Source organism: Podarcis bocagei (genome assembly GCF_964188305.1).
Source record: "Podarcis bocagei genome assembly, chromosome: W".
NCBI classification, from domain to species: Eukaryota; Metazoa; Chordata; class Lepidosauria; order Squamata; family Lacertidae; genus Podarcis; species Podarcis bocagei.
Window position 1 is genome coordinate 47,905,297 of NC_138131.1, and position 70,378 is coordinate 47,975,674.

A 70,378-nucleotide genomic window follows, 5' to 3' on the forward strand; every position below is an offset into this window, starting at 1 on the left:
GGGTTAAGAAGGAGGGAAAAGGCGCCCGGAAATGCTATCTCTGCCAACAGCCAGGCCACTTTGCCAGAGTCTGCCCCCAGAGGAAGGAATGGCAAGGGATGGTGGGAGCTGTTGAGGGAGGAGAGCAGGGAGAAACGGAGCAGGTAAAAGCCAACGCCTGGTTGCCACAGTCGGGGCACTGCAGCCAGGCCAAAGAGCAGTGAAAGTGCCCGTGCCAGAAGCTCCTCAACCTGCTCTAGTTATTGATGTGTCGCTAGAGCTGCAAAATGGACACCCCCTAAAAATAAAGGCGCTGTTGGACTCAGGCAGCTCCTGCAATTTTATGAGCAAGGAGTTTGCTGCTGAACACCAGATACAGACGATCCCTTTAAGCAACCCCCTGCAGGTGACCACGATCGATGGCAGGGAGTTGTTGGGAGGAGGAGTCAGCTTGCAGACCGTCCCAATGATAATGAGGGTGGCAAGGCACACAGAACTGATAGCGTTTAATGTGGCCACCTTGGGAGGCGCTCCCATTATTTTGGGAATGAGCTGGCTAGCGCTACATGATCCGCTGGTGGGCTGGCATCAAAGAGTGGTTTCCTTTGGTTCAGCACATTGCTTAGAACACTGCAAAGGGGAAAAGGGTTCAGCAGGGGCCCAAGCCACCCTAGCAGGGACAGAAGTAATGGAGAAGGTGAAGGTACCACCACAGTATGCAGATCTCAGCGACGTGTTCAGCGAGAAGGAAGCTGACCAACTACCCCCTCATAGGCCCTTTGATTGCCAGATCAATCTACTCCCTGGAGCACAGCTTCCTGTGGGCAAGTTGTATGCCATGTCAGACAGAGAAATGCAGGAGTTGCGAGAATTTATTGACAAGAACCTGAAGAGGGGCTTCATCAGAGAGTCCAAAGCAGCGGGGGGTAGCCCAGTGTTTTTTGTGGATAAAAAGCACACGGACAAGCCGAGACTTGTATGTGATTTTAGGAGGTTAAATGCAGTGACTGAACCAGTGACTTTCCCTATGCCCAGGATTGATGATATTTTGACCAGGGTGAGGAAGGGAAAGATTTTTACAAAGCTGGATCTAAGGGGGGCGTACAACCTGATACGTATAAGGAAAGGGGATGAATGGAAAACCACCATGTTTACCCCTTTGGGGGCATTTGAATATCTCGTTATGCCTTTTGGATTACAAGCAGGCTCAGCGTGCTTTCAATCTTTTATGAACCACGTACTGGGTCCTTTGCTCTACAAGAATTGCGTTGCCTTCCTAGATGATGTGTTGGTGTATTCGGAGAATGAGGAGCAACATGTGAGAGACGTCAGAGAAGTGTTGAGCAGGCTGCAAGCCAACAGGCTGTGGGTGAAACTGGAGAAGTGTCAGTTTCATACCAAGGAGGTGGAATTCCTGGGGTACCGCCTGTCAGACAAGGGATTGGCCATGGATCCCGGTAAGGTGCAGGCAGTGCTGGACTGGAAAACACCCAAAACCAAGAAGGATGTGCAGAGGTTCCTAGGGTTTGGAAACTTTTATCGTAAGTTCATCCGAAACTTCGCCCACCTGACGGCGCCCATTACGGACTGTCTCAGCAGTAAAAAGAAGTTTGTATGGACGGCGGAGGCGGAGCGAGCGTTTGAGGAACTGAAGAGGGCCTTCGCCTCGGAAGAACAACTTCTGCATGTGGACTTACAAAAGAAGCTGAGGGTCGAAACAGACGCATCTGACAGAGCCATAGGGGCGGTGCTTCTTCTGCAGTCGGGGAAGGAGGAGTCAGAGTGGCGACCGTGTGCCTTCTTTTCGCGAAAGCTGAACAAATCCGAGAGGAACTACACGGTGTACGACCGGGAACTTCTTGCTATTCATGAGGCTTTCCGGAAATGGAGGCACCTGCTAATTGGTGCACAACATAAGGTGCAAGTGTGCACGGACCATAAGAATCTAGAGTATTGGAGAACTGCGCGAGTGCTCAACCAACGGCAGTTGAGATGGGCCCAGGAGTTCTCCAAATTTAACTTTGAGATTTGTTACGTGCCAGGCCCAGAGAACGTTAGGGCGGACGCTCTCTCACGCAAACCTGAATATTTGGAGGGGGAGGGAGCACCCGAAGAGACCCATGTCATTCCAGAGGACCGCTGGGTGTGTGGGGCGGCATTGGTGGGGCAAAGGGAGTTGGTAGAGGGTACGGTGCATGATGAATACGCCCAGGACAAACTCAGGGGTCTCAGGAGGGAGGGAGACAAACCCGGGGGTTTTGAGGAGAGAAACGGGGCATTGTACTACAAGGGAGCGTTATATATACCCGAAGGGGAATTGAGGGAGAAGGTACTCAAGCAACTGCACGATAGCCCCACAGCAGGGCATTTTGGGCAACACAAAACCATGTGGCTGGTTACCAGGGAATTTTGGTGGCCCAAGGTCAGGGAAGATGTGCGGGAGTATGTGAGAGGGTGTGAACAATGCCAACGAGCCAAGGGGGGGAGGCGGGCACCGGCAGGTTTATTAGAACCACTACCCACACCTGAAAGACCGTGGGAAGCAGTGGCCATAGATTTTATGACTGATCTGCCAAGGTCTAGAGGGAAAACAGCCATCATGGTTGTGGTAGACCTGTTAACTAAAATGGCCCACTTTATAGCCTGCTCACATGCGGTCACAGCAGAAGAAACAGCCAAATTGTTTGTAGAAAATGTGTTTAGGTTGCATGGCGCCCCCTTGAGGGTGGTTTCAGACCGAGGGAAACAATTTACTTCCAGGTTCTGGAGGAAGCTCATGAGCTTACTGCATGTTGAGGTTAATTTCTCAACGGCCCGTCATCCAGAAACCAACGGGCAGGCGGAAAGAGCTAATGGTGTTCTCCAGCAATATTTGAGGTGTTATGTGAATGACAGAGAGAATGATTGGGTGGAGAAGCTGGCGTTGGCAGAATTTGCCTACAACAATGCAGAGAACGTGTCCACGGGGATGAGCCCCTTTTTGGCTAATCACGGGTGCCATCCCAGAGCCTTCCCAGGGGGGGAAGGGGAGAACTGGAGCGTTCCAGCTGCAGAACAGTTCGTTGAAGAAATGGAAGCGATCCATCGCCAGCTCCAACTCAACTTAAACAGGGCTAAGGAGGAATATAAGAGGCAGGCAGACAAAAACAGAAGGGAAGGTGAAAGCATCAGGGTGGGGGACCAGGTGTGGCTGTCAACCCAAGGGTTGCCATTCAAAGGGGGTTGTAAGAAGTTAAGACCCAAAAGGCTGGGACCATTTGAAATCATGCAGCAGGTCAACCCAGTGGCTTTCAGACTCCGGTTACCGAACCACATGAAGCTGCACCCAGTTTTCCACAGGTCATTGCTGTCACCGTATAAAGGGGACAGTGAAGGGAGGGTCACTAGGGGACCAGCAATGGAGGAGAAGGAACACAGCTACCATGTAGCGGAGATCCTCGATTCCAGGTGGAAGGGAGATCAAGTTGAGTATTTGGTAATGTGGGAAGGGGAACCGGAGTCGGAAAACACCTGGGTTAGGGCAGAGGATGTCAATGACGAATTTTTAATAGAAACTTTTCATCAGAGGTTCCCACGCAAGCCTCAGCCTGTAGCGAGGTTCCGAAGGAAATACTTCATGGAACTTTGAAGTGTCAGGCATAGCCCTATTGGCTTTAGCCCAAACGTAGCAGAGTTTTCCTGCACAGCGAAGAAGCTAGTTGCGGCAGTAATGACTACTCAGCTAGACTCAGAATAACTATTTACAGGATTTATTAAAAGGAAAAATAAAACCAGCAGAGTTTCTGCATACAAATAAAAGCAAAATAAATCCTATCTTTCTTTCTCAAAACCATACACAGCACTTCTAACTCCTAACACACCTCACATCAAACTGTGCTAGCAATCCCTAGATAACAGAGTTGAGTGCTGCTCGTTAACCAATCAGAGTGAGTAGTTTCTAGGTCAAGCAGACCTGGGCTTTCTGCCAAGAGTAAATTGACACCAGCTGGAGTTAATTGGTGAAGCTAGAATCTGCAAGTTTCTCACGAGAACCAATTAACAGAAACTGAAACCGAAACTGAACACCCCCTCACAGATTCTGCTGAACAATTAACACCAAATACACCTATGTAGGAGATTATTTTTCCAGCAAACCTAAACCCTTGCACATTCGCTTGTTCTTTATCTTTGCCAATGGTTTAGTTAACACATCTGCTACATTTTCTTCACTTGACACATAAGTACAGGTGATTACATTGTCTTGTACACAGCAACGTACATTTTGGTATTTTACAGAGATATGTTTGGAACGCGATTTGAAACCCTCTGTTTTACTTAAGGTTATACAAGCTTGATTATCAATGTAAACTTGTACTGGTTCTCCACAATTTACATTTAAATCTGCCATCAAATGCTTGAAATAAATCACCTCGTTGCACAATTCACTCAATGCGGCATACTCTGATTCCGTTGATGACACACTTACAACGTCTTGCTTGCGTGACCGCCAGCTGATTAAAGCTCCACCGACCATTATGACTAGTCCTGTGACAGATTTTCTATCTGGCAAATTTCCCCAGTCACTATCACAGTAGCAACTCAACATTTCATCCTCGGAAGAATTTAATTGTAACATATAGCCAATTGTCTGTTTGAGATACCTCAGAACTTGTTTTACCCCTTTCCAGGCATTTAGTGTGGGTTTTGAGACCAATCTACTTAATATGCCTACTGCATAGCTAATATCAGGTCTGGACCACTGTGCTAAATACAATAAACTTCCAATTACAGAGTGATATACATCAGGGTGTTCAAATTCAGGACTCTCATCTGTATGAAGTGTTTTTATGAAACCTGGATCCATAGGCACCGCTGCCCCTTTGCAATCCTGCATCCTGTATGTAGTCAGTAGTTGTTTAACTTTGTTCTGCTGACTAATTAGGCAGCTGCCATCTTGGGCCCAGCACACTTCCAACCCTAGATATGTCCTAACCGGGCCTGAGTCTTTTGTACACCCACCTGCAGCCTACAATCTTTGCCCCCTCAGGCGCTGCTACTGGTGTAAAAACCTTGTGCTCATTCAGAGAGGACATCTCTTCCTCCATTGCCTGTTTCCAGAGCTCTGCCTCCTCTTTTGGTAACTTTAACACCTCCTGAAAACTCTTGGGTTCTGCACTTACACTAAACACATTTGCAGTATCAGGAGAAAAACGCACTGGAGGCACTCCTTTGTTTTGTCTTTTAGATCTTCTGGGAGAAAATTTTTCTTCTGACCCACTTTCCTCCTCAGAACTACGACCTCTCTTTTGTTGCTTAGCAACTGGTCTTCCACTTTCTTGAGAGCTCTTATCTGAACTTTCCTCCCCCTCAGACTCTGATTCTCTGTGTCTACCTTCAGAGTCATGAAGCTCCTGGGAAGGTTCAAACCAAACCTCAGTATTGGCATGTAGTCTCTCCCAGCCACTATGTTCACAGAAACTGGCATTCCTGGAGATCACAATGCCATTTGTCCCTTCAGCAAAGCGGAAACCTTTTCCCAGCTCCTGGTAACCCACAAACACTAACTGTTTGGTCTTAGGATCTCCCTTCTTCCTCATTTGTTTCGGAATTAATACCCAGGCTTTTGATCCAAACACATGCAAATGGTCAATTTTGGGTTTTTTCTGAAACAATTTAAAGTATGGGGTTGTACCTATTGTTTGATGAAAGAGCCTATTTTGGAGATAACACGCGGTGAGCATGCTCTCCCCCCAATAAGACATGGGCAAATCAGCATCAGCAAGCATGGCAAACATCATATCTTGTAAAGATCTGTTTTTTCGCTCTGCAACGCCATTCTCCTCTGGGGAAAAAACGTTCGTTTTTCTATGCCCAATGCCACGCTTTTGTAACCAATCTTTAAAGGCATTTGACATAAATTCGCCACCTCTGTCAGTCTGAATCCTTTTGAGTTTAATGGACAGAAATCTTTCCACAGATGCCACCCAGCCTTTAAACTTAGTGAACACGTCACCCTTATTCTTCATGGGAAAAACCCAAGAATAACGCGTGGCGTCATCCACAATTGTTAGTGAAAAACGCGATCCACCCCTGCTTACAGCAAATGGACCAATTACGTCCATGTGAACCAGCTGTAGCGGTGACTCACTAACTCTGTCACTTCTGGGGTAAGAGACTCTGTGGGTTTTAACCTTTTTACAAACATTACAATCAAGGTACTTGTTACAACTCTTTAAATTACCCCCATCAGCCAATTCAGACATTTTTAGTACACTTTTCCAGCAAGCATGCCCCATTTTCCTATGCAATAAGTGCACACAGTTGTCATGTATAGCTTTGTTATTCACTGCAGGCTGAGATTTACTGACTACTGCTGCAACTTGAGATCCTGCTTTAAGCCAAAACAAGCCTCCCTCTGACTTAGCAGTGCCTAAAATCTCACCAGCCTTCTTAATAATGCAACTGTCTCCTTCAAAATGCACTTTAAACCCAGCCTTTAGCAAACAATCTACAGACATCAGATTGCTCCTTAATGACGGCACACAAAGTACATTTTGCAGGCATTCACGAAGACAAGGAACAAAAACTGCACCCCCCGAAATCACTTCGGAAGTACTTCCGTCTGCTAGAGCCACCTGGCTGCGCTGTGCTGAGTTCTTGGAAACAAACAATTCATCTGAATTTACGATGTGGCGAGACGCTCCCGAATCGACCACCCAGACCGCTTGTTTCTCATCAGCAATCTTGACCTCGCCGGTCACCAGCTGAGCCGACTGTTTTCGTTTGAAGAATTTCCTTTTACGCTGCTGCTGCTGCTGATCTCGTCTCTGCTCCTGCACCGGCAACTGAGACTTGACCAACTCCGGACATTGTCGTTTTAGATGCGCTGAAGACCCACACCGGAAACAACGCCTAACAGCAAACGCTGACTCCTCACCAGTACGCTGCTTTTGCTTCACCTCTGGCACGGCATGAGAACTCCCTCCAAACCGTCCACCTGTAGAAGCCTCTGCAGCCAACAACCTTTCTTGCCTCTTCTGCCATTCTTCAATCAAACGCCCAGTAACGTAACTGACTGATAAATCATGCTCCTGCATGCCTTCTAGAGACAAAACTAAATTATCCCAGCCTTCCGGGAGAGAACTCAAAATAATAGCCACCTTCTCCTGCTGGTCTAACGCACAGTCTCTTTCCTGTAGCGCAGCAAACTTTAACTGTAAACTGTGTAGGTGTTCCTGCATTGTAACCCCAGGCTGTAACATTGCCTTGTACAATGCCTTGCGAATGAACAGCTTGGAAACCGCTGTCTCACGCACATGGAGTTCTTTAAGTGCTTGCCACACACCTCTAGCTGTCTTGATTCCCCTCACATACGGCAACTGGGAATCTTCCAGCCCCAAGACAATTGTGGCCCTTGCTCTTTGGTCTTTATCGAGGTCTTCATCATCAGGCTTCGTAGGAAACTTACTCACCACTTGCCAGAGACGATCCCTCTGCAGCACTGCCTGCATGCGTTCCGACCACAGCAAGTAATTGGAGTCATTCAGACGCTCAAAAGCCATCTGACCTGGTTGTGAGGCCATCTTGAGAGCGATGTCCCTGGAACCCGGAACCAGCTACTCACGACCACCGAGAGAGAAAACAGGAACCACAGCACCCAGCACTCACACGCTGCAGCTGTTGTCCTTGCGTCCGCTGCGTCACCAGCTCACCACGGTCAGGAACCAGCCAGAGAACAACAACTTCTGGAACTACTGGAACCAACGCCGTTGATGCTGACACCACCGCAACTCAGGCTGGCAGCACAATGCCCATAACCTCATGGAACTTTGAAGTGTCAGGCATAGCCCTATTGGCTTTAGCCCAAACGTAGCAGAGTTTTCCTGCACAGCGAAGAAGCTAGTTGCGGCAGTAATGACTACTCAGCTAGACTCAGAATAACTATTTACAGGATTTATTAAAAGGAAAAATAAAACCAGCAGAGTTTCTGCATACAAATAAAAGCAAAATAAATCCTATCTTTCTTTCTCAAAACCATACACAGCACTTCTAACTCCTAACACACCTCACATCAAACTGTGCTAGCAATCCCTAGATAACAGAGTTGAGTGCTGCTCGTTAACCAATCAGAGTGAGTAGTTTCTAGGTCAAGCAGACCTGGGCTTTCTGCCAAGAGTAAATTGACACCAGCTGGAGTTAATTGGTGAAGCTAGAATCTGCAAGTTTCTCACGAGAACCAATTAACAGAAACTGAAACCGAAACTGAACAATACTTTGCCACCACCGACGAGGAAGAGGAGTTGGAGGGGTTCACAGATTCCGAAGAGGAGGAGGATTCAGCGAGCCAGGACGGCGATCGATGGAGGGAGTTGTTCGAGACGTCTGAAGATGAAGAAGATTCTTTTCGGGGTTTTAACCCTTCACCTCCCAGGGAAGAGGAAATGGGAGGGGGTGAGGGGGGCCCTGGAGGGGAGGTGGATGTCAGGGAACTGCCATCGGAGCATCAGGCAGTGGAGGGTCTCAGGGAGGAAGAAAGAGACTCAACAGCTGAGGCAGGAACCAGCAGGGGGAGGAGTGGATCTCTGAGGGAATGCGAGCAGGAGGGAGGGCTCAGAGACGCTTCCAGCGAGAACAGTGGGGAGGTATCTGAGTCTCCCATAGGGAGACCCACACCTCGCCGGAAACTGTCACGCCGTGAGTCCAGGAGACGCGTTTCCGTTAAGGAGCTTCTTTGCTGGAAACGCTTCCGCAGACAGCCACTGTCAGACTCTACGAGTGACTAAGAGCAGACATGTTTGTGGAGCTCTGTCACACACAGAGGTTTGTGGAGTCGCACAAACTCTGAGGGAGCACGATTTTACGCACAAGCAGCTAATCATCCCATTACAGAGAGGTTTGATCTTCTTGCAGTCCATGGGACTCTCAAGAGTCTCCTCCAGCACCATAATTCAAAAGCATAAATTCTTCGGCGATCAGCCTTCTTTATGGTCCAGCTCTCACTTCCATACATCACTACTGGGAAAACCATGGCTTTTACTATACGGACCTTTGTTGGCAAGGTGATGTCTCTGCTTTTTAAGATGTTGTCTAGGTTTGCCATCGCCTTTCTCCCAAGGAGCAGGCGTCTTTTAATTTCGTGGCTGCTGTCACCATCTGCAGTGATCATGGAGCCCAAGAAAGTAAAATCTCTCACTGCCTCCATTTCTTCCCCTTCTATTTGCCAGGAGGTGATGGGCCCAGTGGCCATGATCTTCGTTTTTTTTGATGTTGAGCTTCAGACCATATTTTGCGCTCTCCTCTTTCACCCTCATTAAAAGGTTCTTTAATTCCTCTTCACTTTCTGCCATCAAGGTTGTGTCATCTGCATATCTGAGGTTGTTGATATTTCTTCCGGCAATCTTAATTCCGGCTTGGGATTCATCCAGCCCAGCCTTTCGCATGATGAGTTCTGCATATAAGTTAAATAAGCAGGGAGACAATATACAGCCTTGCCGTACTCCTTTCCCAATTTGGAACCAATCAGTTGTTCCATATCCAGTTCTAACTGTAGCTTCTTGTCCCACATAGAGATTTCTCAGGAGACAGATGAGGTGATCAGGGACTCCCATTTCTTTAAGAACTTGCCATAGTTTGCTGTGGTCAACACAGTCAAAGGCTTTTGCATAGTCAATGAAGCAGAAGTAGATGTCTTTCTGGAACTCTCTAGCTTTCTCCATAATCCAGCGCATGTTTGCAATTTGGTCTCTGGTTCCTCTGCCTCTTCTAAATCCAGCTTGCACTTCTGGGAGTTCTCGGTCCACATACTGCTTGAGCCTTCCTTGTAGAATTTTAAGCATAACCTTGCTAGCGTGTGAAATGAGTGCAATTGTGCGGTAGTTGGAGCATTCTTTGGCACTGCCTTTCTTTGGGATTGGGATGTAGACTGATCTTCTCCAATCCTCTGGCCACTGCTGAGTTTTCCAAACTTGCTGGCATATTGAGTGTAGCACCTTAACAGCATCATCTTTTAAAATTTTAAACAGTTCAGCTGGAATACCATCACTTCCACTGGCCTTGTTATTTGCAGTGCTTTCTAAGGCCCATTTGACTTCACTCTCCAGGATGTCTGGCTCAAGGTCAGCAACCACACTACCTGGGGTGTACGAGACATCCATATCTTTCTGGTATAATTCCTCTGTGTATTCTTGCCACCTCTTCTTGATGTCTTCTGCTTCAGTTAGGTCTTTACCACTTTTGTCCTTTATTATGGTAATCTTTGTACGAAATGTTCCTTTCATATTTCCGATTTTCTTGAACAGATCTCTGGTTCTTCCCATTCTGTTGGACCACTAGAGTGTTACTATTTATGGACCGTGGGGCATACCGGGAGAGGCGGTCCCATAGGTACGAGGGTCCTAGGCCGTGAAGGGCTTTAAAGGTCAAAAGCAGCACCTTAAATCTGACCCTGTATTCCACCGGGAGCCAGTGCAGCTTGAAAAGCACTGGGTGAATATGTCCCCATGGTACATATCAGTACCAATACTGATGGTTGAGAGTGAGGACGGCTGACCCTATACGTTGGAGATTTTGGTCTCGTATAAAGAGTTCCCAGTACTGGTTATTGGTAAGTCTGGGTACTAATGAATGGTGCAACAGAGTCAGTGACACAGAGAGACAGAAGTCCAAGTCCCCCATTCAGTCAGGGTTGGATTTCCCCTGGTCAGGGAGGAGAGGATAAAAAGGGTGGGCAATATTCCATGTTCAGCAGCGGGGTGGTAAACAGGATGAACGGAGGGCTGGGTTGGCGCTCGGAAAAGAGGAGTTGGGCTATGAAGTGGTGAGCTGTCAGTGGAGCTGTCGGTTGAGCTGTCAAACGGAGCGCTGAAGGAAAGCGACGAAGCAATGAGCTGTCAGTGGAGCTGTCAGTTGAGCTGTCAAACATGTTTGAGGTGTAGTTTGATGGCGGTTGTGTCCAGGACAACTTTGGAGGTCCAGATGGGCTCAGAGGTGGTATCTGGTCCAGTCTGTTGGGCCCAATCCTGACTCTGATCTGGTCCGGTCTGTTGGGCCCGATCCTGACCCCGATCTGGTCCGGTCTGTTGGGCCTCGTCCTCGTTGATGTAGGAGGTTGCGGCAGGAGGCGGGGCATCAAAGGTGTAGTCCTCTCCCTGGCTCTCCTGCGCCTCCTGGGGCAGTGGTGCTGCCTTGCACCTAGTGTGATGTAGTCAGGCGTTCTTTTCTCCCACCTTCACAGCAGTAGGCGAGGTTAGAAGTACTTGGTACGGGCCCTCCCAGGCAGGTTGAAGGGGCAGCTTCTGGTACACTTTAACCAGGATCCAGTCCCCCAGGTGGAAGGAGTGTGCTGGGACGTTGATTGGTAGATTCTGTCCCTCTATGGCAGCATACTTGTGGAGATGTTGTAGCTGTTTTTGGAGCTGAATGACATAATTAGTAAGTTCTGCTTCCCCCACCTCAAGTTCCAAGAGGGGAAATAAAGTGTTATAAACAGAGGGAGGGGGTCTCCCAAACAGAAGTTCAAAGGGGGACAGTTTTAACGGTCCAGTGGGGGCACTCCGAATATTATGGAGAACTAGTGGGAGTGCATTTACCCATTTTAGTCCGGTGGTACTACAAAGTTTCCCTAGCTGTACCTTTACCTCTTGATTCATGCTCTCTACTTGTCCTGATGAGGCTGGGTGGTAGGGTGTATGGAATTCCCACTTTATTCGAAGAGCTTGGGCCTCCTGTTGGACTGCCTCTGCAGTCACTGTCCAGTCGACGGGGTACTCCATACCGGGGAATGATATCTTGTAAAAGGGCCCTGGCGAGTACTGAAGCGGTTGCCTTCTTGCAAGGGAATTCCTCCACACAGGAGGAGAATTTGTCCACTATGATTAGGGCATGTTTGAACCCCTGACACTGGGGTAAGTCGATGAAATCCAGCTGTAAACTCTCATGTTATGCATGTTATGCAATTCTTTGAGGCTGCTGTGGCTGCAGCCGCTATCCCTGGAGCATACCAGCACCTTTGGACATGGTCTATTAGTCTTCCCTTTCCCCAATGTGTCTGTTGGTGGAGGACCCTCACAAATTTTGGAGTCCAGGCTTTTGGCATGACGGTTCTGCCGTCTGGGAGGAGCCAGACGCCACCCGTTTTGTTGGCGCCCATGGATTCCCACATTGTTTTTTCCTCTTCAGTGGCCGATTGGTACATTTGTTTGAAGTCAATGTTGGCAGGGAGTTGTATACCTTGGAACTCAGTCTCGTCCTCTGGGGGATGTAGTGAGGCCATTTGGGCTGCCCTGTCGGCTTGCCTGTTACCTTTGGAGACTGAGTCCCTCCCCTTTGTATGTGCTTTGCAATGGACGATGGCTATTGCATTGGGCATGTGGATGGCTGTTAGTAACCTTTCCACTAGGGCGGCGTGGGAGAGCTGAGAACCAGCTGCGGTCAGGAAGCCTCTTTGGAGCCATATCTGGCCAGTTGTGTGTACTAGTCCGAAGCAATATTTGCTGTCAGTGTTGTCCTTCTTCCTTCGCTAATCTCACAAGCCCTTATGAGGGCAATTAACTCTGCCGCCTGGGCACTATATTGAGGGTTTATAGGGTTGGCTTCTAAGACTTTGAAGTCAGAGACTACGGCATATCCAGTCTTCCTTTCCCCGTTTATGACTTTGGAACTGCCGTCTGTGTAGAGTATTAGATCAGGGTTTTCTAGAGGGAGGTGGTCTAAATCTTCTCGGGGTTTCTCAGCTTGTTGGACTATCTTTGTACAATCATGGTGCAGGGTGCCATCATCTGGGAGGGTGTAGGAGTGCAAATATCCAGAGATGTAGTGATCAGGTGGGATTGCTATGAGGAATTATAACAGATATAGGGTAAGCCATCTGTGTCAGCAATGAAAGCATTGCGTTGACTGGGTTTATGTTGGATTCTTAAGCCTTATCAGAGGGAAAACTGGCCACTCTCCAGGCACTCGGCTTAAGATCCTTGTTGACCTCCCCGTCTGCGTCTCCCGGCAGGATACAGGCTAGGTCACTATCGGCGATCCCACTCAGCGTGAGAGGGACACACCACTCCTCCCTCCTCCCTGCCTCCCTCAGGGAGGGGGAAAGAGACAGACAGAATTCTATTTACATCGCTTTATTTCTGTCTTTGCAGCAGTACAGAGAAACGCGTCTGCACTCATCAGACTCCAACAGTAGAGAGAAAAAACTCCACCCCTGTACTTCCAGTACAGGTCAGATGACACTCTGAGCTAACCCTGGGGTAGTCTGGTCCAGGTTAGTTAACTAGGTCCCCAGGTGAAGGCGAAGAGGAATTGACTCTCAGGGGCTAGAGGGAGACTGAAGAATGCAGAGCATAGATCTGCAGCGCTGTACCATGTAGTTCCTGCCAGGAAGGGAATTTAGAAGGGAATTTGGGTTGCCCACCACTGTCTCAGGTCCTGAACAAATTGTTCATTCACCCACAAATAGCAAAGCGAAGTGTAATAAGGCTAAACAAAGCAAAACAGGTTGTTTTGGGTTCCATCTACATAGAAAGAAGAATCCTCTGTGGGCCTGAGGTGTTTGAGATGGCCTGAGCATTGCTTGCACCTGAAGCAGCTTGCACCTGAAGCAGTCCAGGCAGCTCCGTGGGACACGATTCAAGAGAAGCTCCGCAACCACTACGCGCCAAAGCCATCCAAGATTGCTGCCCGCCATGCGTTTTACCACCGGTAAAGACTCCTGAGAGGCAACGCGATCCCTTACAGGTGGGAGTTTCCCCAAGGCCTATCCTTTAACTATAAAGGAAAGAAAGTTAAAATTAAAACAATAGAAGACAACAAGAAGTTCCTGCACGACTACGGAGAGGACTTGCAGAAGGGAGCAGCAATTCCTTGGCCACCGTCACAGCCTGGTATAGTACCAACTCCCACACCCCCGGGTTCGGACGAAAAGAAGGACACCCCATAAAGAGAAACAACAGATTGATTCAGGATGTCTCTGCAGCTGTATAGTTGGAATATTCATGGAGCAAATTCCCCGGAAAAAAGAAGAAGGATCTTTCATATCTTGAAAAAAGAACACTTGGATATTATTTGTCTGCAGGAAACACATGTGACTAGACTCCACAGGAAAGTGTTAATCAACAAAAGACTAGGCCAAGAATTTATTTCATCAGATAGAGTTAAAAAGAGAGGCGTGGTGATCTATGCTAAGGAGAACTTGTCACCGAAATTTTTGTTTAAAGATGAACAAGGAAGAATTTTGGCAATTGAGATACAAACTCAAGGAGAAAAAGTTTTGATATTAGGAATTTATGCACCAAATGAGGGGAAATCGGAATTTTACAAGAAGCTACATGAGACATTGCTGGACTATCTGGATTATTCCAACATCATTATGATGGGAGATATGAACGGGGTGGTTTCTACCTATATGGATAAGTCACAAAACCAAAACTTAACCAAGGAAGGCAGACTACCAAAAACTTTTTTTGAACTAACCGACAATATGGATTTGATTGATATCTGGAGGACAAGAAACCCCTTAGGTAAAGAAGGAACCTTCTTTTCTGAGGCCCACCTGTCATGGACAAGAATTGACCAAATTTGGACAACTAGAGGGCTGGCTCCTAAGACTAGAAGAGTGGAAATCTGCCCAAAGACTTGCTCCGACCATAACGCTTTGAAAATGGAATTGAGACTTACTCCAGCCGGTTCCTTCAGATGGAAAATGAATGACAACCTACTAAGAGATCAAGAGATTGTAAAGAAGGCCCAAAAAACTTTAAAGGACTATTTTGAAATCAATTTGAACACCTCGGTGGAAAAGAGAACAATCGGGGACGCAAGTAAAGCTGTAATGAGAGGGTTTCTGATACAACAGAATACGATCAAGAAAAAACTCTGGAATGGAAAAAAGGATAAGATATTAGAGAAGATAAGAGACGGAGAGAAAAAATTGAGATTAAAACCAAAATCAAAAGAGATTCTAAGAGAAATTAAATTCCACCACCACCAGAAATTGACAAATCAAGAATTGGAATGGAAAATTAAACAAATGAAACAAAGATCTTTTGAATCGGCAAATAAATGTGGGAAACTGCTAGCATGGCAGTTGAAAAAGAGACAAAAATCGAACTATGTTACCAATCTAGAGGTTGAAGGGAAAAACATTCAGAAACCAGATGAAATTAGAAAGTGTTTCCAGAAATATTTTAAAAAACTGTACACGCAAGGACCCGAGGAAGTGTTTGAGATGGATCAATTTTTAAAAGCAAATGGCCTACCAAAACTATCTCAGGAGAAGAGATCAATCTTGAACTATAGAATAACACAACAGGAAATTGAGGATGCCATTCAGAATATGCAGCTGGGCAAATCTCCAGGCCCAGATGGACTTACCTCCAAGTATTATAAGATATTAAAAAATTATTTGACACAACCACTAATGGAGGTTTGTAATCAGATCATGGAGGGAGGGAGGGCACCGGAAACGTGGAAAGAAGCTTTCATTACATTGATACCTAAAGTGGAAACTGAAAAGAATCAGCTTAAGAACTACCGTCCCATCTCACTCCTAAATGTGGATTACAAAATATTTGCAGACATTTTGGCGAGTAGATTTAAAAAGGTATTAAATGAAGTAATTCACAAGGACCAGGCAGGCTTTCTCCCCGGCAGACATTTGTTTGACAACACTAGGAATATTATTGACATTTTGGAACTTTTACAAACTAACATCAACACTAAAGCAGTGTTAATTTTTATTGATGCGGAGAAGGCCTTTGACAACATTTCCTGGAAGTTTATGAAGAAAAACTTGGAAGGGATGGGAGTGGGACGGGGGTTTGAAAATGGTTTAGAAGCAATTTATTCAGAACAAAAAGCTAAGTTAATAGTGAACAATGTGGTGACAGAAGAGTTCCAAATTGAAAAAGGAACACGGCAGGGGTGCCCTCTCTCCCCCCTATTATTTATCTCAGTCCTGGAGGTGCTCTTGAATATGATTAGGGAGGACCGGCTGGTACAAGGAGTACGGGTCGGAGCGAAACAATATAAACTGAAAGCTTTTGCAGATGATTTGGTTTTAACATTACAGGAGCCAGAATCTAGTACAAAAAGAGTTTTAGAACTGATTCAGGAGTTTGGTCGGGTGGCGGGATTTAAGTTGAATAAACAAAAAACCAAAGTTTTGGGGAAAAACTTGACATCTTCAGAAACAGATGGGTTTCAGAGGGAAACAGAGTTAAATGTGGTTAAAAAAGTGAAATACCTGGGGGTTAACTTGACTTCCAAAAATTTGAATTTATTTAAAGATAACTATGAAAAATGTTGGTCAGAAGTTAAAAAAGACCTAGAAACTTGGTCAAGACTGAAACTTTCCTTGTTGGGCCGAATCGCAGCTATAAAGATGAACGTATTGCCAAAGATGTTGTTTTTGTTTCAAACCCTACAGATCTTGGACAGAGTGGAATGTTTTGGAAAGTGGCAGAAGGATATCTCAAAGTTTGTTTGGCAGGGCAAAAAGCCCCGAATAAAATTTAAAATACTAACTGATGCAAAAGAAAGAGGGGGGTTTGCCCTGCCAGACTTAAGGTTATATTATGAAGCTGCAGCCTTCTGCTGGATGAAAGATTGGTTGCTTTTAGAGAACACTGATGTCCTAGATCTGGAAGGTTTTAATAACTCGTTAGGATGGCATGCGTATTTGTGGTATGACAAGGTAAAAACCCATAAAATGTTCAAAAACCATATTGTCAGAAAAGCAATATTTATGGTCTGGACAAAATATAAAGACTTACTAGAAAGTAAGACCCCGAGGTGGCTATCACCAGTGGAGGCTAAGGCCCGAAAAAAACCCAATATGGAGGCCGGTTGGCTGAAATATTGGGAAATAGTAGAAAAAATTGGAGATAATTGGAGGTTGCAGAGCTATGAAAAACTAAAGAATAAGGTGCAAGATTGGTTCCATTATGCTCAAATTCAAGAGGTTTTTAAGTTGGATAAAAAAATAGGATTCCAGGTGGAAAAATCGAAACTAGAGACAGAACTGTTAGAACCAAGGACCAAGGTATTATCGAGAATGTATAACTTGCTGCTTAAATGGAACACTCAGGATGAGACAGTTAAATCAGCCATGATAAAATGGGCTCAAGACATTGGGTACAACATTATGTTTGAAGACTGGGAAAGGTTATGGACCACTGGTATGAAGTTTACGGCATGTAATGCCTTGAAAGAAAACATTATGAAAATGATATACAGGTGGTACATGACCCCAGTCAAGCTTGCTAAGATATACCATTTGTCTGATAATAAATGCTGGAAATGCAAGGAGGCTGAAGGGACATTTTTTCACCTTTGGTGGACTTGTCCAAAAGTGAAGGCCTTCTGGGAAATGATCTACAATGAGTTAAAAAAGGTGTTTAAGTACACCTTTCCTAAGAAACCAGAGGCCTTCCTCCTGGGCATTGTCGGCCAAAAGGTGTTAAAGAAGGATAGAACGTTTTTTATGTATGCAACCACAGCAGCAAGAATTCTTATCGCCAAATATTGGAAGACTCAAGATTTGCCCACACTGGAAGAGTGGCAAACGCAATTGATGGACTATATGGAGCTGGCTGAGATGACTGCCAGGATCCGAGATTTGGGAGAAGAAGCAATGGAGGAGGATTGGCAAAAATTTAAGGACTATCTGCAAAAACTTTATAAGTTATATGAATTATAAGATTTCGCATGATTTTGAAAGGCTAGCTCCAGCAACGAGATTGGACGGTTTATGAAACTAAATTATATTAATGAAAGGACTAATGTTTAAAATAACATTTGTTTTTAGAGTAAATTGATAATAAGGAATTTAAACACAAAAAGCAACTATCTGAAAGTACAAAAGGAACGCATGAAACAAGGTTATAATTTGCTGATATTTTTATTGTTAAGAATGCATGGTGAGGGAGATGTGGGGAAGTCCGGTAGAAGATTGAAAAAAGTTCTGAAATGACGAATTTTTCTTTTTTCTTTTCTCTTTGTTCTTGTTTCTTTGTATATCTGACTGTGTCTTTATCTGGAAAAAAATGCAATAAAAAATATTATAAAAAAATATAATAATTTACACGCCTCCTCGCTGGTAGAACATATTAAAATGTTGTCTACATAGAGCAGATAGGTAGACCAGACAGATGTACATCCTGTAAATCCTGGTGTAATATTGCAGAAAATATAGCGGGTGATTCCGCATAACCCTGGGGTAGTCTGGTCCAGGTTAGTTAACTAGGTCCCCAGGTGAAGGCGAAGAGGAATTGACTCTCAGGGGCTAGAGGGAGACTGAAGAATGCAGAGCATAGATCTGCAGCGCTGTACCATGTAGTTCCTGCCAGGAAGGGAATTTAGAAGGGAATTTGGGTTGCCCACCACTGTCTCAGGTCCTGAACAAATTGTTCATTCACCCACAAATAGCAAAGCGAAGTGTAATAAGGCTAAACAAAGCAAAACAGGTTGTTTTGAGTTCCATCTACATAGAAAGAAGAATCCTCTGTGGGCCTGAGGTGTTTGAGATGGCCTGAGCATTGCTTGCACCTGAAGCAGCTTGCACCTGAAGCAGTCCAGGCAGCTCCGTGGGACACGATTCAAGAGAAGCTCCGCAACCACTATGCGCCAAAGCCATCCAAGATTGCTGCCCGCCATGCGTTTTACCACCGGAACCAGGCAGCGGGGGAGTCAATCAACAACTACACCACCACCCTGCGACAGGCTGCAATGCACTGCAAGTTCTGAGACTTAGACGATGCCCTGATGGATCGATTCGCCTGCGGGGTCCGGGACATCTGTCTGCAACGGTGTCTCCTCGCCAAACCAGACCTCACGCTGCAGAAAGCCATTGAGGAGGCCGTGGCCTCGGAAGCTGCTGATCCTCAAGCCAGCAGCCCACGTCTTGCTAGGAAGCCAGTTCCAGTGCATCATGAAGAGGCCAGCAGTGATGAGGCATCCTCCAGTGAAGACGATGACGTGCACCAGATAAAGCGGGAGCGCAGGAAGTTCCAACAGAAGTCCAAAGGTCAATCGGAATATGCCGGCTGCGGAGGCAACCATTCCCGTGCCAAGTGTCGATTCAGAGATGCCATCTGTCGGAAGTGTTCCAGAAGGGGCCACATTGCTAAGGTCTGCCGATTGGCTCCGTCCGGCACCCCCCCTTCACTGCCTCACAAGTCCAAGTCTTCACTCCAGTCCGCCAAGGAAAGCTGTTTCGCTCTCACCAACTGCCACTGCCCGTCTGGAACCACTATTGGCCAAACCGACTCGCCTACGCGACGCAAGCTAAACGTCACGGTGCTCATTGAAGGAGCTCCATGTGACATGGAGATTGACACTGGGTCTGCCCTGTCCATCGTGTCTTGGAGCACCATCAAAAGACTGGTACCCAGAGTGTCTAAAAGGCAACTCGACTCTCACCGTGTACACCTGAAAGACTACCAGGGAAACAACATTCCCGTGGTAGGCGTTGGCCGGTTCCAGATCACCTTCAAGGATTTTTCAGGCCTGCTCTGACTGGTGGTGGTCGAAGGTCAGCGGCCAAGCCTCCTAGGGCTAGGCTGGTTTGATGGAAGTCACCAGCATCAACCGCATCTCTAACGCAGAGACTGAGGATCTGGTCAAAGACTTTGCTGAGGTTTTTGACGGCACTTGGGGCAATATACAGGTACGCCCATCTCCTTTAGCCTTGATCCACAAGTCGCCCCCATCAAGCTAAAGCCACGCCGGGTTCCCTTTGCTCTCAAGGCTAAGGTGGATGAATAATTGGACAAGCTGATCGCCCAAGGAGTTTTGGAGCCAGTTGACCACGCCAAGTGGGAAACCCCCATCATCACGCCTGTCAAGCCGGATGGGTTGGTGAGAATCTGCGCCGACTACAAGTGCACAATCAACAAGGCACTTCAGCAGCACGCTTACCCGGTTCCTATTGTTCAACACCTGCTGCGTTCCTTGGATGAGGGTAAGGTCTTTGCTAAGCTGAACCTTGCCCAAGCCCATCAACAACTGCCCGCCGAAGATGCCACCGCTGAAGCCCCGACAATCGTCACCCACCGAGGGGCATTCTGTTGCCGCTGTTTGTAGTTCGGAGTAAATGTGGCTCCTGGGATCTTCCAAAGCCTTATGGAGCGTCTCCTGCAAGGGCTTCCGGGCATGGTACCATATTTTGATGATGTCTTGGTGTCCGCAGACTCACACCAGCAGCTGTTCGAGCGCCTCCACACCGTACTGACCAGGTTCCAGGAGGCCGCGCTCAAGGTAAAGAGGGAGAAGTGCCAGATCGCCGTTCGCAGGGCAGCAGTTGAAGAAAGAGCAAAAAGGGTTTTCTTGTGTGTGTGTGTTTCTTTGTGGCTGATTAGCTGTTCTCCCTGTGCAAAGGTCAGAGGGGGCAGGGTTTCTGTTGAGGCAGGTGATTAGCTGTGGGAAGAGCTTATCAGAGCTTGCAGGGCAGCAGCGCGCGCAGTTTGATCCATCGTGTAGATTTAGGGGAGCTAGTCTCAAACGTTCGTTGGGGGAGACCTAGGGTTTTTTTTGTGGGAGGAGTTATTTGTCCTGTCTTCACGCTTTTTATGATGGAGGACCGCTGTAGCCACCCCCAATGACACATTCTCAAGATGGAGGGGGAGGGAACAGCTGCAGTCGCCTGCGGTTCCTGCGCAATGTTTGCCATCTTGCCAAAGGTTGCAGGCAGCTTTACCTGTAGCAATTGCATGTTGATTGCCCTCTTAAAAGACAAAGTCCAGCAACTGGAAGAACGTGTAGCTACGCTCCAAAGAATTAGAGAGCTGGAGCTCTTCTTGGAAGCAACAGAGCACACCGTCTCCACCAAGGAGGAGACAGGGGACTCCCCTGAGAAGGAGGCTAGTTCACCAACACAGGAGCCAGATATATGGAGAAACGTGACTCAAAGAAGTAGGAGGCCCAGGGTTCGCTCTGATTGTTTAGAAATACACAATCGCTTTGAGGTCCTCTCCCCTAGCATGGAAGACGAAGAGCAGACTCCATTTGAGGATCTCTCCCTCATTACAGTCGATCAGGTATATGAAGACGAGCAGCAAAGTCAGTCCTCAGGGAATGTGCAGGCGACCTTGGAACGGACAGCTCACGGAAGAACCCCGACCAAACCTAAGAGGAGGCGTGTAGTGGTGATAGGGGATTCCCTACTGAGGGGAACAGAAGCAGTGATCTGTGGGCCTGACAAGATGTCTCGGGAAGTGTGCTGACTCCCCGGGGCTAAGATCCAAGATGTAACTGAACGACTGCAAGGAATCATAAAACCCACTGACAAATACCCCTTCCTCTTGGTTCATGTGGGAACCAATGACACTGCAAGCAATAGCCTCCAGAAGATCAAAAGAGACTACGAGGCCCTCGGCAGGAAATTGAAGCAACTAAATGCACAAATTGTCATCTCATCTGTCCTCCCAGTTGAACGACGTGGCCCAGGGAGAGAGGGAAAAATAGTGGAAGTGAACAGCTGGCTTCGCAAATGGTGTAAACAGGAACGGTTTGGATTCTTAGATCACGGACTGCAGTTTCTTGAAGATGGACTTCTGGCAAGTGATGGGCTGCACCTCACAACGGTTGGGAGAAATGTTTTTGCCAAGAATCTCAGAAACCTCATCAGGAGGGCTTTAAACTGACTAATGTGGGGGAGGGAGACAGTGCTCCTGAAGGTAGGAGTCTATCAATTGATGAAGATGATCATCCAAATGTCATAGACCAAATGGAGCAAACAGCACGCAGACCTAGTGGTGGGAGGAAAAAATCCTTAAATAAGAGACACGGGGGAATGATTAATGGACTTCAATGTCTGTACACTAATGCGCAAAGCATGGGAAATAAACAAGATGAGCTTGAGCTCTTGGTACAGCAAACTAAATATGACATAATAGGCATCACTGAAACCTGGTGGGATAAGTCCCACGATTGGAATGTAATAATGGGGGGATACAATCTATTTCAGAGAAACAGACCAGACAAGAAAGGAGGAGGAGTGGCGTTATATGTCAGGGATGTGTATACCTGTGAAGAGATCCAAGATTTAGAACCTCAAAGCCAAAGTGAGAGCATTTGGGTCAAAATTAAGGGAGAGAAGAATAACAGGGACCTCATTGTGGGAGTTTACTATAGATCCCCAAGCCAAACGGAGGACATAGATGATGCCTTCCTGGAACAGATGGCCAAGCATGCAAAAGGAAGGGAGATAGTAGTAATGGGGGACTTCAATTACCCACATATTTGTTGGATGTCAAACTCAGCCAAGAGCATACGGTCAAACAGATTCCTCACTGGCCTTGCAGACAACTTCATTGTCCAGAAAGTGGGAGAAGCAACAAGAGGAACAGCCATTTTAGATCTGGTCCTAACCAATATTGATGACCTGGTTAGTGGGGTAGAAGTGGAAGGATCATTAGGCGCGAGTGATCATGCTCTTCTGAAGTTTACTATACAGCGGAAAGGAGCAGCCAAGCATACTAGGACTCAATTTCTTGACTTTAAGAAAGCCGACTTCATAAAACTTAGGGAAGTGCTGGGTGAGATCCCATGGACAGTAATACTAAAAGGAAAGGGAGTTCATGATGGCTGGGAGTTTGTTAAGAGGGAGATACTAAAAGCACAACGTCAGGCAATACCAATGAGACGGAAACATGGAAGGTGCCTAAAGAAGCCAGGGTGGCTATCTAAAGAACTTTTAACTGAATTAAGATTAAAAAAGCATGTGTACAAAAAATGGAAAAGGGGGGAAACCACCAAAGAGGAATTCAAACAAATAGCCAGCATGTGTAGACACAAAGTCAGAAAAGCTAAAGCACAGAATGAACTCAGGCTTGCTAGAGAGGTTAAAAGCAACAAAAAAGGCTTTTATGGGTATGTTCGTAGCAAAAGGAAGAACAAAGAAACAGTGGGGTCACTCAGAGGAGAAGATGGTGAAATGCAAACAGGGGACACAGAAAGGGCTGAACTCCTCAATGCCTTCTTTGCCTCAGTCTTCTCTGATAAAGAAAACAATGCCCGACCTGAAGAATTTGGAGCAAATGATTCAGCAAAGGAAACACAGCCCAGAATAACTAAGGAGATAGTACAAGAATACTTGGCTAGTTTAGATGTATTCAAGTCTCCAGGGCCAGATGAACTGCATTCAAGTGTATTAAAAGAACTGGCAGATGTGATCTCAGAACCACTGGCAGTCATCTTTGAGAATTCCTGGAGAACAGGCGAAGTCCCGGCAGACTGGAGGAGGGCAAATGTTGTCCCTATTTTCAAAAAGGGGAAAAGAGAGGACCCAAATAATTACCGCCCAGTCAGTCTGACATCAATACCAGGGAAGATTCTGGAGCAGATCAGCATGGATTTCTGAAAAACAAGTCATGTCAGACTAACCTGATCTCGTTTTTTGACAGAATTACAAGCCTGGTAGATGAAGGGAACTTATTTTTCAGACTTTGGTAATGAGTTGCAATTCTTGATCAGAATCACAAAACAGAGAAACCAGTAGGAGAACACTTCAATCTCCCAGGACATTCTATACAAGATCTCAAAGTAGCTGTTTTACTACAAAGGAATTTCAGAAATAGACTGGAAAGAGAAGCTGCTGAATTGCAACTCATTACCAAACTTAAAACAATGGAGACACCTGGTCTGAACAGAGACATTGGATTCTTATCTCATTATACATGACTAAGCCACTTCTCACCTTCTCACCCCTTGCCTTTTCCTGTAAGACCTACTACAGTCGTTAAGAGTCGTCAACAGGCTCATCAGGCTCATCTCAGCTATCTGCCAATCTCCGATTCCCACCACCCTTCTGAGTAATACCCCTCCCCACCTTCTCTATATATAGAAGGATCTGGCAACTTCTGTTTCAGTGTATCTGAAGAAGTGTGCATGCACACGAAAGCTTATACCAAGAACTAACTTAGTTGGTCTTTAAGGTGCTACAGGAAGGAATTTTTTTATTTTGACTATGGCAGACCAACACGGCTACCCATCTGTAACTCCCACAATGAGGTCACTGTTATTCTTCTGTCCCTTAATTTTGACCCAAATGCTCTCACTTTGGCATTGAGGTTCTAAATCTTGGATCTCTTCACAGGTATACACATCCCTGACATATAACGCCACTCCTCCTCCTTTCTTGTCTGGTCTGTTTCTCTGAAATAGATTGTATCCCCCCATTATTACATTCCAATCATGGGACTTATCCCACCAGGTTTCAGTGATGCCTATTATGTCATATTTAGTTTGTTGTACCAAGAGCTCAAGCTCATCTTGTTTATTTCCCATGCTTTGCACATTAGTGTACAGACATTGAAGTCCATTAATCATTTCCCCGTGTCTCTTATTTAAGGATTTTTTCCTCCCACCACTAGGTCTGCGTGCTGTTTGCTCCATTTGGTCTATGACATTTGGATGATCGTCTTCATCAATTGATGGACTCCTACCTTCAGGAGCACTGTCTCCCTCCCCCACATTAGTCAGTTTAAAGCCCTCCTGATGAGGTTTCTGAGATTCTTGGCAAAAACATTTCTCCCAGCCGTTGTGAGGTGCAGCCCATCACTTGCCAGAAGTCCATCTTCAAGAAACTGCAGTCCGTGATCTAAGAATCCAAACCGTTCCTGTTTACACCATTTGCGAAGCCAGCTGTTCACTTCCACTATTTTTCCCTCTCTCCCTGGGCCACGTCGTTCAACTGGGAGGACAGATGAGATGACAATTTGTGCATTTAGTTGCTTCAATTTCCTGCCGAGGGCCTCGTAGTCTCTTTTGATCTTCTGGAGGCTATTGCTTGCAGTGTCATTGGTTCCCACATGAACCAAGAGGAAGGGGTATTTGTCAGTGGGTTTTATGATTTCTTGCAGTCGTTCAGTTACATCTTGAATCTTAGCCCCGGGGAGACAGCACACTTCCCGAGACATCTTGTCAGGCCCACAGATCACTGCTTCTGTTCCCCTCAGTAGGGAATCCCCTATCACCACTACACGCCTCCTCTTAGGTTTGGTCGGGGTGCTTCCGTGAGCTGTCCGTTCCAAGGTCGCCTGCACATTCCCTGAGGACTGACTTTGCTGCTCGTCTTCATATACCTGATCGACTGTAATGAGGGAGAGATCCTCAAATGGAGTCTGCTCTTCGTCTTCCATGCTAGGGGAGAGGACCTCAAAGCGATTGTGTATTTCTAAACAATCAGAGCGAACCCTGGGCCTCCTACTTCTTTGAGTCACGTTTCTCCATATATCTGGCTCCTGTGTTGGTGAACTAGCCTCCTTCTCAGGGGAGTCCCCTGTCTCCTCCTTGGTGGAGACGGTGTGCTCTGTTGCTTCCAAGAAGAGCTCCAGCTCTCTAATTCTTTGGAGCGTAGCTACACGTTCTTCCAGTTGCTGGACTTTGTCTTTTAAGAGGGCAATCAACATGCAATTGCTACAGGTAAAGCTGCCTGCAACCTTTGGCAAGATGGCAAACATTGCGCAGGAACCGCAGGCGACTGCAGCTGTTCCCTCCCACTCCATCTTGAGAATGTGTCATTGGGGGTGGCTACAGCGGTCCTCCATCATAAAAAGCGTGAAGACAGGACAAATAACTCCTCCCACAAAAAAACCCTAGGTCTCCCCCAACGAACGTTTGAGACTAGCTCCCCTAAATCTACACGATGGATCAAACTGCGCGCGCTGCTGCCCTGCAAGCTCTGATAAGCTCTTCCCACAGCTAATCACCTGCCTCAACAGAAACCCTGCCCCCTCTGACCTTTGCACAGGGAGAACAGCTAATCAGCCACAAAGAAACACACACACACAAGAAAACCTTTTTTGCTCCTTCTTCAACTGCTGCCCTGCTAGGTCTGATAAGCTCCTCCCACAGCTAATCCCCTGCCTCAACAGAAACCCTGCCCCCTCTGACCTTTGCAAAGGGAGAACAGCTAATCAGCCACAAAGAAACACACACACACACAAAAGAAAACCCTTTTTGCTCCTTCTTCAACTGCTGCCCTGCTCATTGATGTTTTGTAATGTGTTCCTAATGTTGTACACCACCCTGAAATCTTTTGCTAAAAGATTATAAAAAAATTGAATTATTAATATTAATAATAATATTTCACTCATGCACTTGCAAAGAGGTTGGATAAAGTTGGCTGGAAGTGCTATAAAAATGATACATGGAGCAAGAGCAGCAAACAAATGAGAGAAAGGGGGTCAGCTTAGTTCCCATCTGGTTTATAGAAGAATAGAATAGTGGGAAAACATTCCTGTTACAGGATAAATAATACATTGAAAAAAGGCAGTTTAGAGCCTGGTTCTTACGCATTCTTATTGTGAAGTGAGTGAGTTCAGTGAGTCTTCTTCCCAAGAAAGTGGTTTTTGGCTTGTGGTGCTCATCTAGATTAGGAGGAGAGAGCTAAGAACCAGCATTTCTCTTAGAGGAAATTCTGTGTATGTGTTGTGGGCAAGAGGCACCCTCAACCTTGAGACTGATGTGAAGTGCCATAATTTCACCACCAGCAGACAAGACAAATAACATATTTGCTGGCAGGAGACAAACTGTAGCAGAACAGAAATGGTGCTGCATGCAACAAATAAGAGGTTAGGATAGAAAACGATACCTAAGCAGCCCAGTCTCACTCTCCCTTTCATACATTGAATCACCTGGGTATGGAGGGGGAAGGGATGCACAGAGCTCATAAACATAATCAATGTAGCCTACATTTATCAATTGAGAGCATAATGAATGTGGTTTGATGATAGGCATGTTAGAAGGTACATTAGTCATCCCAAGCTGACAAAATCCAAAACTGCGATCTAAATTGGATTTATTTATTTACTTACTTACGCAAAGCAAGTAACATGTAAACAAGTTACATAGACTGCCCTATAAATTCACTCTTTGGAAGGCTCTTCAATATACACTGGTAAAACACAATATTAAAAACAGCTCTCTCATTTTGCATTTCATTCTCAGTGTAAATAGAATAGTAGCAAGGAAAATAAATATTTATGGAGCTTTGTAAAAAAAAAGGTAATACTTATAAAATTATAAAACTATTTCTTATATGAGCAAAAAGAGCATCTTAGCCTTCTTCCCAATAATCTTCTGTAACAGAAAGCGAATTAAGTGGTGGGGTGAGAAACACTTCACTAGTAATGCACACTGGAAGGAGGAAGGATAGAGAAAGGATTTTGCCAAGAACCAAGGCAGACCCCCTGTCTCACCAAGGAGGGCTATCTAGTCCCCCTCCCCAATTACCTGACCCTGGCATAGCCCAAACGTGTTCAAAGTTCATCAGAATCTCTCCCTCTGAAACAAGCTATTTACACCTGCTTCCTGACACTGTGTCACAATGGAATTATTTGGAGGTGGGTCTACCCAAAGGGGCAAGTCACCTCTGTGGCCTGTGAGTCCACCCTCACTCTTTGAGTAAACAAACTGGAGGTGTGCCATGAGAATACTCAGAGTGACGAATCCCAAGACTGAACTGTGGGGCTCTGGGTTTGTCGGTGGTGACCAGCTCCGCATTGTAGTCAGGGGGTCCTGGTGTATAGTTCTTGCTGGAGGAAGCAAATCTTTGGGAGATGCTGTAGGATGGCTGGTGGCACAGGTAAACATCTGGTTCAGGTATGGTATTCATTGCCGGGCCAGGCCCTCTCACCAGGTCTTTAGCATAGCCCCACACAGAGGCACTGGATGCCATTGAGAGGCAGGGAGCTGCAGGTTTGACAGGCAGCTTTGGACCCAGTGTCTGTGGAAGGGTGTATTGGTTGGGTGCTGGGTTTGGGCTGCTCACCCAGTAGTGCGTTCGAAGGCCCATAGTGTACGCTGGTGCATTCGACTCTTCAAGTGGGTGTATCTTCTCCACGTAGTACTCATTTGGGGCAGGCGTACAAGATATAACTGCAAGCCAAGAGCAGATAGGAGGTGACACCCCCCACTTGGTGCTCCCCACTGTCGAGCATGTGGATAAACCTGTGGATACTGTTGGGAATCAAGCCTTTATCAGGAGAAACTGGCAACTCTCCAGGCACCTGGCTTGATCTCCTGATGACCTCCCTGTCTGCATTGCTAGGTCGCGATAGGCGATCCTTCTCAGCGTGAGAAGAACACACCCCTCTTTCCTGCCCCCCCCCCGGCAGGGGAAAGAGATAGACAGAAACGTATTTACATGCCTTTATTTCTGTCTTTGCAGCGTTACAGAAAAACACGACTGCTCTCTTCAAACTCCAACAGCCGAGAGACAAACTCCACCTGTACTTCCTGTACAGCTCATATTACACTCTCAGCTAATTCCGGCGCCCTCTGCACTGTGAATTGACTGTCCCTCTGTTTCCCATGGAACAGTCCCAACATTCCCATTATGTTTTGCTTTCAAGCTACCAGCTCGCGGCCGCATTGCTTCTATATCGTAACATACTCCCCCATATGAATCAATGTGCGCTGCGAGCAAAGCGTGATCCAGAGAAGAAAACAAACAGTTGTTATACATATAACACTCCCCTGTTGTTTCAGTTCCACCCTTGGAACTACCCGCCACTGGTTTCCCCAGTGTACCTCTCTGGTAGTCTGACTTCCAAGGAATGAGTGCATCTGCATGACCTTGGCTAGGGAATGTAGTGTTACACTTAGCAACTCCCTGTTGTGTCTTTGTCTCTGACTTAGACACAGCTTCAACCTGTCTTGACTTGTCAACAATAGTAACACACGCAACAGCTAAGTTAGCAAACTCTTTTGAATACCTCTTGGGTGGTACACCCTTTGTAACTCTCTCAGACCTACGTATGAGGTGCTGATCCTCTTTGCTCACTGGTTCAGTCTCAGGACTCTTTGGAGAACCAGTTCCAATAGTAAACAGTGGTTCATCCTTCATTTGTGAAGGTCTAGCCATTGTGTGAGATTTCCTCTCAATGACTGTGTCAACTGAGCTCTTTGAGCTATCACTGTCACTCTGAGTACCACTGTAATCAGTAAAATCATCATCAACATCTGAATTGTCCTCAGTGGGAAATGTGTGAACAATTACTCTCTCCTGTTCAGGAGCACTCTCTAGAAATTTTTTGAGAATCACCTGACCAGATTCAGACAAAATTACTCTGTAGAGACCCTTTTCATAACCCACAAAAATGCCTCTAGCATTCTTTACTCCACCTGGAGCTTCTGTCTTCACATGAGACCCAAAAACCTTAAAATGGGCAACACAAGGTTTTCTACGGAACAGCTTCTCAAAAGGAGAACTTCCCAAATCTTTTGAAACCTTTCTCAATCAAGACTAACAATAACACAATATCGACTCCGCCCAATACTCATGTGGCAAATGTGAACTCAGCAATTGTGCCTTCATGCCATTTTACAATTCTTTGTTCACTTGCACACAGACACTTCTGTTCCATGCTTCTGCAGAAACAGCAGTCTTGTGTCTTGTGCCTTATCCCTTTCTTATCCAGGAAATCCTGAAAATCCTGTAAAAGAAAAACTGGCTTTTCATCTGTGAAAAGACAATCAATGTTAGCATTATGAACATTCTTAACCTTGTCACAAAATTCTTTAAACCTTTCTAAGGCTTCTTGTGGTTTCTGCAATATATATACCCACACATAATGAGAGAAATAATCCACACACACAAGATAATATCTTGCATTGCCTCTAGATGGTGCTAGAGGACCAATCACATCAGCATACACTCGCTGAAAAGCTTTGATTACTTGCGTCGTCTTCTGGACGTTTTTTTTTGGGGGGGAGTTATTTGTCCTGTCTTCAAGCTTTTTATGATGGAGGACCTCTGTAGCCACCCCCAACGACACGATCTCAAGATGGAAGGGGAGGGAACAGCTGCAGTCGCCTGCAATTCCTGCGCAATGTTTGCCATCTTGCCAAAGGTTGCAGGCAGCTTTACCTGCAGTAATTGCATGTTGATTGCCCTTTTAAAAGACAAAGTCCAGCAACTGGAGGAACATGTAGCTACGCTCCAAAGAATTAGAGAGCTGGAGCTCTTCTTGGAAGCAACAGAGCACACCGTCTCCACCAAGGAGGAGACAGGGGACTCCCCCTGAGAAGGAGGCTAGTTCACCAACACAGGAGCCAGATATATGGAGAAACGTGACTCAAAGAAGTAGGAGGCCCAGGGTTCACTCTGATTGTTTAGAAATACACAATCACTTTGAGGTCCTCTCCCCTAGCATGGAAGACGAAGAGCAGACTCCATTTGAGGATCTCTCCCTCATTACAGTCGATCAGGTATATGAAGACGAGGAGCAAAGTCAGTCCTCAGAGAATGTGCAGGATGTTAGGATATTTCCGTTCCACCTTAAAGGGAGCAGGCTTTGGGGAGTCACAGAGTCTGCGCATGTCCTGATCACAGGATGTTTTTGTTCAGATATTCCTTTCGTTTTTGTCAGATGGTCAGAGACGCTGACTGAGAATGGACGTGTTTTCTTTTGTTCTGTTCATGTTCTAAATAAAGTCTGTAAAAATGCTCTTCTGCTCTTCTGCGGTGCAAGCTTTTGACTGTGCTTTCTGCTGAAAGAGGGTGCACCAAGCCCTGGAATGTGGCTAGGAATTCCAAAGGCTTTGTGCCCCTAACTGTTGGATCCATTAGTGTCCATCATGAGCCCCCAAGCCGGAGTTCTGGATGTCCATCGGCCTCCCGTAGTCACGCAGATCCAACAGTTAGGGGCACAAAAGCCTTTGGAAATTCAGGCTGCATTCCTAGGCTGGTGCACCCTCTTTCAGCAGAAAGCACAGTCAAAAGCTTGCACCGCAGAAGAGCAGAAAAGCATAAAGTCTGTAAAAATGCTCTTCTGCTCTTCTGCGGTGCAAGCTTTTGACTGTGCTTTCTGCTGAAAGAGGGTGCACCAAGCCCTGGAATGTGGCTAGGAACTTCCAAAGGCTTTGTGCCCCTAACTGTTGGATCTGCGTGACTACGGGAGGCCGATGGAATCTCCGAACTCCGGCTTGGGGGCCGTGATGGACGTTATCTCCCTGGCAGTTTCCCAACAACAAGGTTTCGGGCCCAGATTCATAGCACCTACAGGAGAGTAAAGCTGCAACAGACTGCGTTTGAGGTATGTTGGGGGAAAAGCGAAAGGAAAGGGACGCTTTTCTGTTTTACCTCGCAAGGAGCCTTTGATCTCCGGCAAGGCCTAATTGGCCTGCGAGCTGAGCCAAAAAGGCTTCGTGATTAATGGCTGCCAAGATAAGGAGTCTCTCGAGTTAAAATAGACTCACGGCTAATTGTAAAAGCTGGAATGGAGTTTTTCCACGCTTTTGAAGCTTCAGAGGCCACTCAGTGCCCAAAGGCAAATGCTGAATGCCCTAAGTTGGATGGGCAGAATTATGAAACCTGGGCAAAATGGTGTGAGAGTTTGCTGCGTCAGTTTGGGGTGTGGCATGTCGTTTCTGAGCCCCCTCCGGTTCCTCTGACAGAGAGATGGAAATCGCATGATTCGAAAGCGATAGACGTAATAGTCCTATCCGTATCTCTTGAGGAAATTAAGACGCTGGCTGGCAACACCACTGCACGTGGGATGTGGACTGCTTTGATGAAAGCTCACAAGCCAATAATCCCAGCCCAGAGTTTGACTGCATCGGAGGTCCTAGCTGTTTCCCAGAATGCGAATGAATGTAGGGATGCTGAGGGCACCGGTTGCAAGCTGCAGGGGGAGCTGACCGTCACGTCATCCCAGGCAGCATTCCAGCCTCCAGGGGGAGCCAAGGAGTCGGCAGCTGAGAGCTCTGGTTCTCGTGAGAACCAAGGCCATCGCCTTTGCAGAGGCCGGAAAGGCAAAGGTAAACACAGGCAGCCGCCTGCAGATGGCCAGGAGCAGAGGGAGGGTGAAGAGCCCGCGCAAGGGAAAAACAAAGCGTTGTTTGCTGGCTCAGCTTCACCAAAGGCTAAAGGCACGTCTGCTGACCAGAAGCAGGGGGGCAAGCTGCAAAAGCCCACACCAGTGGAAAACAAGGGTTTGCTTGCTGTAAGGACTGCTCCAACAGCCAAAGGCAGCTTTGTTGTTGATTCAGGCTGTACGCGCCACATTTCGAAGGATCGCCATCTCTTTATCTCCTTCAAGCCTCAGGAAGGTGAGATCCACCTGGCTGATGGAAGGACGTTGCAAATTGCAGGAGAAGGGACTGTGAAACTTGCAAGTCTGCACACTACCATCAGTAATGTACTTTTTGTTCCAGGAGCTGCAAGCAACTTGCTGAGCGTCCCACAGCTTACTGGGCGTGGTTTTCAGATTTCCTTCAAGAGGAGCATCTGTGTCATCAGTAAAGGAAAAGAGGACTATTTGCATGCAAAGTTTATGGATGGTTTGTTCCATATATCTTATGATGACACTGCTGTTGTATCTAAGGCTGATTCTTGTTGTGTTGCACAAACTAACAAAGTTCTTCATGCAGGTTGCATTCACGATGCGCATCGAAGATTTGGTCACCTCTCTTGGAAGGCACTGGCCAAGATGCCAGAGGTGGTTGAGGGTTTGAACATCAAACCCTGTAAATTTCACATGAAGTGTGTATCTTGTGCAGAGAACAAAGTGAAGGTTGCTCCAAAAGGCAAGGAGTCTAGCAGGCAGGCTTCCAAACCCTACCAGCTAGTACATGCGGACCTGGTTGGTCCACTTGCGCCCTCTTTAGGAGGAGCAAGGTACTTCATGATTCTGATTGATTCTTTTTCCAGGTACATTCATGTGTATTTGCTCGAACAGAAATCGCAAGCGTTTCCGAAGTTTAAGGCATTCTGTGCTTGGTTGGAGAATGTGCACGGTAAACGTATTTCTTCTTTGTTTACTGATCGGGGCGGGGAGTTCACTTCTCAGCAGTTTGAAGCTTTCCTGACTGAGAAGGGAATCCAGCATGACATGTCAACGCCCAGATCGCCATGGATGAATGGTCTTGCGGAGAGAGCAAATCAAACATTGCTGCAAGGAATAAAAACCTTGTTGCATGATGCCAATCTCCCTGATAAGTTTTGGGGGGAGGCTCTGGGGAATTTTGTTTACGCGTTTAATCGCAGATTGTCATCACCCATTGGTTGTACCCCCTATGAGAAGATGTTTGGCAAGAAACCCAACACCAAACACATGAAAATCTTTGGTTCGGACATGTGGGTACGCACACAACAAACCAACAAGCTTGGGAAGCGTGGGGCACATGGTTTGTTCATGGGGTACGAAAAAGGTGCATACAGGGTATGGATGACTGACTCTAAGTCCATTAAGTTCACAAGGAGTGTTGAGTACAATCCTAAGTGGGGGGAAAATGTGGGAATTTTCCAGAGTTACCCAGAGGAGGATGAAGGTGATGTCAAGCAAGCAGCTAAAGATGAGAAAGCTGCTGCTGATGATGATGAGGATGAAGATGATGATGATGATGATGATCAGAGTTCGGATTCCAGTTCAGTGGGCGGCGCTGCTGCTGATGTCAGTGAAAGTGATGACACAGCAGACTACCAGAGCGCAAAGGCCTCAGTCAGACCATCTGATGCGTCTGACAATGAACTGGAAGAACCACTGTTCACCATTGGTCACTTTTCTCCTAAGAAAGAGGAGATGAGTCCAGAAGACTTGCGTCTAGTACGTAGATCTGAAAGGGCGACCAAGGGCAGACCTCCAAAGAGGTATGCTGATGAGTTTGCTAAGACAGCAACTGCTGTTCTTGGTAGCTCAGAGAAGGTATGGGAACCTTCAAGCTTCAAAGAGGTTCAGGAGTTAACCTCTAAAGATGCTGAGCCTTGGCTTAATGCCATGAAGGCTGAAGTTGATTCCTTGAACAGGAACCAAACTTGGGAACTGGTACCGGTAGTCCCAGGAATGAGACTGGTTGGCAGCAAATGGGTCTTCAAGGCCAAGACAGACCAGAATGGCAAGGTAGTCAGACACAAAGCCAGATTGGTTGCCAGAGGTTTTTCACAGGTACCAGGACAGGATTACCACGAGACCTACTCTCCCACAGTCAAATATGAGAGCATACGGCTAATGCTCAAGATCGCTGCGGAGGAGAAACTGCATGTTACCCATCATGACATTAATACAGCTTTTTTGTACGGGGTTTTGGGGGAGGAGCTGTACATGCTTCCACCTGATGGGATGGAGATACAGAAGGGAATGGTCTGTAAACTGCGGAAATCCTTATATGGTCTCATGCTTCCACCTGATGGGATGGAGATACAGAAGGGAATGGTCTGTAAACTGCGGAAATCCTTATATGGTCTCAAGCAGAGTGCCAGGTGTTGCAACACAAAACTCACTGAGACATTGCTTTCTCTAGGTTTTCACCAGGGCAAAGCTGATCCATGTGTGTTTGTCAAGGAGGAGGGGCAAAACAAACTGTATTGTTTATGTTTTGTTGATGATCTTCTGATGTTTTGGAAGAATCAGGCATTTTACCAAAGCACCCTAGCTCAACTGAAGGAGCACTTTGACATGAAGGATCTTGGTGAGGTACCCAACTATCTTTCTCTGCAGGTGGAGAAGGACCAAGCAGGTAATTTTCTGGTACACCAAACACAGAAAATTGCTGATGTATTAACCAGGTTGAATTTGGTTGATGCAAACCCAGCAGACACACCGATGGTGACAGGTTACCAGGTAGACAGTACTGCTGAAGCGTTTTCTGACACAACGCTATACAGATGCATTCTAGGCAAGCTAAATTTCATTGCCAGATGTTCAAGACCTGACATAGCTGTAAGCTGTAATCTGCTTAGCAGACATGCCAACAATCCTACGGTTCAGGATTGGAAAGCTCTGAAGCGCATAGCCCGCTATTTGAAAGGGACTATGCACTACAGGCTGAGGTTCACCAGTCAGAAGACTGGAGGTCTTGAAATCTTTGCAGATGCAAGTTTTGGAAGTGACACCACGGATGGTACAAGCACTTCTGGAGTATGCTACATGTACAACCACTGCCTGTTTGACTGGTTGTGCAGGAAGCAGACAACAGTGAGCCTAAGTTCCTGTGAAGCAGAACTCAATGCTCTGTCATTTTCACTCATGGATTGTGAATGGTTGATGCAACTGTTTAAGGACATCAGAGTGTCTGTGAAATGTCCTGTACAAGTGTATCAAGACAATAGATCTTGTTTGGCTTTGCTGAACTCGGAGAGTTGCAAGCAGAGAACCAAGTACTTGCAGATTAAGCTACATCGTGCAAGAGAGTGTATTCAGAAAGGACTGATTCGGGTGTCCTACATGGCAGGAAATGAAATTCCTGCTGATCTGTTGTCTAAGGTTGTTAACAAAGAACAACTTAAGGTTTATGTACAAAGGTTGCAATTGGGTGAACCACAGGTACAACAGGTTACACGGAAAGGGGGAGGATGTTAGGATATTTCCGTTCCACCTTAAAGGGAGCAGGCTTTGGGGAGTCACAGAGTCTGCGCATGTCCTGATCACAGGATGTTTTTGTTCAGATATTCCTTTCGTTTTTGTCAGATGGTCAGAGACGCTGACTGAGAATGGACGTGTTTTCTTTTGTTCTGTTCATGTTCTAAATAAAGTCTGTAAAAATGCTCTTCTGCTCTTCTGCGGTGCAAGCTTTTGACTGTGCTTTCTGCTGAAAGAGGGTGCACCAAGCCCTGGAATGTGGCTAGGAATTCCAAAGGCTTTGTGCCCCTAACTGTTGGATCTGCGTGACTACGGGAGGCCGATGGAATCTCCGAACTCCGGCTTGGGGGCCGTGATGGACGTTATCTCCCTGGCAGTTTCCCAACACAGGCGACCTTGGAACGGACAGCTCACGGAAGAACCCCGACCAAACCCAAGAGGAGGCGTGTAGTGGTGATAGGGGATTCCCTACTGAGGGGAACAGAAGCAGTGATCTGTGGGCCTGACAAGATGTCTCGGGAAGTGTGCTGTCTCCCCGGGGCTAAGATCCAAGATGTAACTGAACGACTGCAAGGAATCATAAAACCCACTGACAAATACCCCTTCCTCTTGGTTCATGTGGGAACCAATGACACTGCAAGCAATAGCCTCCAGAAGATCAAAAGAGACTACGAGGCTCTCGGCAGGAAATTGAAGCAACTAAATGCACAAATTGTCATCTCATCTCTCCTCCCAGTTGAACGACGTGGCCCAGGGAGAGAGGGGAAAATAGTGGAAGTGAACAGCTGGCTTCGCAAATGGTGTAAACAGGAACGGTTTGGATTCTTAGATCACGGACTGCAGTTTCTTGAAGATGGACTTCTGGCAAGTGATGGGCTGCACCTCACAACGGTTGGGAGAAATGTTTTTGCCAAAAATCTCAGAAACCTCATCAGGAGGGCTTTAAACTGACTAATGTGGGGGAGGGAGACAGTGCTCCTGAAGGTAGGAGACTATCAATGAATGAAGATGATCATCCAAATGTCATAGACCAAATGGAGCAAACAGCACGTGGACCTAGTGGTGGGAGGAAAAAATCCTTAAATAAGAGACACGGGGGAATGATTAATGGACTTCAATGTCTGTACACTAATGCGCAAAGCATGGGAAATAAACAAGATGAGCTTGAGCTCTTGGTACAGCAAACTAAGTATGACATAATAGGCATCACTGAAACCTGGTGGGATAAGTCCCACGATTGGAATGTAATAATGGGGGGATACAATCTATTTCAGAGAAACAGACCAGACAAGAAAGGAGGAGGAGTGGCGTTATATGTCAGGGATGTGTATACCTGTGAAGAGATCCAAGATTTAGATCCTCAAAGCCAAAGTGAGAGCATTTGGGTCAAAATTAAGGGAGAGAAGAATAACAGAGACCTCATTGTGGGAGTTTACTATAGATCCCCAAGCCAAACGGAGGACATAGATGATGCCTTCCTGGAACAGATGGCCAAGCATGCAAAAGGAAGGGAGATAGTAGTAATGGGGGACTTCAATTACCCGGATATTTGTTGGACGTCAAACTCAGCCAAGAGCATAAGGTCAAACAGATTCCTCACTGGCCTTGCAGACAACTTCATTGTCCAGAAAGTGGGAGAAGCAACAAGAGGAACAGCCATTTTAGATCTGGTCCTAACCAATGTTGATGACCTGGTTAGTGGGGTAGATGTGGATGGATCATTAGGCGCGAGTGATCATGCTCTTCTGAAGTTTACTATACAGCGGAAAGGAGCAGCCAAGCATACTAGGACTCAATTTCTTGACTTTAAGAAAGCCGACTTCATAAAACTTAGGGAAGTGCTGGGTGAGATCTCATGGACAGCAATACTAAAACATTCCTTAATTTTGCAATATTTTTGTAAATAGTCCTTAAATTTTTCCCAATCTTCCTCTGCCGACTCTTCTCCCTGGTCACGGATTCTGCCAGCCATTTCTGCCAGTTCCATACAGTCAATCAGCTTCATCTGCCATTCTCCCAAAGTGGGCAAATCTTGCGTCTTCTAATACTTTGCAATAAGTATTCTTGCTGCTGTCGTTGCATACATAAAAAAAGTTCTGTCCTTCTTTGGCACCAATTGGCCAGGAGAAAGGCCTCTGTTTTTTTCAGGAAGGTATACTTAAATACCTTTTTCAGTTCATTATATATCATCTCCCAGAAAGCCTTAATCTTTGGGCACGTCCACCAAAGGTGAAAGAATGTACCTTCCATTTCTTTACATTTCCAACATTTGTTATCGGGCAAATGATAGATAGATTTTTGCGAGCTTGACTGGGGTCATGTACCACCTGTAAATCATTTTCATAATATTTTCTCTTAAGACATTACATGCCGTAAATTTCATTCCGGTGGTCCACAACTGTTCCCAGTCAGCAAAATTAATATTATGTCCAACATCTTGTGCCCATTTAATCATGACAGATTTAACCGTTTCATCCTGAGTATTCCATTTCAACAGCAAGTTATACATTTTTGACAAAAATCTTGGTTTTGGGTTCTAACAGTTCTGTTTCCAGTTTAGTATTTCCCACCTGGAAGCCAACTTTTTTATCCAAATTGTAGGCCTCCATTATCTGATAATAATGGAGCCAATCTCTCACTTTACTTTTTAATTTCTCGAAACTCTGTAATTTCAGTTTATCTCCTTCTTGTTCCGAAATTTCCCAATATTTCGGCCATTTGGCCTCCATATTGAGCTTTTTCTGGGCCTTTGCTTCCATCGGTGACAACCACCTTGGGGTTTTATTTTCAAGTAAATCTTTATATCTTATCCAGACATTAAACAATGCTCTTCTGACAATATGATTTTTAAATGCTTTATGTGCTTTAACCTTGTCATACCACAAGTATGCATGCCACCCAAAAACGTTATTAAAACCTTCTAAATCCAAAATGTCTGTGTTCTCAAGAAGCAGCCATTCTTTCAGCCAGCAAAATGCCGCTGATTCATAGTAGAGTTTAAAGTCTGGCAGGGCAAATCCACCTCTATCCTTTGCATCAGTTAATATTTTAAATTTTATTCTGGGCTTCTTGCCCTGCCAGACAAATCTAGAAATGTCTCTCTGCCACTTCTTGAAACAGTCCATTTTGTCCAAAATTTGCAATGATTGAAACAAAAATAACATTCTTGGCAATACATTCATCTTTATAACAGCAATTCGACCTAACAAGGAAAGCTTCAAGTTTGACCAAATTTCTAAATCTTTTTTAACTTCCGTCCAGCATTTTTCATAGTTATCTTTAAACAAATTTCCATTTTTAGCTGTCATATTAATCCCCAAGTATTTCACTTTCTTAACCACAGTCAAACCTGTTTCATTCTGGAACTTCTCTCTTTCCAATGATGTTAAGTTTTTCTCCAAAACCTTAGTTTTTAATTTGTTCAATTTAAATCCTGCCACCTGACCAAACTCTTGAATTAATTCTAATACTCTTTTGGTACTAGACTCTGGCTCCTGTAACGTCAAAACTAGGTTACCTGCAAATGCTCTCAATTTATATTGTTTAGCTCCAACCTGTATACCTTTAACCTGCCGGTCTCTTCTGATCATATTGAGCAGAACCTCCAGGACCGATATAAAAAGCAATGGGGAAATTGGGCACCCCTGTCGTGTTCCTTTTTCTATCTTAAATTGTTCCGTAACCACATTATTTACAATTAATTTAGCCTTTTGTTCAGAATATATTGCACCTATACCATTTTCAAAACCTTGGCCTACCCCCATACCCTGCAAGTTCTTTTTCATAAAACTCCAAGATATATTATCAAAGGCTTTCTCTGCACCCACGAATATCAAAACTGCTTTAGTGTTTATATTCACTTCTAACTTTTCCAAAATGTCAATTACGTTCCTCAGATTATCAGATAAATGTCTTCCCGGCAGAAAACCCGCTTGGTCCTTATGAATCTCTTCAATCAGTACTTTTTTCAGCCTCTTAGCCAAAATATCAGCAAAAATTTTGTAATCCACATTTAATAAGGATATGGGACGGTAGTTCTTAAGTTGAGTCTTTTCAGTCTCTGTTTTCGGTATAAGTGGTTCCTCTTCATCCTGGAGAAGAGTGACTAGTGGGGTGCCACAGGGTTCTGTCTTGGGCCCGGTCTTATTCAACATCTTTATCAACGACTTGGATGATGGACTCAAGGGCATCCTGATCAAATTTGCAGATGACACCAAACTGGGAGGGGTGGCTAACACCCCAGAGGACAGGATCACACTTCAAAACGACCTTGACAGATTAGAGAACTGGGCCAAAACAAACAAGATGAACTTTAACAGGGAGAAATGTAAAGTATTGCACTTGGGCAAAAAAAAATGAGAGGCACAAATACAAGATGGGGGACACCTGGCTTGAGAGCAGTACATGTGAAAAGGATCTAGGAGTCTTGGTTGACCACAAACTTGACATGAGCCAACAGTGTGACGCGGCAGCTAAAAAAGCCAATGCAATTCTGGGCTGCATCAATAGGAGTATAGCATCTAGATCAAGGGAAGTAATAGTGCCACTGTATTCTGCTCTGGTCAGACCTCACCTGGAGTACTGTGTCCAGTTCTGGGCACCACAGTTCAAGAAGGACACTGACAAACTGGAACGTGTCCAGAGGAGGGCAACCAAAATGGTCAAAGGCCTGGAAATGATGCCTTATGAGGAACGGCTAAGGGAGCTGGGCATGTTTAGCCTGGAGAAGAGGAGGTTAAGGGGTGATATGATAGCCATGTTCAAATATATAAAAGGATGTCACATAGAGGAGGGAGAAAGGTTGTTTTCTGCTGCTCCAGAGAAGCGGACACGTAGCAATGGATCCAAACTACAAGAAAGAAGATTCCACCTAAACATTAGGAAGAACTTCCTGACAGTAAGAGCTGTTCGACAGTGGAATTTGCTGCCAAGGAGTGTGGTGGAGTCTCCTACTTTGGAGGTCTTTAAGCAGAGGCTTGACAACCATATGTCAGGAGTGCTCTGATGGTGTTTCCTGCTTGGCAGGGGGTTGGACTCAATGGCCCTTGTGGTCTCTTCCAACTCTATGATTCTATGAAATTTTGGTAGCAATTTCTCCTTTGCATATATCACCAAGCCTCTCTTTTTAACTTTGTCATACGAAATAAATTCTTGTCCCAATCTCTTATTAATAAGCATTTTCCTGTGTAGCCTCATTACATGTGTTTCTTTTAAACAAATCAAGTCCAATTGTTCTTTCCTTAATACATGAAAAACAGATTTCCTCTTCCGAGGGGAATTCAGTCCATTACAATTCCAGGTTAAAAGTTGCAGAGCCATGGTAAGTTACTTAGCTTTCCCTCCAACTGCACCGAGTTGTTGTTGTTCTTCTGTCGGTGGTGTGTCTTTCCCTGGGCCCGGGAATCCAAATGACAAGTTTGCTATGTCTAGAATTCCTTTTCCTGATGCAGTCAGCTCCTCTCCTGATTCCACTTCCTTCTGTAAGTCCTCCTCGTGATCTTTCAGAAACTTGTCTGTATCATTCACTGTCCTTATTCTTATTTTCCTTCCTTTGTATTTAAAAGATAAACCTTGGGGAAATTCCCACCTGAAGAGTATTTTATTTCTTCTAAGTAGGCCGACAAGATCTTTATAATAAGCCCTTATATCCAAAATGTGTTTAGGTATATCCTTGAAGGACTCAACAAATGAGTCTTCAATTTCCAAGGTTCTTTGGTAGTGCAGATTCAAGATTTTATCTCTTTCTTCTTTTGTTCTTAAGGTGATCAAACAATCTCTTGCTCTGTTCTTTCCTTGTCTTTTGCTGAGTCTAAATGCACTCACCATTTGAATTCATCTTTCCCCAGGTCTTGTTGCCAAAAGTCTGTGAATTCCTTTGTAAGGAAGTCTATCAAGTTGTCTTTCTCACTTTCAGGTACTGCTCTAATTCTTAGGTTTCTCTCCTTTCTTTGTAATTCAATCATAGAGAGTGTCAGGTCGTGATCCTCTAATTTCTTATATACCGGTGGTATCTTCTCTTGAACAGCAGTTGCAATATCCTTAGCTTCCTCTGCAATCTGTCGAGTCGAGGCTGATTCCTCTAATAGTTTTTCAATGGACTGTGTATTGGAGTTCACCTTGTTCCCCAGTTCATTAATACTTGGAGTGTTCAAATCTATTTTTGCTGAGGCCCCAGCTACTTGTTTATTTGTCTCTGCAACCTGTTTGGCTAATTTTTCCAAAGATGCATCAATTTTGCCAAGTGCCTGAGCCAATAGCTCTTCAGATGACATAGCTTTTGATTTTACTTGCGAAGCAGCAGCTCCTACTGTGCCTGCCGCTCCGGATGTTGAGGCCCTTCTCTGAAAAGTAATATCAGTCTTGTATTGTCTGCCGGATCTGGTAGTTTTATCCTGTATGCCACTCACCAGCTCTATCTTCCCTTTCCCATCTGCCATAACAAGCCCAAGGTCAGTCACACGCTTGGTGAGTTTGTTTTGCAAAGTAATTTTCCAGAGCTTGGTAACTTGATGACAAAATAGTTGTTACAACGTAGTCTCCTCTAGGGGGACACCCTTCCAACTTCACTATGCAACTGTTAAAAACAAGTATAGTTCTTAAAAGTTCCAATATCCCTCAAAAGCCAGAGTTTCAATGCTTTTAGAAAAGTTTCAGTGTCTCTAAAAAGTTACTTTATAGTCAAAGGCAGATCTATAAACACTGTATCTTTCTCAAAGTGTCAATATTCTTTACCCTTAACATGCAGACAATTCTTCCCACTGGTCGACCTTCCCTGTCATAGGCAGTCCGTTCCCAGATTTCCGAGACAGCAGAAATATATTTACACCCTCTTTTCTTGCAGGTAAAATAATGCTCGGTTCTCCCCCCTCCACTCCTGCAAACCGGAGGGGAGTCGTCTTTTTTGGTGCTGGATTTGACCTTTAAAAGTCGTCTTTCAGGGTTACAGCTTTACAGTCTCTTTACTTTAATCTATTTACAAGTTGGAAGAGGCAGACTTCCTGTTTGTGCCTTTCCCGTTTCGGTGCCAAATTAACTAAATTTTTCTTCCAATTACTTGCTTACTCCTACTCACGGGTAGTTGCTTTAGCTTCCAATTGTCCAGAAAGAAATCAGCGCTCTCCGCGCCACACACCCCCTTTCCGTTCCGGAGCCTTTAAAAAGGGGGGCGCAAACGGAGCCCGCCGAGTCTCCAAGTTCTCAGGCTTCCCCGCCTGAGATTTCTTCGGGTCCCGCTTCGCCGCAGCGGTCAGACCCTGTCCCCGTGGAGCCGATTCCCTCCGGAGCTCAGAGGGAATCCGCCATTTGTCGCTGGTGCTGACCGGAAGTCTTTTGCAGGTTTCACCTGGGACTTGGTACGACTTTTGCCTGACGCTTCAGGGGAGAGAATTGCACCCTGAGGCACTCCACACACCAAGGAGTGGCGCGATGACAATTCCCCCCCAAGCGCCACCCTCTGTCCCCGACCAGAGAGAAACGAGCGCAGCCATTGAAGGACTGTGCCCTGGATCCCCACGTCGGCAAGGCGGTGGTCCAGGAGTTCGTGATCGACCATGTCAAAGGCTGCTGACAGATCTAGAAGAATCAGCAGCCCCGACCCGCCTCAATCCAGCTGCCTGCAGAGATCATCTGTTAGGGCGACCAGAGCCGTCTTGGTCCCATGACCAGCGCGGAAGCCGGACTGGAATGGATCCAAAGCAGATGTTTCATCCAGAAACCTACCAAGCTGTTCAGCAACCGCTCTCTCAATCACCTTACCCAGGAATGGAAGATTCGAGACCGGGCGGTAATTGGATAGATTTGAGGGATCTAATGATGTTTTCTTTAAGAGCGGACGCACCACCGCCTCCTTCAGTTCCCCTGGGAATATCCCGGTGCCAAGGGACAAATTGATGATATCCCCCAGGGGGGCCCGCACCTCGTCTGGACACGCTCTAATCAGCCATGACGGGCACGGGTCAAGAGGACAGGTGGTGGGCTTTCCAGCTTGGAGGAATCTGTCCACATCGGCTGGAGATATCCGGTCAAAGTGGTCCAATACTGGACCCGAGGACAGTCGAGGGGCCTCCAGTTCCTTTATTGTATCCAAATTGGCAGGGAGGTCATGGCGGAGCAACAGGACCTTCTCCGCAAAAAAGCTCGCAAATGCCTCACAGCTGTGTGTCAGATTGTTATTTAAATTTGGCTGTCCTTCAAGGGATGTTAAAGACCGAATTATACTAAATAATTGCGCCGGGCGAGAGCTAGCGGATGCAATGCAAGCCGAGAAGTAAGACGTCTTAGCGGCCTTCACTGCCATCTCATAGGTTTTCATAAAAACCCTATAAGATGTTCTTGAGGCTCCGTCACGGGCACCCCGCCATACTCGCTCTAGCCGTCTGAGGTCCCGCTTCATTTTCCGAAGCTCCTCGGTAAACCAGGGAGCCCGGTTTCTGCGGGGTCGTAGAGGGCGCTTAGGTGCAATCTCATCGATGGCTGCCAGGAGCTGGGTATTCCAGCCCTCAACAAGCTCAGTCAATGAGTCGCCAGGGGGAGAAAGGTCCCGCAAGGCTTGACGGAATCTATCAGGGTCCATCAGCCTCTGCGGGCGAGCCCAAATCGGCTCGCCACCTAAGCAGGGTGGGGGTGGAACATCAATCCTGGCTTTCAGAGCATAGTGATCAGACCATGGCACCTTCATCGAAGGAGACATGATCACATCTATACCGGCGCCAAAGATCAAATCCAGCGTGTGGCCTGCTTGATGTGTGGGGCCCGAAACAAACTGGGAGAGCCCTAGTGTCGCCATGGAAGACACCAGGTCCAGAGCCTGTGAGGAGGGAGTGGCATCAGCGTGGAAGTTGAAGTCTCCCAATACCAATAGGTTAGGGAACTCCAAGGCCCAGCCGGCCACCGCCTCCAACAGGCCTGACAGGGTGGCTGCTGGTACGCTAGGTGGCCGGTACACCAGCCAGACAGCCAAGCTCTCCTCGGAGCCCCACACTAGGCCAACACATTCAATGCCAGGGATCAATGGCGATGGTAGAGCCCTGAAAGAACAATCTTCCCGGATTAATACTGCCACCCCTCCCCCCCGGCCCACAGTCCGTGACTGGTGGAGGACGGAGAAACCCGGGGGCGCCATCTCTCGTAAGGTAACAGTTACCCCTTCGCGCACCCAGGTCTCCATCACACAAGCCAGGTCAACCCCCTGCGAGGTAAAGAAATCTCGCAGGGTAGCGGTTTTGTTGCCTATAGACCTGGCATTGCACAACACCAGTGAAGGAAGTGAGTAATCCTTGCTCACCCTACCCTCGTCCCTCGGGATGGGGCGCAGATTGGAAGGGGTACGAGCATATCCGTATCTCAATCCCCTTCGCCTATAACATCTGCCCCCACCTCCATACCTCCCTCGCCCCTCCACGGTAGCAATCCCAAGCCTCATACTAACCTCCATTTACAAATTAGAAAACAAAACAACCAAAACAATTATGCCCAAACAAAACCAATCCCCACCCCACTCGATGTCCAACCCCAAAAACAAAACAAGACGGAACAAACAAAAATACATAGATAAAAACCACCATTCACGGTGGTACAACAAAGTAAACAATAAAAACACCTTTAAAACACCTTAAAATATATATAAACATCTTCAACATTTGCTGCAGCAGCACCAGTGTCCTTAAAGCTATTACGGGGGTGAGCCTGGGCCCCGCCCCCTAGGCCGGATGGAGTGAGCCTGAGGAGGGAGAGGCCTTCTCCGACACTCCGATGCAGCAGCAGCGATGTCCCAGGCCTCAATGAGGCCTCTTAAGGCTGTGGCGAAGGTGAGCCTGGGCCCCGCCCCCTAGGCCGGATGGAGTGAGCCTGAGGAGGGAGAGGCCTTCTCCGACACTCACGATGCAGCAGCATAAGTCCGATTAAGGCTGTTAATAATCATGAAGCAGAATATGTCTTCCTGTAGAGGGAAATTGCATTCCGCCATCTGCTGGCGTAAGAATTTCATCTCTGTCAGATGCGCTTGTACATCTCCATCTGGCACTAGCCTTAGATTGGTCAGCTTTTCAAAATGCAGCAACGCTGAAGAACCAGCATCTCTTTGATGTATTCTACGCAGCTGTCAGAGCCGCTTCCAGGTCCCAGCTCACAGAGGACCACGCTAGCCGGCAGTATTGTACAAACTTCTTTATTGAGCTACAGTTTCCATTTTCAAGCCGCAGCGCGCAGCTCTACGTCTTAGAAGCTAGACCGGCGAAGCTCCGTCTGAGTCTCCGCCTCCTGTACACCAACTTAATACTCTAGCCTTACTCCACCTCTTCCGTCTTTCCTTTCTCCTCTGGGTCCCTCTACCCCCCGTGGTCTCTTCCTTCCTGGACTCTTCTGACGCTGACCCCCCCGACTCTTCTCCCTCCTTGCGGCGGGCTTCCTGTGCATTTGAACTTGGCGCGCGCGCGCAGCCTTCAACCTTCCTCTTGACCGTTTCCTCGCTCCCCGATGGAGGTGTGGCCAATCCTAACTCCTGCCCTCCCGCTTGCGGCGAGCCGCCAGATCCCGATACCTGGGACCCCTCCCCCCTACTGCGCTCTGGTGGGGAAGCTGGTCCCGATTTCCAACTGCTGCTCTCTGAGTCCCCTCTGGTCCCTTCTACCTGGGGTGTCCCCCTAGGCGCCCCCCTTGCTCTGACCACTGGCGCCCCTTTCTGTGAATCTTCCGATTCACTGGAAAGACTCAGAGATCTCGGGCCGCTGTCATCGCTCATATTACCTCCGGATTCCTCCCCCTCGCTCTCTGTTTCCTCCCTTTCCTGTGCCTCTGCTCCTGAACCCCTGACAGCAGCGTTTGCCAAATCTCACGCGCGCATTGCAAATTCTGAATATGCACGAGTTGATCATCTGAGATACAGAGAATTATGGCCATCCTGGCTCTCACATTCTGTGAATTCCAACCTGGCGTTGGTGCAGCAGGGATGGGGTTTTCAATCACCCCAAAAATCCTCTGATTCTGAAGCAGGGCTTTCATCTTTACAGACCATGAGGAATAATTGTCATTAGTCAGTGGAGGTGGGTAAGGTAAGCCTCCTCCCTTCTTGGCATCCATTTTGAATCCAAGCCTCAGCTCTCACTCTCGAGCCTGTAAAATTTCAAGAGTCTATTGGCTGTTTACTGCCTCACTTGGCAGTTAAACACAGGCTGTTTTGAAAGTCCTTTCAAGAGCAGTGAGATATTAGACAAAACAAACGCTGTTTACCAGCCTCTCACAGTCCCAGCCCCTCTTCCGTTGTTGGCCGGTAACTTTCCACTTTACTGACGTTTCGTTGCTTAGCAACTGGACATTCCAGGCTTATCAAGACTCAGGTATGCGAAATATGTGGCTCTCTTTCAGTGCTGGTTTCATCCAAAAGCAGACACTCAGTGAACCGAAGAATGTCTCAATTCGCGTTCACTCTCACAGCCATAAAATTAGCATACCTTAGGGGTTCCGTTGCTCAGCAAAAACACCTCCTCCGGTGCTTCCATCCGCACGCTACCATATCTTCCTTATCTCCTTGCAGAGGATGAAGTACGCTCCATCAACCTCTCTTGTTGCTTTCATGGATCAAAACCATCCTCTGCTACCAGATGTTGGGAATCAAGCCTTTATTAGGAGAAACTGGCAACTCTCTAGGCACCCGGCTTGATCTCCTGATGACCTCCCTGTCTGCATTCCCCAGCAGGATACAGGCTAGGTCGTGATAGGCGATCCTTCTCAGCGTGAGAAGAACACCCCCCCTCTTTCCTGCCCCCCCCCCGGCAGGGGAAAGAGATAGACAGAAACGTATTTACATGCCTTTATTTCTGTCTTTGCAGCGTTACAGAAAAACACGACTGCTCTCTTCAAACTCCAACAGCCGAGAGACAAACTCCACCTGTACTTCCTGTACAGCTCATATTACGCTCTCAGCTAATTCCGGTGCTCTCTGCACTGTTAATTGACTGTCCCTCTGTTTCCCACGGAACAGTCCCAACATTCCCATTATGTTTTGCTTTCAAGCTACCAGCTCGTGGCCGCATTGCTTCTATATTGTAACAGATACATCATATCCTACAGGAGCACAGGAGGAGGCAGGAATGATGGATGTAAAATCTGACAGGTGAGAAACATTGAGGCTTAAAGAGAAGGAGCAATCTGCCATGCAGGGTTTGTTTGTTTTTTAAGTTGCTGTTTTACTTGCTAATGTTAGGAGTAAAAAAACCCCACTTATTGATCTATTAGTAGATCCCAAGCTTCCATTGATGTTTCTCAAACGAAAGGGAAAAGCATTCCCCATGTATTTGCTACAATACTCTGCTCCTCCTTGTAGATGACAAGCCTTGCATATTCTCTCTCTCTTTCTCTCTCTAAATTTGAGAATTCTATTTGTTCTTAAGCTGAATCATTTGTAAACTGTTGTGATTTTGAGGATGTTGGAGGAAGAGGCACTATCCTCCTTGCCTTGACTGAAAATCCCCCCCACTTTTAAAAATCATGGCATTGTCCTCCAATCTCCTCTTCTAGCAGCCTTTCCAACTAAGTTCATCACCTGTGGAGTTAAGAGTGCACTGCTATTAATCTCTTCCATGACATCTTCCCTTGCAATTCACTGTCATTTACTGTTAATTCCATAGGTACCCTCCAGACTACTTCCTAGATTATGACTCTAAAGCAACATGACCCTCTTGTTTTCCCTTATGCTGTTTTTGGTGGCTCTCCTTTCTGTCCGTTCATCAGCCACATGCTCAACATCTTATGGTCCCTTGGCATCAGGAAGATGAGACTTCCAGCGTGATTGACCAGAATGCTGCAACATGATTGCTGGCAGGAGTGAGACCTTGTCAGCATATAACACCTGTGCTCAAAGATCTGCACTGGCTGCTGATTTGCTACCAGGCCAGGTTCAAGGTGTTACTATTGATATATATAGCACATGGAAGAACCCTTTGGCTAGAGGACTGCCCTCTGTAAAGTAGGACACTTAGACACCCTAATGGTAAAAAGTGTTTTTCAACCCAGTTGACTTGGTGGAACACCAATCAGGAAAACTATATTTCCCCCAGTTCCTTGAATGCCCCTTTATCCAGAGCAGCCCCACTCGGTCAAGGCCAATAGCTGGAAAGCAATAGGGATCACACACACACATGGAATGAATGGAGGGATGGATGGGCGTCACAGACACTTTTAAACTACACTTTGATATCACCCCAGACAATCTCCCACATCAAACAGCCCACTTAGGTAAGGTCTCTGTACATAGCTGGTTTTCCTGTCTGGTTCTTGAAAACCCCCTACTCAGAAATATTTTTTTTTATCAAAGAGTGAATAAACTTTTACAGCCTATGGACAACACTCCCATGCAGTCAACCTTCCAGGGCCTGCAAACCAGTGGGGCTGGGACAAACAGTGAGTGTGGCTGATAAAAAAAGAGGGTGAGGCCACCTGTCTCTTTTTCATATGCTTCTCTCTGTAGTGCCAGATCTAGGGCAGTGCAGGCTGTTCCCCTGCTCAGGGTGCTGAGCCAAGGGGGCATAAAATAATAATAATAATAGTAATAATAATATTGGTAGTAGCAATAATAATAGTAATAATAATAGTAATAATTAATACTTATATTCATGTGGGTACCTACTGAGAAACCCCATTAAAAAGCAACTGTACCAAAAGGAATTACTGTGGAAATAAAATATATTGGGGGAAGTGCCAAATTTTGTCCTCACTTAGAAAACCGTATTACCAAAGTCTACCCCTGCTCTCTGTCATTCATACACAAATCCACATGCATGCAGGTAAAAGGTAAATGTAAGGTAAAGGACCTTACATACATAGTCAAAGGCGTCTATGCGGTGTGGCGCTCATCTCACTTCAGGTCATGTGGCCAGCATTCTGGTGCACCGGGACACTGTGATAGAAGCCAGAGTGCATGGAAACGCCGTTTACCTCCCCCCTGGAGCAGTACCTATTTATCCACTTGCACAGGTATGCTTTCAAGCTGCGAGATTGGCAGAAGCTGGAACAGAGCAACAGGAGCTCACCCTGTCTCAGGGATTCGAACCACCAACCTTCTGCTCAGCAAGCCCAAGAGACTCAGTGGTTTAAGACCACAGCTCCACACATAATGCTCCCACACATCCATTTTCATGCATAACACACCTGCTCATTCACTCACACTCATTCTTTTTCATTCCCTCTCTTTCATGTTCAGGGATTGACCAACAAGCCTTCTTTGCACAAGGTGAGAAAGAAACATTTTCATCACAAAATTGCACAGATGCCACTCCAGCCCCATCTTGACCATCATAGTATCTCTCATCTTTCAACTTACATGCCCGCTTTCTCTCTTGCACCATGCGGAATGAAACTGGTCTCCATATCCCTAGACGGGAAATGCTTGGGTCCACATAGTAGCAGGGCCCAGGACTCTCCGTGATCGAGATCACTTGCAAAGGAAAGAAGAATTGTCTGCATGAGGCATGGTGTGGATTCTGAGCTATTTAGCTTGGTTGCAATGACTGACTTCCTATCCGATATCAATTAAAGGCACCCACTAGCTAGATAGCAGTGAATATGTTAAGCTCCGCCCCCCTGCACCTCCATTCCTGTTATCCTTCAACATGGCTTAAGTGTAGATCATCCTCTTCCCACTAAGGTCCACAGCTGTACAACTGAGAACCCTGATTTTTGTGCAACCATAATAATCAGCAGTATAAGACCCTCCAGCCCTTGCTGGACTACAACTCCTATCATTCTTGACCATGCTGACTGGGGCTGATGGGAGTTGTAGTCAAGAAACAACTACATTAGCCCCCTACATGCAGTGCCATTGATCCAGTTGGAATGGAAACTTTGGAAAGCCACCCAGCTCTTGATCATGGATCACCCAGGTCCCATCAACTGTGGCCCCGATAATTAGAGAGTCCCAAAAACACAGGTTGTCAATCTCTGTTCAAATGTTTTGCCAGCAAATTTAACAGTTGTTTAGCCAGCTTCACCCTGTGGGTCAGTTAATGCTGTTGGGAAAACCCAAATAACACAGAACCTAACTTGTCAGCATCTTACATCTTTCACTGGATTTCACACGCATTGTGTAGGCTGGCTCAGCATACTTGGTGAAGTCATGGTCCTTAATGCCAGTGAGAGGCTACCTACCATACTTCCCAGGTCCTGGCCCTGCAAGAGAACCACAAGGGGGGGAGGAATAAAATAATGGGAAGACAACCCGGAACCATTAGCATTTGCAGATTATGAGCTGCCACACTGGGTAAAAGGGCAAAATGGAATAATATATTGTGTTGAATAATATATTGAATAATATATTGGGTTTTGGAGCTACAGCTCTCTAGGTGTTGTTGTTGTTGTTTAGTAGTTTAGTCGTGTCCGACTCTTCGTGACCCCATGGACCAGAGCATGCTGGGCACTCCTGTCTTCCACTGCCTCCCGCAGTTTGATCAGACTCATGTTTGTAGCTTCGAGAACACTGTCCAACCATCTCATCCTCCGTCGTCCCCTTCTCCTTGTGCCCTCCATCTTTCCCAACATCAGGGTCTTTTCCAGGGAGTCTTCTCATGAGGTGGCCAAAGTATTGGAGCCTCAGCTTCACAATCTGTCCTTCCAGTGAGCACTCAGGGCTAATTTCCTTAAGAATGGATGTGTTTGATCTCCAGGTGTTGCTGCACTGCAACTCCCATCATCTCTGACCACTGAACCAGACTGGCTGGGGCTGATGGAAGTCCCACAACATACTTTTCTTCTCCCTCTGGTAAAATCTCGCTAGCCTTGGGCCAGGATATTTGCATTGCAATAGGAAGTGAGCATTACAAGGCACCTGAATTCTTCTGTGGCTCGGACTATAATTCAAGCCAGAGAAGATTTCCCATTTTACTCAACCACCTATGCTCTGCCTGTACTTTCCCAACCCCCTTCCTTCATCCCCTTTAAACAAGCGTTACCCTGGTAGGACAACAGCAGTGGTGACATACCAGCCACAGGAAAAGGAAAACAAAAGAAAAAAAATATTATTAGCCTGACTCCCTCCTTTGGCAATCTTCACAGAACTCTAGCCCAATGGTTGCCATCAATTTGATTTGAATAAATTTTATAATGAAATGATTTTAGAATGTTGTATTATTTTATTGTTGTTAGCTGCCCTGAGCCCAGCTTCGGCTGGGGAGGGCGGGATATAAATAAAGTTTATTATTTATTATTATTTATTAACAAGGAAATATGCACTGTCTCGCATGCTAGCAGTACTCTTGGAAGAAAGTTCTGATGGTGACTGAGAAATGTAGATCAGTTTCCTTCTTGGGTTTCCACAAGAACAAAAAAGGAACCCTGATGGGAGGCGGCGTCAAGATGGCGATGAGGTAAGACGCATTTGCCGGAGTCCATCACGAATCCTCTTTAAAATCTGTGTTGTGGCTCCCAGCCTTGCAAGTTTTTGCTGAAGATTGTATCAGGGTGTTGGAGCCCATGCCAGGAGTTCACATTGTTGATAACTGTAAAGCCTGCATCGTAAATCAGCTTTAATGAGCAGATAATTGTATTCTCCGGCAGCCTTGGAAGCAGCCTTCGACTTACTGGCTCTCCGCCAGCTCACATTCAGTTGTTGTTTTTATTTCTACCACTTTTTACTACCTTTCTACCACTTTTTACTACCTTTTAAGCACCGCTATTTTAAAAGACTTATAACGATGGGCCAAGGCAAACGCCTAAGGGATTGTGACGAGGCTCTGCCCTCCCCAAGAGCCAAACAATTAAAAACCGACCCCCCCGTGCCTGGCAAACGGAGTGACCCCATTGAATTCTGCTATAGGGTGAAAACTCAGAACCGTTTCTACCCTCTAACGTCTCCAGAAACAATGTCAACACCAGAGGAATTATTTTTACCTCAGATTAAATCTGCGGACGGCAAGCTTGGAGGAAGAGGGTATGTCCCACTGAGGGTGGTGCAGGACGCCGGAGCTGAGGACTGCGCAAGACAAGAACAACATGAACATCTCCATCTTGTGGTCAGAACCCTTAATTGCATATTCAAGAAGATTGATGTGCTATCCTCCCAGCTATGTAACCTCGAACAGAAAATTGATAACTCCTGGTCAAAGTTTAAACCAACTGTAGACACAGGGGAATTGAAGTGCCAGAGGTCCATACCTTCAACCAAAAAAAGAAGTGTGATCCCTAAATATAAACCAAATCCTGCACTGAAACACCAAGCGTTGTCCCTACAACCTAAGAAAATCTGCCTAAACATCGGGGCAGGGTCACCAAGGTGGCTTACTCTGAGTGGGGTTAAAAAGCATCTAAGCAATCTCCTAAACATAGAAATCTCACAATGTGATCTCATTGCAGTATTACCCTTGAACCAGCACCTCAGGCAACAGAAAGTGATGCTTGCGTTTTACTCTCCAAGGATCCCTTCAGCTATCATCAGGCAGAAATCACTCTTGGCTAGGTATGATATCATCCCAACAAGAGTTTTTATGGATAGCATGATCCACCCCCTTCTACTTGCCGGTCACGGCACGGAGCGGACTCTGTCGGAGAGGTCGGGAGTACCTCAGGACATTGAGCCTCCTCTCCCGGAGGATATCCACCCGCACCGAAACTGGATTTACCCTACGCCCCCACGAGCTCTAAAGAAACCCACTGGCGCAAGTAATTCTCTGACCCCGCCGGAGGAAAGAGAGCTTTTAGCCACCTTTGGCGACCTTCCAACGAGAGAATAACAAGAAATAATTGATAGACTAGAAGTACTTAATCATCAGCTCATACATGTCCAGAAGAACGGAAAAGTTCTGCCCACTTTTCAGGACTACCCTGCCAGCTTTTCGGAGTCGTGTTTTAAGGAAGCAGGAAGTCTTCCTCACCTTAGTCCTGCTCCTAAACCCATGTCTCCCCCATTTGTGGGCAAAACCCACCGACGCCTGGCAGACCCAGGTCTTGCCCCACAAGTTGGCCTCTCACCTCAACTCTTGATAATTTTTGACTCGCCCTCCAAGAGTCCCCCGCTGAGGAGTGTATCTCAGAGTTCCTTCCACCAAAACAATTCCTTACCATCTAATCCATCAATGCCGGAACTGGAGTCCTCTTATTCCCCTGAGCGGCATAGACCCGACATACAAACGGTACCAGTATGCCAAGCATCCCCTGTACCTTCACCAGCATCAGGTCATGGGAGTGCTCCACCTACATCAAAAAATGGCCCGGATTTGATTGAAGACCCGGCCGGACATATAAATCAAATGGTTTCATTGGCGACCTTCAGCCCTCGCGGTGGGGCAGTCTCAGCAAATCCTGTGGAGTTTCCCACTGAAGTGTCCACCCTTGGGTTACCCAGCGGGAGACCCGTTTTGTCGCCTCAGTCAGAATACTTCACTACCAACTTCAAGACTAGGTACCTTCAGCAGGTGCCTGCCGTGCAAAGTAAAATAACTGACTTTTTTGCGGGGTCTGCCCTGCCTCCAAAGGACTCACATCTCTCCCTGAAATGACAGCGAATTGGGCACAACAGGAACTCCCCCCTATCAGTCCTCAGCTGGAACATTGCGGGCTGGAGGGGGAAAAAACTTGACCCAGAATTCCTGGAGTATATTAACCTGTTTCATATCATCTTGCTCCAAGAATCGTGGGAAGTAGAGAAAATTTCCCTAAATGGCTTTGAGCTTCTAGAACTCCCTGCCTGCCCCTCCCTGAAAGGAGGCCGCCCTAAAGGGGGCCTAATAATAGGCATCTCCCTCAACCTACATTCTAAACTTACTCTAGTACAGGCCTTGCCTCCTTACGCCCTTACTGGACTGATTGCGGGGGAAAAGATCTCACTTCTAGTTACAAATGCTTACTTGCCACCTGGGGGCTCTTCCTCCGAACTGGGCTCTAAATGGGGCTCGCTAGAAGAGCATTTGCTCTCATGCTATGTTAAGTTTCCTAACACCCCGGCCATAATAGGTGGCGATTTTAATGCCCGCACAGCAGCAAATTGGGACTCGCTAACCAAAGCCAAATGGTGGGTTACCCCAAACCTTGATAATTATGAGCTGGAACATATCATGAGGAGAACTTCTAAAGACCAACGAGTTAACGAGGCTGGAGTACTCCTCTATCAAATGGCCATCCGTTTAAATCTGGTCCCCCTAAATGGAACATGCCTCCCTGATATTCCAGGGGATTTCACTCATCTGAGCGTTAAATCAAACAGCGTTCTCGATTACCTGCTGGTTTCCAGTGATATACTTAAGTGTATCTCCACCTTTAAGATCGAGAATGTACAATCTAGTGACCATCTTCCCCTTGTAGCCAAGCTCTCCCTGAACTGGCAGTCAGAGGCCCATAGACATGCGACCCAGATGGTAACCAACGAATCTCTCCAACTAAGAGGAATCAAATGGTCGGAGACCCAGGCTCAAAGGTATCAGGAATTCTTTCAAAAAGAAATCCTCGGGCCCCATTCCAACATAGACTCTGCCTCAGACGAGTATAGCATAGTGTTGAAACGCTTCCACCACCATACGACTGATCTTACGTCCTTCTTCAGGCTACCACCCAAAATATTAAATCGAAACGAGTATACTTACGGTGCCCCCTGGTATAATTCTTAGTGTAAACAAGCAAGACAGCGCCTCCGTGCTATATATAATGTGTACAAGACCTCCGATGCATCTACTCTGCCAGCTAGTTATGCACAAGCCAAGCAAGTTTACAAACGCACGCAGAAAACTGCCAAACGCGAGTGGCAACAGAATCGCTGGCAGGCCTTGATTACTGCTTCAAAACCACATAGATCCAGGGAATTCTGGTCTTTGATTAACAGAAGGGCGAGGAAATTCCCAAGGGCAGTCATCCCAGCACCGACATGGGAATTGTTCCTGAAGAAATGTTTCTCACAGGCAGATGCTCCCTCCGACCATCTGATGCATCTGTTTTCCCACCTACCTATTTGGCCTCCCACCGATCCGGACGAAATAGCCAAGCTAATAGCCCAGCTGAAACCGGGCAAAGCCCCAGGGCCCGACCTGATCCCTGCTGAAGCCATCAAACTACACCCAAAATGGTGGGCTGACATCTTGGCCAAAACCTTCGACGCAATCAACGCTTCTGGTCTCATCCCCAAAATATGGAAGGAGGCCATTATAGTACCAATTCATAAAAAAGGTTCTCCAATGGAGCCGGAAAACTACCGTAACATCAGCCTCCTTTCGATCATAGGGAAAATTTATGCCAGCTTTTTGCTGACTAAACTATTGCGATGGGCAGACGAGACTAATCAGATTGGTCACGAACAAGCAGGGTTCAGAATTAAACGTTCAACAACTGATCATGCGATAGTTCTTTACCATCTGGCACGGAAGTACTCGTCCCCCCCCCCCCCCGGGGCTACCTTTGTGCTGCCTTCTTAGATCTAAAGGCAGCCTTTGACAGCGTTCCTAGAAATATTCTTTGGGAGAAACTTGCAAAACAGGGCATCGATAGAAGACTCTTATGGCTTATAAGCCAGCTCCACGAAGGTACCCTTGCCAGAGTGAGACTTACTCCTGCGGGCGACCTCACAAATTCGATTCCAATAAACAAGGGAGTGCGCCAAGGATGTATATTAGCTCCCTGCCTATTCAACCTATTCATCAGCGACATGCGAGCACCCCTAGTCAACTCATCTCCAAGTACACACGCGCCTAGACTAGCGGATTACCGCTGTCCACTCCTTTTATACGCGGACGACGCGGTAATTCTATCTTATACACGTGTTGGACTAACCAGAGCTCTGAAGATCTTTGCCACGTACTGTCAACTCAACCAATTAACCATCAACCATGCTAAATCTAAGATTCTGATTTTCGCCAGAAGTCGGAGATTATACAAATGGAAGCTTGGTGGAGCAAAAATAGAGCAAGTCCTAAAATTTCAATACCTAGGAGTTATTTTTCAACACAATTTGGGGTGGAAAGCACAAATTCAACACCTACTCAACAAGGCCAAAACTCTGTCATATGCGCTCCTCCGATTTTTCTTTTCGGATGGAGCTTTGCATGTTCCCTCGGCCCTAAAGGTGTTCAAGGCAAAAGTGGTTCCCGTGCTTGCTTATGCTGCCCCGCTCTGGGCCGTGATGACAGATCTTGCTCCTCTTGAGACTTTGCAAAACCAATTCCTACGTCGGCTCCTAATGCTCCCCCTGTGCGTAAGCAACGCAGCCATCCGATTAGAATTGAAGATCGCATCCTTAGAAACTTGCCTGTGGAAGCAAGTCTTCAATTATTGGTTATCATTGTGGCACAGATTACCAGACCATTACCTTGTCCAATGCCTATGGCGAGATGAATTCTCCAGCCTTTGGACTAGTAGAATTCATGCCAAACTCCTGAGTTATGGAATCTCTCCCCTAGATTCCCTAAAACTAGATCAAATCACTGCTCAAAGACTGATCCGCCAAAGACTGGACGACATCGATTTACAGCGAAATTATACGCTGGGGGGAGGTGTTTGTTCGCCCCAGAACATTGGTATCACTTTAACTTACTGCGTTCCATCATACCTCTCCTCCCTTTCGTCTGTTGCCCATAGGCTGGCCTTCACCAAGGCGAGGTTTAACGTTTTTCCCTCTAATGTCCTGAGACATAGATTCTCAAAGGGCCAAGCCTCCGCCATGTGCGAATGTGATAAGGAGACGCCGGAGTCGCTTCAGCACATTATGTTCACTTGCCCCTTGTTCAATGTGCCACGGGCAAATTTGTTGGGATTAATCATACAGAAGCTAGAGGGTACCCCACCAAAATTCCACCTTGCCCAAATCTTGCAGGATAAGGACATCCATACGACACTGAAAGTGGCTAGGTTCCTGGTCGCTGTCCTTACCCAAAAGCGCTGCCAAGGAGCACTACAAGTTAATTAAGGTGCAGCATGTCATTCCTTCCTTCCATTCCATACTACAGTATTTTATTGTTATAGTGGTGTTTTAGCGGCTGTTTTTTCCCACGTGCAAAAACTGTTATTTATGTCTTGTTTTTATCTGTATGGGCCTACGGCCGCAATAAAATTTCTTTGAAATTTCTTTGAACCCTGATGGATCAAGCCAGCCAGCCACCGAGTCCAGCATCCTGTTCTCACAGGGGCTAACCAGATGCCAGAGGGTCTTTCAACAATGCTGTTGAACACATCCAGACTGGCAAAGATATAGGTACCTCTGTATTCCTGATCTCCTTCTCTCTCTTGCCCCATCTATTCCCACAGCTCACCTTTATACTTGGCACTGATGGACGCATACTGCTTCTTGATGGCCGGCACTCTGGCTGGATGCTTAGAGATACCAGAAAGACAACTAACAGGCTGAGCTGCACCTTTGGCTCTGGAAGTCGGCATTGGAGTGTGCCCACTGCAGTGGGGAGTCGTATGTGTCACCAGTGCTCTGGGGAATGAAAGTAAATGAATGAATGCAAGTCCAACCTGCAATAAAATGTTGCACCATGGAGTGTTGCAGCTCAAGGTTCCAGCTACTCCGTTCTACCCCACCCCAAACAGTATTCAATTTCCACTAAGTATGCTAAGTTCACATTGGGCTATTTGGGGAGGGGGGAGTGTTCTCCTCTGAGGGATCCTATCCTATCCTATCCTATCCTATCCTATCCTATCCTATCTTCAAACCTTGCCGTTTTCTCCAGGCTTGCTGAGCCCTCCGTCTTGCACAGATGGTGCTGTTTTGGCCACATAAGGACCATAAGTGCTAAAAGAATGGAGATTGCTGCTTGTTTATGTGATTTAACGGCATGTACCTAGGCCAGGGTAGCCAACATCCCAAGAGCTTGTTGGACTCCAACTCCCATCAGCCCCAGTCACCATGGGATGATGGGAGTTTTAGTCCAACAACAGACAGAGAAGAGCCCCTTTGCAGCCCCTGCACTGTAAGGGCTAAGGGAATGAGGGTGAATCTAGAGGTCTGTGTGCCTTTGTTTATTTAAACCAGGAATGGGAGGCTCAGCCCAGGAGCCACATGCCACCAACCAGACCTCTCTCTCTCTGACCATTAGCACTCTCTCCAGGTCACAAGCCTCCCTGCCCCTGCTTTGTGCCCTCTTCAAGTGCTTTTGCCTGGCTGGAATGTGAGATCAAAGCCTCTTGCTTTCCTGAATGAAGATGGGGGCAGGGGTAGGTATAGAAACTTGGAGGGTATGTGGAGCTGGATTATAGCCTAATGCACAAAGAGTCCCTCCTGTTGCTCCACCCAGTTTTTGTATCTAACCCCATTCAACACTGGTACATGGCCCTCAGATGGTTATCAAATATGGCCCTTGCACTAAAAAAAAAAGCTTATCGACCCCTGATTTTACTGCCCCCCCCAGCCTGCCTTTCAACAACAAGGTCCCCAAGGCAGCTCAGAACAATTTAAAATGAACAACATGGAATGAAATTGCAACCATAAAATATAATTGCAAGCAGCTCAAGCAACAGTACCACGATCCCAAACAGCAGAAGGAAAACAATAGAAATGATTAATAGCAAAATAGCCATGTAGAAAACACACCAAAAGAAACATGCAAGGGGAACCAGCAGGCAGGAGTTGGGGAAATAGTTTCATGTGTGTTGATAGCATTAAGCAAAGCCCCAATAAACAGCGCTTAGTTTAACTATGGAACTCCCTCCCACAGGAGGCAGTGCTGACCACCAACATGGATGGCTTTTAAAGAGGACTGGATAAATTCACAGAGGAGGATAAAGCTATCAATGACAACTAGTCAGGACAACAGTGGAATTTGCTGCCAAGGAGTGTGGTGGAGTCTCCTTCTTTGGAGGTCTTTAAGCAGAGGCTTGACAACCATATGTCAGGAGTGCTCTGATGGTGTTTCCTGCTTGGCAGGGGGTTGGACTCGATGGCCCTTGTGGTCTCTTCCAACTCTATGATTCTATGATTCTATGATTCTATGACTATGTCCTGCTTCTGAATACCAGCTGCTGGAAACATGGGAGGAGAGTGCTTGGATCCTGCTTGCAGGTTTCCCACAGGCATCTGGTTGGTCACTGTGAGAACAGAATGCTGAACTAGATGCCCTTTGGCCAGATCCAACAGATTCTTATGTTCTTACGTTCTTATTTGTTCGCAGCAAAGCACACTCACCATTGATGTGTGGAATTTGCTGCCACAAGACTTGTTGAACCTAGGATAACTCAGTTGGTGCAGCATGGGACTCTTAATCTCAGGGTCATGGGTTCGAGCACCATGTTGGGTAAAAGATTCTTGCATGGCAGGGGGTTGGACTAGATGACACTCATGGGCCTTCCCAACTCTACAGTTCTGTGATTCAATGATGGACGAAAGGCTAGATAGGGATCTCCATCCTTTTCAGTAACATGCATTTGGGGACCCATTTCTTCATCATTGACCATATATTTGCATGGTGGAAGTATTGGTGGAAGTCCTGACCCACCAGCTGAAGACCTAGATGGCATTGAAGGGGGAGTATTTATTTAGCTAGTTGTTTTCTTACATTTATATCCTGCTTATTTTTGGCATGAGTAAGCTGTCGCCTGCCCTTTTCCAGGTACCAAAATACTGATTCCAGACATTCCAAGCATAAGTCTGACCCTTCCCCCCGGAGAACCACAACTGTGTCCACCCTAATCCCAGAGCCCTTCAGGACAGAGGAGCAGAATGAAGGGAGCACCACCTCCAGAGCATGAGACCAGGCCTGATCCCTCACCCTGAGCACTTTGGAGGGGGTGGGGAATAAAACTTAAATACAGGGCACAAAAACAATGCCTTTTGTCATCTCCTTGTTAGTGGCATGGTCTGTGGGGCAGCATCTGGAGAATACAAACAATTTCTTCTGTGTCTTTCTAATTCTCTGGAGTTTCTAAGAGAGGTGGCAACTGGCCTTTGCATTGCTATGCTCCCTAACCCTAATCATGCTAATACACAGCAAACAAAGGTCTTAGGATTTCAGTTACCAATCAAAGTAGCAATTGGTTGTGTCAGTCACCCATACCGCTGATGCTGCTTCTCTGGATGGAATGGAAATCTGGATGTAGATTTCAATAAGGAGTGGGGATGTTACTCAGCTTTCCAATTCCTCCTCTACCCCCTCCTTTTTGGAACATAAACAATGCCTCATGTCGCAATTCGCTCCCAGGTTGCCCAGGCGATGCTGATGCAAGTGTGGAACCAGACTTGTTTATTTCCATATTACCATGGTTCTGGCAGAATACTCTCCCTCCCCCTCCCTCCCTCCCTCCCTCCCTCCCTCCCTCTCTCCCCCCCCCTCTCTCTCTCTCTCTCTCCCTCTTTGTGTGCTGCTAATACAAGTCCTCCTTCCTTGCAAGTTACCAGCCGGGGGGGGGGGGGAGAGCCACAAGCCCAAAATACCACATTTTGTTTCATAAGACCCATGGGCATAGCTAAGGGGGGGGGGGGGACAGAGGGCAGCTGCTCCCTATCAAATAAAACAATAGAAATACTTAACTGACCAATCATGTCATTTCTGCCCCGCTAACAAAAGTCCTCGCTATGCCCATGCTAAGACCATGTTCCCCATTCCTTTGCCTTCATATGATATAGTATTCATTGATTTTTTTTGTTCCATTTTTTCGTTTTATTTGCAGCATTTGTATTCTAACCTTCCCCCATTCCCAGGAGCTCAGAGAGGGGTGTTTGCACAGGCTGCCTGGGCAACAATGACCACATCCCAGTTAAAATGAAACAAAAAGTCCAGAAAGCATAAAAAAATGAACCTCAAAGCAAAAGAGAATGTTTCTCAATATGAACAGAGGGATGGAGAGGAAATTCAGTTCCCTTAACATGAAACTGACCCAATTCACCCTTCCTTAAACAAGAGGCACACTGAAACGCAGCTTTCTTTTGAAATTTGCACTTCTTGGAATTTTGCCACATGGTTCTCCAACAGAAAACAATGTGGACATACTGTCAGGGAACTGACATCGGAGCAGAGGGGAGAGGCGAGGCTCCCGGACTCTGCAGGAGAGGGGACAAGTAAGGGAAGAGAGAGAACGTCATCTGGGGAAGGAAGTCCAGGTGACACCAGGAAGAAGGGAGAGGCAGAGAGCAGCTCGGACGTGAGGCTCCGAGACTCTTCCAGTGAAGTCAGTGAGGAGGGTGGAGGACCACCACTCGGCACGCCCACTCTGCGCAGAAGGCTTCCGCGCAGAGAGGCGAGGCGAAGGTTGTCTGTTAAGGAATTCTTTTTTTAAAAAAAATAAAATATTTATTGCAATTTTTTAAACAACGAACAAACCACCAAACATATAAAATACCATCACCATACAGACAGAAAAAGTCAAAGCAAAGTTAAGAAATAAACAAAGAATAAAAGAAGAATACATATAAAACACAGTTGTTCATAAGTCATATTTTCATAATCTTTGGACTTCCCCGCATCTCCCTTCCCTGCGTTCTCAGTCACATAGTTATAGACAGCAATTTATTACCTTATTTCAATTCTTATTTTGTAAATCTCGGATATTATGTCCCAACTTTTAAATAACTTTATCGTAAATTAAACTGCTTGATTTAAACATAATATTGCTTCAAATTTCATCATTTCCTTAAACCTCACTTATTCTCATATATTTTACAACAAAGTTTCTGCTGCCGTGTTACTTTCAATCGTGCATTCTCCTAACATTCATACAGTTTGTAGTGTTTTTGTAAATAGTCTTTAAATTTTTTCCAATCCTCTTCCACCGTCTCTTCTCCCAGGTCCCGGATTCTGCCAGTCATTTCAGCCAGTTCCATGTAGTCTATCAGTTGCGTCTGCCATTCTTCCAGTGTGGGTAAATCTTGGGTCTTCCAGTGCTCTGCAATGAGTATTCTTGCTGCTGTTGTTGCATACATAAAAAAGGTTCTATCTTTCTTTAACACCCCTTGGCCGACAATGCCCAAAAGGAAGGCCTCTGGTTTCTTAAGGAAGGTATACTTAAATACCTTTTTAACTCATTATAGATCATTTCCCAGAAAGCCTTTACTTCCGGTCGGCGCCAGCGTTAATGGCGGTCCTCTTTCCGAGCTCCGGAGGAGGACTGCTCCACGAGTTCGGGTCTGACCCACTACGGCAAGTGGGGGACCCCTAAAATCACAGGCGCGGATGCCTGTGAACAAGGAGACTCGGTGGGCACCAGAAGCGCCCCCCTTTACTGCCTTTTTAAAGGCTCCGGAACGGCATCGGGAGAGCGCGGTGCTGAGAGTCGCTACCCAGCCCGCAGAGTGAAGCCGCGTCGCCATTGACGGAGAGCGCCGATTCCTTCCTGCAAATTGAATTCGGATTGAAAACCCCGTGAGTAGGATTGAATGACTATCGGGAACTTTTAAATTTAAATTGGAAATTTGGCCGGAAACGGGGGAGGTTAAAATCAAGGAAGTCTGCCTTCCCCCGACTGCATGACAGATGAAGCAACGAAAAACAAAGAGCTGCATCTGAAGGGAAATAACAATAGGACTATTTAAGCCTGGCATTTGGATATAAATCTCCTCTCTAGCAGGCAGGGGCAGAGGGGAGGGAAAGTAACCTCATTAACCTGCATGATTTTTGAAAGAGAAAAACTTTCCGCTGCCTCAATCCCCTGAGACGGACTGTCAAAATAAGATACCAGGACAGTGAAAAGATTTTAGAAACTTGTTACAAGGCTACATAGTTGAGGACTTAACTGATACAAAGTTTTGGGGTTTTGCTGCTACAATATACCAGACTGGACTGTGTTGACAGAGAAACTACATAGAAAAAGTGTTGCAGCATTTATATTGAAGTTTCCTGGTTTCTTTGTTCTATATTCTTTGTTTCCTTCACTTGGACATTATGTTTTGCCCCCTCTAGAGGGCTGAGAAGTAACAGTTGCAGAATAACAGATTAAGACAGTGGGATTTTCCATTTGGAAATTGTTCCTGTGAGAACGTCCTTGGGACATGAGTGGCCCAGCAGAGGAGATAACTACGAGAGCTAAAGCAAAACAGCAGCAACAGCAACAGAAGAAAAGAGGCTCAATATCAAGTTTAACACCGACAGGTGCAGCTGGGCAGGAAAAAGTGACGGCTGTCTCCATGGAGTCAATGACACAGGCGTTACTCAAGATAAATCAATCCCTGGAAGCTTTGACACAGCAGAGTACAGAAAATTCACAAAAACTAACAGAATTAACAGCAAGGCTGGATTTGAATACGAAAAGTGTGATATCCAACACAGAATCTATAAATAAACTGATTGAAGAAAACTCGGCAACACGTAAAATCGCAGAGGATGCCAGAAAGATTGCTGAGGAGACACAGGAAAAATTAGAACCGTTTTCTAAAAAAGTGTATGAACATGATGCGGCCTTGTCTTTGATGGAATTACAGAGAAAGGAGAGAAATTTGAAATTAAGACTAATTCCTGAAAGTGAAGGAGACAGCCTTGTGGAGTTCCTTACACAAGAGTTTTCTGACTTTTGGCAGGAAGAATTGGAGGAAGAAGAATTTAAGATAATAACAGCATTTAGACTGGGCAGGAGACAAAACAGAAAGACTCCGAGGGATTGCCTGATTACTTTCAGATCCAAGGAAGAAAGAGACAAAATACTGAAACTAAATTACCAAAAGGCCTTGGAAATTGGAAATTCTCATATACAGATTTTTAAGGACATCCCTGAATATATTTTGGAGGTGAGAACCTTCTATAAAGATCTGGTCTACCTGCTGAAAAAGAACAACATACTCTTCAGGTGGGAGTTTCCACAAGGACTGCCCTTTAACTACAAGGGAAAGAAGGTGAAAATAAAAACAATTCAAGACAAAGAGAAATTCTTGGAGAGAAACCACGAGGATCTGCAGAAGGGAACGGTAGACCCAATCTCAGAGCAAAAAAGAGTAGTGGACATTCTGAATCTATCATTTGGGCTTAAACCACCACCATCAGAGGAAGAGCAACAACTTGGAGCGGTAGGAGGAGTAAGTGACAAATAACAAGATGGCCCTGCAATTCCTTAGTTGGAATTGTAATGGGCTGAACATGCCCACGAAAAGACGCCAAGTTTTTCATATTTTGAAAAGAGAACAATTGGATTTGATCTGTTTACAAGAAACCCATGTGACCAGGGTACACAGAAAACTACTTATAAATAAAAGATTAGGACAAGAATTCATCTCATCGGACAAAGTTAAGAAAAGAGGAGTAGTGATTTATGCAAAAGAGAAATTGGCCCCAAAAATGATGTTTAAAGATGAACAAGGAAGATACCTGGCAGTGGAAATACAAGTACAAGGAGAAAAATTGTTAATAGTTGGAATCTATGCACCAAATGAAGGGAAGGCGGAATTCTTCAAGAAGTTGCATGAAACTCTGATGGATTATTTGGACTATAACGTAGTAATTATGGGAGATATGAATGGTGTGGTTTCTACAAATATGGACAAGGCACAAAGACTGACAATCTCCAAGGAAGGGAGACTTCCGAAGACCTTCTTTGAAATGACTGAAAATATGGACTTAATAGATATTTGGAGAACAAGGAACCCTCTCGAGAGAGAGGGAACTTTTTTCTCTCAAGCAATGATGACCTGGACCAGAATCGACCAAATTTGGATTACTAGTGGGATGGCTCCAAAGATTAAAAAAATAGAAATCTGCCCAAAGACTTGCTCCGACCATAACGCCGTGAAGATGGAGATGAAACTTACAACAACTGGTCAATTCAGATGGAGGATGAATGACACCCTGTTTCGAGACGAGGAGATCCACAGAAAGGCCCAAAAAACCTTAAAGGACTATTTTGAAATAAATTTAAAGGCCGATGTAGAAAAAAGAGTGATCTGGGACGCAAGCAAAGCTGTGATGCGAGGATTTTTGATTCAACAAAATTCAATAAAAAAGAGAAAGCAAAATGAGAAGAAGGAAAAGATTTTGGAAAAGATAAAAGAAGGAGAGAAAAGATTAAGATCAAAACCAAAGTCCCAGGAGATTTTGAGAGAGATCAAGCTATATCAAACACAATATATGGAATTGATGAATCAAGAGATTGAGTGGAAGATAAAGCAAATGAGACAAAAGACATTTGAATCGGCAGATAAATGTGGTAAACTTCTCGCCTGGCAATTGAAGAAAAGACAGAAACTAAATACAGTTACAAATCTAGAAGTGGATGGAAAGAATATATCCAAACCCAACGAGATTAGAAATTGTTTCCTGAGTTATTTTAAAAAGTTATATTCACAAGGATCACAGAATGAAGAGGACATAGATGAATTCCTTAAAAAATATGGATTACAAAAAATCTCTCATCAAAGTAAGGTGGATCTAAATCAGAGAATAACAGAACAAGAGATAGAGGGTGCCATTCAGAACATGCAATTGGGCAAATCTCCAGGACCAGATGGACTGACTTCCAGATACTACAAAGCTTTGAAGGAGTGGTTGGTGCAACCGCTAAAGGAAGTCTGTAATGAGATTTTAGAGGGGAAAAGGGCGCCAGAATCGTGGAAAGAAGTGTATATTACACTCATACCAAAGACAGAGACTGAAAAGACTCAACTTAAGAACTACCGCCCAATATCATTACTTAATGTGGATTACAAAATTTTTGCAGACATTTTGGCAAAAAGATTGAAAAGAGTGTTGATGGAGAAGATTCATAAGGACCAAGCAGGCTTTCTCCCTAAAAGGCATTTATCAGACAATGTGAGGAACATAATAGACATTTTGGAACTACTAGAGGTGAATATAAACACTAAAGCAGTTCTGATTTTTGTGGACGCGGAGAAAGCCTTTGACAATATCTCTTGGAGTTTTATGAAAAAGAATCTTCATGGGATGGGGGTAGGCCAAGGATTTGAGAATGGTATGGGTGCGATATATTCTGAACAAAAAGCTTGAGTGTAAAGTTGCTTAAAGTATCTCTGGAAGCACTTTCTAATCTCCACAGGATTCTGAATGTTTTTCCCTTCAATCTCTAAGTTGGTAACCGTATTTAGTTTTTGTCTCTTTTTCAGCTGCCATGCTAACAGCTTTCCACATTTATTTGCCGATTCAAATGATCTTTGTTTCATTAACTTGATTTTCCACTCCACTTCCTGATTTATCAATTTAGAGTATTGTACTTGGTAGAGTTTAGTTTCTCTCAGAATCTCCTTTGACTTCGGTTTCGATCTTAACTTTTTCTCGCATTCCCTAATTTTCTCCAAAATCTTTTCCTTTTTCTCGTTCTGTGCTCTTTTCTTTATGGTGTTCTGTTGTATCAGAAACCCCCTCATTACAGCTTTACTTGGGTCCCAGATTACTCTTTTTTCCACCATGGTGTTCAAATTTATTTCAAAATAGTCCTTCAAAGCTTTTTGGGCCTTTTTGATAATCTCCTGGTCTCTGAGCAGGGTGTCATTCATCTTCCATCTAAAGGAGCCGGTTGTAGTTAGTCTCATATCCATCTTTACTGCGTTATGGTCGGAGCAAGTCTTTGGGCAGATTTCCACTTTTCTGATCTTGGGTGCCAGACCTCTAGTTATCCAGATTTGGTCGATTCTTGTCCATGTCAGTTGGGCTTCAGAAAAGAATGTTCCCTCTCTTCCTAGGGGTTTTTTTGTCCTCCAGATATCAATCAAGTCCATATTGTCAGTCAGTTCAAAAAAAGTTTTAGGTAGTCTGCCATCTTTTGTCAAGCTTTGGCCATGTGACTTATCCATATTTGTAGACACCACCCCATTCATATCTCCCATCATAATGATGTTATTATAGTCCAGATAGTCCAGCATTGTCTCATGCAGCTTCTTATAAAATTCTGATTTCCCTTCGTTCGGTGCATAGATTCCCAGTATCAAGAACTTTTCACCCTGGGTTTGAATTTCGATTGCCAAAATTCTTCCTTGTTCATCTTTAAAAAGGAATTTTGGTGATAGGCTCTCCTTTGCATAAATCACCACTCCTCTCTTTTTGACTCGGTCTGATGAAATAAATTCTTGGCCTAATCTTTTGTTAATTAACACTTTTCTGTGGAGCCTAGTCACATGTGTTTCCTGTAGGCAAATAATGTCCAATTGTTCTTTCTTTAATATATGGAATATCCTTCTCCTTTTTTCCGGGGAATTTCCACCATTAATGTTCCAGCTAAGAAGTTGCAGAGACATCCTGGGCGAGTCTGTTATTCTGTAGAGGGTGGTGTTTCTTTCTTCTGTTCCTCAGATCCCAAAGGTGTAGGTGCAGGCGGTGGCGGTGACCAAGCCTCAGGCCCTGTAATCACTTTCTGAAGGTCTTCTCCGTAATCATGCAGGAACTTATCTTTATCCTCGGGTGTTTTAATTTTCACCTTCTTCCCTCTGAATGTGAAAGATAATCCTTGAGGAAATTCCCACCTGAAAAGGATTGAGTTACTTCTCAACAGTTTGGTTAGTTCTGTATAGGTGGTTCTTAGATCCAAAAGTTGTTTAGGGATATCTTTGTAAATTTCCGCTCTCCTTCCCTGGATTACAAGTGATTTTTCATAATGTAAGCTTAGTATTTTATCCTTCTCTTCCTTAGATCTCAAAGTAATCAAACAGTCTCTGGGTCTGTCCTTCCTTGCTACTCTTCCAAGTCTGAAGGCACTAACGATTTTAAAGTCCTTGTCTTCCTCCAAGTTCCAAAACTTGGAAAGTTCTTTTGTCAAATATTCCGTTAAATTCCCTTGTTCCAGTTCTAAAATTGATCTCAGCCTCAGATTATTTTCCCGACTGCGTAATTCAATCATAGACAGGTAGGCCTGATGTTCACCAATCTGTTTAGTCAGTGGTTTAACCTCCTCCTTCACTGCTTCCACTTTCTGGTTAACTTCCTCAGCCAATTTACGATTCTCTGTGGTAGCTTTACGATTCTCTGTAGTAGCTTCAAAAAGCTTCCCAATTGATTGTGCATGTAAGGTCACTTGTTCAGTTAATTTATTTAGGCTGGCAGTATTTTGGTCAATCTTTGCCGATTGTACATCCACTTTTTTGTCCAATGTTTCCAACTTCTCCAAGATTTTGTCTAGTACTGATTCGTTTCCTCCAGCTGCCATGCCTTCTGATAAAGTCAGCTCAGTTTCTAATTCTTGTGTTCCCAAAACAGTAGGAACAGATGATCTGCGCAACTGGGAAGTTAATGTTGATTGAGTTAATTGTTTAGCTTTAGCTTTGGCCGATCTTGTTTTCCCAGTGCCACTCATTCCACTCCTGTCTACGTGCCAAGGTCAAATTTAGTATGCTCCCATGGGAATCCACAAGCTCAGAGAGTAAACAACAAGTTAAAGGAAGAAAAAAGAGAAAAAACAAGTCCCAACCAGTTGTAAATCCAAAATCCACCAGGGGGAGTTCAAACAAATCTTGAGGAGAACAAAGGAATTTTTTCCAATAGTTGTTCCAAAGCGTAAAAGCTTAAAAAAGTTTTGCCAAAATCCAACAGTATCCAACCACTCATAAATTTCAAGAAAGACCTTCCGCTCTTCTTTATAGCCAGCAGAGTGAGTCCTTATTTAAACAAAGTTTCAGGAAAAGTGCCAGATAATAGTGTTTCAAAGTAGCTAGTCCAGTAACACTCAAAAGTAACAGTTCAGAGTAGCAAAAATCAAGTCCGCAAACTGACAGCTCTAATAGTTTGGCAGTCAAGTACCTGGGTTTCTTTAAATAATTTTGTAAATCCACAGGGAGAGGAAAAACTAAGTTCAAAGCAAAGCAGAAAAAAAAAGTTTAAATCCCTTAGTACCTATAGCGACAGTTCAGGTCATGCACGAAATTGAAACTTTTAAATTCCTCTTCAAAGGCTTCAGATCAAAGTAATTCTTATGCTGGAGGAAATTTAGGAGACACCCACTCACGGATTCTGCTAGCGACTAAGCAGCAGCGCAAAGGGCTGCTCAGTCAGGGAAAGACACAACCACACCTAAGCGGTTTGGAACGGCTGGAGATTTACACACAAGCAACCCCATTTCCCGTGACAGCAATCCGTGAGTCCTTTACGTTGCTTGTGTGCAAGAGGACCGGGGTACAGTCATGAGTCAAACCGGAGGAGCCGGCGCAGGAGACTTGGAGCAGCAACTGGCTCTACTAGCGGCGCGGCTGGATGAAAGGAGGACACATGACGCCCAGGGGAAGATTACCCCCATCGCAAGAAAGGTACGGGGACTTGTGCGGACTTTTGGGGGCAACCCCAGAGATTATAACGCTTTTAAGACTGAAGTGCAGTATGCGCTGGATCTGCAGCACGATGACTTTGCCGACGATGGGGGAAGAGTCGCTTTCGTGGTGGGGCACCTGCAGGGGAGGGCCAGAGATTGGGTCCGACCCTTAATGGCGGCGGAGAACGCGGCTTTGAAGGACCTGAGAAAGTTTTTTAGCGCGATGGATCACATGTTCGCGAGCGATGTTGAAGAGAGTGTGACTCGTAAAGAACTGATGGAGTGCAAACAAGGAAACCAGTCAGTGAGAGAGTACTGGTCGAGATTTGCTATGCTGATCCATAAACTTGGGTGGGATCTGAGTTCTCAACCAGTACAAATGTTATTTGAGGAGGGCTTATCCCCTTGGGTGAGAGACGAACTTTCCCGCTCACCCCGCCCGGAATCGATGGACCAGCTGACCAAGTTGGCGCTCGCTGTAGGAGTCAGGCAAGAGACGCGCGCGCTGGAAAGGCGGGAAGGGAGAGCAGAGCGTTGGCATGACAACCGCACTCCAGACGTGCCAGTGTCTACTGTGCCACCCGAGGAGCCAATGGAGATTGGAGGAGCGCGCGCGTGCGGGTTTTCAAACTCCAGCGAGGTGCGTAAGAAGGAGGGGAAAACCAGTAAGAGGTGTTTCCTATGCCAGCAGCCGGGACATTTTGCCAGAGTATGCCCTCAGAAGAAGGCGTGGCAAGGAATGGTGGGGGCAGTGGGGAGTGAGGAGGAAAAGAAAGAGGCTCCGGGAAACGGCCGTGCTTGGCTGCAGGAAGGAGGGCACAGCAGCCAGGCGAGCAACCAGTAGTAGTGCCCAAACCAGACCCCCCCCCCCGAGCAGCCATTGCAATAGAGGTGGTGCTAGAACTCCCAAACGGACACCCCATCAAAGTGAAGGTGCTGCTGTATTCAGGCAGCTCTTGCAACTTCTTTAGCAAGGATTTTGCGCTAGAACACCAGCTACAGGTGGTGCCTCTAGAACATCCCCTGCAAGTAACCACGATAGATGGGAGAGAACTTTT

The 70,378-nt window shown here is 45.9% G+C and overlaps 1 pseudogene across 1 annotated transcript; it reads right to left on the bottom strand.

Moving 5' to 3' along the window:
- Positions 1-27,349: 27,349 nt before the first annotated feature.
- LOC308578010 (protein CIMAP1C-like) lies at positions 27,350-60,323 on the bottom strand (annotated as a pseudogene). The gene is made up of 5 exons: positions 60,212-60,323; positions 57,470-57,639; positions 50,307-50,417; positions 49,573-49,686; positions 27,350-27,834 (listed from the first exon to the last, which is right to left on the bottom strand). The product of its transcript is annotated as a protein CIMAP1C-like (transcript).
- Positions 60,324-70,378: the final 10,055 nt, after the last annotated feature.